The following is a 72,089-nucleotide window of genomic DNA, read 5'->3' as shown; positions in this document are numbered from 1 at the left end:
ATGTGTTTTCTCTTTTTACCTTCCCTGAGAGGCATGCATTTACTTCTCGTGGAGGCATAGATTTGTTTCCGTGAGAGGCACAATCATGCCTCTCAGAAAAGGAAAACAAAATGTGTTTTATTTATATTTTTCCTTTCGTAAGAGGCACAGATTTAGTTCTCGTGGAGGCACAAACTTGCTTCCACGAGAGGCATAGATTTACTTCTCGCAGAGGCACTGATTTGCTTTCGCAAGAGACACAGTTGTGCCTCTCAGAAAAAAGGACACAAGTGTCTTTCTTTTTCCATGACAGGCACAGTTGTGCTTCTTCGGAAAGAGAAAAAAATGTCCACTCGCTTCTTTTTTTCGTGAAAAAATTCATCGAAACCTCTCAACATGGGATCTGATTTAAAAATCTCGACACATGAAATCCAACGGTGTAGACGGTTTGAGATCTGGATGCACGATTTAAGAGATAAAACATTTTGAATAAACGCATATATGGCAAAACGAAGAACTCATAGATTACAACAAGTGGCGAATATGAGGTCATGTTCGGCGCCCTCAGCGCCCCGCTTAGGCTAGTTGGCCCTCAAAGGCGAGCGGCATTGGGCCAGCTAGCATCGTTCACTTCCAGGAAAAAAATCTACAACTCTATTTTCCTGTGAAAAGTGGGGATCGAACCCATATGCCTACTTCGTCGCACTTGGCGCAATAACCACTGCACTGAAATCAATTTGATGTCTTATATCAAAAAACAACTCTGTTTGAACTTGTTTTAGTAACAGTATAAATTATTTGAAAAATATGTAAACTACAGAAAGAATTCACTAATTAAAACAAAGTTCACAGATATTCAAAAGAAAGTTCACGAATTAGAAAAAAAGACCACTGATTTAAAATAAAATGTTAATCTATTTTGATAAAAAAATCGACGGATTTTGAGAAAAGTTCACGGACCTAAAAAACAGTTAATCTATTTTGATAAAAAAAGTTCATCATATTTCAAAAAATAGTTCATTGGTTTTTCTAAGTTCACGAATTGCAAAAATGTTAATAAATTTTGAAAAAATGTTCACTCGAGTTTGATAAATAGTTCACCCGATTTGATAAAAAAAATCCGCCTGATTTTGATAAAAAAAAGTCCACCAATTTTCAAAAAATTCATGAATTTTAGAAAAGTTCATCAATTCAGAAAAAAGTTCACAAATTCAAAAACTATTCATCGGATTTTGGAAAAAAAAGTTCATATATATATTTAAAAAATTTCACACATTTTAAGAAAAAGGGAACAAGAAAAAAGAAAAAAAGAATAGAGGAAGGAAGAAAATAGGAAAAACGAGGGGGAAAATCACACCGGGTTGGTTGCCTAGGTGGCTACTGTAGCTAGAATTAAAAGTGGAGGCTGCATGTTCGAATCACACGTGAGGGTTTTCTTTTTTGCAGTATTAAACAGAATAAAAGAAAGTGTAATAGGGTTGGCACAGTGGGCAGAGGTGTGCGCCCCTTTGCGAAGAACCCTCTAACGGGCGTTGAATGCACCGAATAAGGTTTGCATGAACGGAGGCTCAATCCCAGCTGACTCATCAAACGACGTTCTCGCAAAAAAAAACTCAAAAGCGAAAGCGACCAAGAATATTACCGCCCTTTATTAGTAGAAGAAGATAGAGACTAGTGATTGCCATAAAAGTATATATGTCTAGTTGTGTGATGTGTAGGAGATTTGATTTGATGCTCGCTTTGTTGGGTATCATTGAAGAGATTGTATCCATGGTATAAAATTGTTTTTTCTGTCTCTTTATTTTATTTCCCAAAATGTATGTGTGGCATATGGACTTGTATTCAAGATTATTATTTTTAGGGTCGACTAGCAAAAGAGCCTGCACATTACAACAGGTACAAAACAAATAAAAGTTCATATTAAATATTACTAGCAAAAGTGCCCGTGCGTTGCAACGGGATAAGGCTGGTCACAATGGGGAGGAACTTAGGAGTAACATCACACATTCCAATACAACTTTGCTTATGTGGCACATATTTAATAAAGAGAGAGGTGCTTGTGGTAACTAACTAAGTTACCGGAGCATCACACACTCCAAGAAACAATGAGTCTATAACCTAATAAATACATCGTTGCATGACACTACATAGATGTTCCTACCCACTATGGAGGTAGTAACATAGTCTAGGGAAGTGTGTACGTTACTAGCTTATGTTCTTGCCCATTGTGACCAGCCTAAGACTACCCACAGTGGGAGTAACATAGGTAGTAACATCACACATATCTAGATAAAATGGATGATGTGGCAAGCAATAAATGAAGTAAGAGAAGCATGTAGTAACATAGCTAGTTACTACTAGTATGAGTAACATCACACATATCAAGGCAAGATGAGTCTATAGCATAATAAATGAAGTATTGCATGTTACCACACATATGTTACCCCCCATTATAGAGGTAGTAACATAGAGTAGTAACATGGGCATGTTACTACTCTATGTTACTACCCATTGTGGCTAGTCTAATAAAGAGCTACGAATTGGCCACTTATCACGAATGTTGAATATCCCTTGCTTCATTTATGACACAAAATCCCATTCACATTTATGCAGATCTTCAATTGTAATTAGCGCTCATGATCCAGGGGAAGTTGAAAACGACTCATAGTTTCTTAGTCAGTAGAGTACATTAATAAATCTTTTTGATTGAAATGCATACATACCTTGGAGTAACTCTGAACAGAAAACACTGCTTGGTGTCATGGCGGGATGCTCTTATTGCCAGTAAGGCTTTGATTATCTTATAATCATGCATAACCTTTCAATTGACATTATAACGTTGCCTCAATATGTTTTTTTCTTACGAATAGGCAAAAGTTACACGTATCTATCCATTGATATAGAGGAAGAACAAAAAGTTGGAAATACAGCTATGGAAGGGTCATCCGAGCCCGAACGCGTGAAGGCAACGAGAGCATGTGAGCAAGCATGCAAACAGAGGGGTTGTATGTCCCCAAAGGAGAGAAAGTACGTCCCGATGATCATAGCTCTGAGGCCGGTAGCACCCGCATGAACCCAGCTGCGGGCTTCCACAAGTAGTATATTTTGGACTTCTATTGAAGTAGATATTCAGAAAAGATCTAGGACTCTCTTTCGTCCTTCATCCTCCACAAGAAAAGATCTTTTGGATTTCTCTTTCCTCCTTTTTCCTCCTTTCCTCATTCACAAGAAAAGATCTCAAGTTTTCCTCCTCCTCCCGTTGGCACCGCCACCGGTCCACCTCATCTCCGATGGCCTTTGGGCCATGGAGCTGCGGAGGACCTCGGCCCCCCGCCAACAGGAGGGATCCATTCTCGTTCTTGTTAGGTTTAATATTATGGTTGGAGCTATGTGGCGGCGACGATGCCCCTCAGTAGAAATAATGTCTCCCACGTTCTATGCCCGTTCTGATGGAGCGTCTAGCGTAGTTGGAAGGCGTGTGGAGGTGTGTCTTCGTCAGATCTCGCGGGATTCGATCAGTGTTTAGAGGTTTGTTCCTTCCGATCTACGACTTTCTTCATCGGCATTGGTTGCTACTCTGCTGCACTGGTTCTATGGTGCCTTAGCACAACGACTTCCCGACTGTCTACTAAACAAAGTTTGCCCGGCTCCAGCAAGGGATGGGCGATGATGGTGGCGCGCCTTCGGCTCACTCCAGTGCTTGTAGTCGTCGCTAGGTGATCCACAGACCTGTATGTAATTTTTTTATTTCTGATGTTCATTGTACTGCCATGATTGAAGATAAATAGATTGAAAGTTTTCTAAAAAAATATATATTCTAGCATAGCGGCCAGAGCCGTTTCCGCCGCTCGTGAGCACGCAAACGTGCTCCTAGCATCTCCAGGGAGCTAACCCGCAGCCCATCCTGCTCCCTTGCGCGTTGCAACGCCGCGCTCGCTCGAAGCCGATCTCCGGCCGCCGCTTCGCTCGCCGCTGCCAACACCACAACCCCACCCCGCACTTGCCACGGCCACAACCCGAAGCGCCACTGCAGCCGCTCTCGAACGCCCCCAGCCTCGCAACCTCTCGTGGTCGGAGATGGCCAGACGAGGAGCGCCGTCGGTCTGCTTACCGCCGGCGATTATTCGCCGGTTTAGATGACATGGCACGTCATTAGCTGTTAACAGCCCTGCTAATTAAACCCCCGGGTCAATGACAGCGGGCCTGCGAGCTAATTATTTTTGTTAGGATTTAAATAGCCACATAATTAGAACTGTTACACTGACAAGTAGGCCCCACCAGTCAGATTTGACTTTGGTCAATGATGACGTCGCCCTGACGCAAACTTGACGCAGTAATCTGTTTTCTAGTTTTTAAATAAATCAGAAATGATTTATTAATTCTAGAAAATAGCCAAAACTTCTAAAATTCATAGAAATTTAACCGTAACTCCAAATGAAATAATTTATATATGAAAAATTATCAGAAAAATGCAATCTATCCATCTGTACAATTTTCATGCATGTTGAAACAACTTATAGTTGCCGATGACACAATCCTTGTGCTGCCTGCTGAGGAGAGCCAAGCTAAAACCATCAAGTCCATCCTGGAGGACTATGCGTCCTCGGTGGGACTGCACATCAATTTTCAGAAGTCGACCCTCATTACAGTCAACACCCCCGCAGACACCACCGCGCGCTTAGCGCGGGTCTTTGGCTGCGCCATTGGATCCATGCCATTCACATATCTAGGGTTGCCCATGGGGACGGCCAGGCCGACTGTCACAGACCTCATGCCGCTGGTGTCGTCGGTTGAGCGCAAACTCTCCACGGCTGCCTCTCTGCTTGACCTTGGCTCCAAGCTCACATTGGTTAACTCGGTGGTGACCTCCCTGGCAATCTACGCGATGTGCTCCATCAGAATTCCTCCGAAGATACTTGAGCATTTGGATAAACTGCGGCGGTACTGCCTTTGGGCAAAAAACACTGATGATGGCCTGAAGTCTACCTCTCTGGCGGCCTGGGATTTAGTCTGCAGGCCTAAGGATAAGGGTGGGCTCGGGGTGCTCGACCTAAAAATCCAAAATCAGGGCCTGCTGCTCAAACAGTTGCACAAATTCTATAACCACGCGGACATCCCGTGGGTTGATCTTGTGTGGAACACATACTATGAGGGCATAGTCCCGCATGCTTCTGGATCGTGTGGCTCGTTCTGGTGGAAAGATGTCATGAATTTGGCGCCAACCTACAGAGCGATCACCTCGGTCGAGGTGGGGGACGGGAGCTCAACTCTGTTTTGGAAAGATGACTGGCACGGTAACACTCTGTCAGACAGTCACCCCCGTTTGTTGTCCTTTGCCAGACATGAGGATATATCTGTCAAGATGCTCCTGACGTCGCCTACGCTTGGCCAAAATTTCCATCTACCGCTGTCGATCCAAGCAAGAGAAGAGTTGGATGATCTTCAAACCTCCCTGGCCGAGGTGCAGCTCGCGGAGGTGCACGATGCCTGGAATTTGATTTGGGGATCAAAGGAGTTCGCTGCCAGCAAGTTCTATCTTCATTGCTTTCGGAGTATGGAATCGGATGATGCCTTCAAATGGATCTGGAAATCGAAGTGCACCAACAAATGGAAGGTTTTTTGTTGGCTGCTCCTTGCGAATAGACTGAACACCCGAGGTTTGCTCAAGAGGAAACAGATGAAGTTGAGGGATGACAACTATGCCTGCCTGTTGTGTGATCACCCGCCCGAAGAAACGGTGGAGCATTTATTCTTCCAATGTGATTTTAGTGCCGCATGTTGGAGGAAGTTGGGGATCACGTGGCCTTTGCATGGCAACCGAGTGCAACTCTTGCATGTGGCTAAAAACACGTGGGGCAAGCCGATGTTCATGGAAGTACTCATCGTAGCCTCTTGGAGCATTTGGAAGGAACGCAACAACAAATTGTTCAGGAGCATGGCGCCGTCCATCGAGGGGTGGGCCCAGAGATTCAAAATGGACTTCGGTATGATGAAACATAGAATCAAACAGGCCCTGGTGCCTTTTGTTGATCAGGTCGTTGACTTGTTCTAGCAACGTAGCCTTGTACCTTTGCTGTATAGGGATATCTTAAACTCCTTCTGCCCTCATGTAACTTCTGCCCTATGTAATCTTGCTTCTTGATAAGTAATACAAAGTCAGTGGGGGGGTGCCCTCACTGTCCCAAGCCTTCAAAAAAAACTTATAGTTGCTGAATAGGGAAAATCAAATGTTTGGCATTTAAATTATCACATATGGAGTTTGAATTTGAACCTTGAGTTCAAACCAACTTCATTTAACTCGTTGCTAGTTGCATTAGCTCAATCAACAGCATATTGCTATGTCATTATCATGCATCATATTGTTGCATTGCATTGATTGTGTTCCTTCTCCGTTTGCCGGTATTGTTCCCCCTTAGTAGACATTGTCTCGACGATGTGATCGATGACACTGATGAAGAGCTAAACCCCCTTGTTCATTCCAATACGATCCCACTCTCTCGCTCATGCTCTCTTTTACTGCATTAGGACAACAAATATTCATCTGTTACATGCTGCGGTAGTTGAACCCCTTTCCTCTGCATGACCTGCCATTGCCACAATAAATATATGAAACCCACTAGCATGAGTAGGAGTTGTTTGAGACCTGATGGCCTACTCATTCATGCTTGTTTGTCATGTCTGCTACTGCCCAGAGTTGAGTCAGGTCTGATTCATCGGGGATGGATTGGAATGGTGATAAATATGTCCTACTGTGTGTGAGCTAAGTGTGTGAACACGATTTGGTAAAGGTAGCGGTGAGAGGCCATGTAGGAGTACATGGTGGGTTGTCTCATTGAAACCGTCCTCAAGAACCGAGTTCTGTGTTTGTGATCCATGAACAGCTACTACCACGCGTTGGGCCCGAAACCAATGGACCCTATCGACTTATTAACCGCCCATGTCCTCTATCCGGGAGTTGCAAGTAGTTTTTCGTATTTGTAGTATGCTGGAGGCCGTGCGCAGCGCTGACCCGAGAGGTGGGTTGTGATGCGGTAGGCATGTGGCCTGGTGTACCGAGTCGCCCGTTTGGTGACCCGGGAACCCTGTACAGGGCCGTATGTGGAAACCTCAGCCGGACTCCCTATGGATGGAACCTGAATTGGCGATAAACCTGGACTAGGGACTTGTGTGGTTAGTCAGGTCATGGCTGACACCCTCGCTGGGCTTTCGCTTGAAGGTTGCCGCGAGTACATGTCGTGTATACGGCGATAAGTGGTGAGAGCGTGTGTGAAGAAGTACACCCCTGCAGGGTTAACATCATCTATTCGAATAGTCGCGTCCGCAGTAAAGAACTTATGGGCTGCCTGTACAGTTCATAGATAAGTGAAAGTGGGTACTCTAAAATGTGCAATATAAGCATGAGTGCTATGGATGGCGTTCTCGTAGGGAGACGGGAGCGGATTCATAGTGGTGTATTGATTGGTGAATATGTGGACTCGTGTGCGCCACCTCAAAAGAGTTTCTTGAAGTCGTAGTTCAGGGTAGCCACAGTCAAAGCTGGCTTGCTGAAGTTAAACTCCACCACCCCTTTGTTGATACTGATGCATATGTAGCTAGTTCTGTTGTAAGTCTTGTTGGGCTTAGTTTATGTTTTTGCAGAGAGACTTCAATCTCACTAGTAGTTCCGCGTGGACTTTGACGTTTAGCTTGTTGCCTCAGCTACGATCTTGTACCCTTGGGAGGGTCTTGTAGATAGTCAGGCTTCTCAGCCTTTTTCATTTGTAGTTGTCTGTACTCAGACATGTTTATGCTTCTTCCTGTTGCTTGTATGCTCTGTATGTTGGGTCATGAGACCCATGTTTGTAATACTCGATTTGAGACCCATGTTTGTAATAATTTGAGTTGTAGAGTTTTTTTGTGATGCCATGTTGTATTTGCTTATATCGAGCATATTGTGTGTATGATTTGAAATGCTTGGTGTGTGTGGGATCCGACAACCTATTTGTTTATCCTTGGTAGCCTCTCTTACCGGGAAATGTCTCCTAGTGGTTCTACTGAGCCATGGTAGCTTGCTACTGCTCCGGAACACTTAGGCTGGCCGGCATGTGTCCTTCTTCGTTCCTGTGTCTGTCCCTTCGAGGAAATGTCACGCGGTATCTACCGGAGTCCCATTAGCCTGCTACAACCCAGATTCTCCGGAGTCCTGTTAGCCTAGCTGTTAAGGGCAGATTCACTCGCTGATGACCGACACGTTCGTTGCTGGGTCATGTATGCATGTCCCTGTAAGTTAGTGCCACTTTGGGTTTACGACTAGTCATGTCGGCCCGGGTTCTTTGTCATATGAATGCTAGCGGCACTATCATATACGTGAGCCAAAAGGCGCAAACGTTCCCGGGCCAGGTAAGGTGGCACCCGTGGGAATACCGTGCGTGAGGCCGCAAAGTGATATGATGTGTTACATGCTAGATCGGTGTGACTTAGGATCGAGGTCCTGACAGCTTTGGTATCAGTGCCTAACTGCCTGTAGGATTACCAAGCCAAATTGGTCGAAGTCGAGTCTAGAAATGCTTTAGTTATATAAGGTAATTGATTGTGGAAGGGAACGTAAGGCTCTTTTTACTCCTTTATCTTATGTTCTTCTGATCTGAGTCAACCTCTTCTTTCTATGGGGATTAAGAACTAGGTTTCTCTTCTTTCTATCAGGATCACGTGTTACTAATCCGTAGACTTATAGGATTGTTGAATTCAAGTCTCAATTCAGTTTCTAGTATTTCTGTGTGTTAACAGTTGGTATTGGAACCTTGATTTTGTGGTGTTGAGTGGTCATGCACTATTTTACAGGATGTCTCAAGTCTTTTTCGAGCATTACAGCCGTTATGTTGTCCGAGTCATCCCAGGTTTCTAAATAGTCTGATGCATTTGCAAATCCCTTCTTTTCGTTCCCGATGTCCCTTTGGGCCAGTTCAACCACACTAATTGGTGAGTTGAGGTACTCTATTGCCTCGACATATATGTTGGAGCTATTATTATGACCCTAGGTGTTTTAGGGAGCCACCTAGTAATCTAGCCACTGTTCAAGAATTCGTCCGATTAATCAGTTAACGGGCCAGTTAATCGCTACTCATAGGGTGACCGAATCGAATAACACCTATTCATCGTGTTAACTTGCCAAGCCGATTAATTGGCCAGTTAGACCGATTAATCGGTTGTTACACCGATTAATCGCTGCTGACCCATTAACTTCTGGGCAAACACACCCTAATTTTTTTCCTGTAATCCCTCCCATCCCCCTCTCGCTCCTCAATAGCTAGGGATCGACCAAACAGTAGCATATTTTGGTACATTACGTAGTTGAGAGCATGATAGTATGGTATAATACATAAAAAACTATATATATGTTGGCAATTCCTATTTAATCTACTGATTAATGGTCGGCCGATTAATCTAGTTAATAGGCCGATTCGCCGATTAATCACTACTCCCAAGCTGACCGAGCAGCTACCAGTTACCGATTTCTTGAACAATGAATCTAGCCCTGTTTTGTGATCCCAGTGTGATGATTCTGGCCATTATTCTCGAAAGCATCCCGTGATGCCATTTAGTTAGTAGGCATTCTATTTCTGGGTTCTTGAGCCCAAGATTCACTCCACTTACCTCCTGTTGATAGTGTTTGCTCGTTCCTTTAGGATATTAGTAAATTTTGTGATACTCCTCGAGGCTCGTTGTTTATCATTCTTCCAACACCATGAGCCATCCTCGGTGGAAGCTCTTTTGAACCAAAAGATCACAATAAGAGTGATCTTGATGAGTTCTCGATTCTCTATTGTGACTCTGCCAGATCAACCTTTCTGCATGGGTTATCCGAAAGAAATATGATGAGCTTTGTTCGACATACTAATCTATGCATCCACCACTCAGAAAATCGTATGTTCCTTTGAGTTGTCCCTCTTTATTTGTTTTCTGACCTTCGTCTATCAATTGATAGTCAAGAGTATGTGTGCATTCGTTCATCGATGCCTATTATTCTTGTGTTCTGTCAAGCCATTCTATCTCGGAATGACTAGGAGAAACAAACTCCAGTACCTTATCCATCTCCAGGATTTGGTCAAAGCTGTTGTAATCCGCAAATCAAATGCCAACCCAGCTTTTGATTCTGTTCTACCCTGAAGTATTACCGTCTTATGTCAAGAATGTCATGAGAATTGCACCACCTCTTATGAATTCTTGATGCAGTGATACTTCTTGCCATGATTGTTCATTCCTCGGTTCCCGTGTTATTGTAACCGGAATGCCGACAAGTGAATTGTGATGATTGAAATCAATACTCCGAGCAACTCGTTGCTTGGTAGTAAATGGACAATATTCTCATTCTTAGCGCGTTTGTTATTGAATCATCATTCTAAGATAGATTGTGCTACCTAGTCCTTATTTCTGGTGCACTCTTCGGTCAATGGGTTAGGATTATTCAATCCCTTGCTTATTTGATCATATCGTCTTGCTCTGAAAAGCAAGATTGTTCTTGATCTTAGTAACATATCAGTGGTTCGTGATGTTCCGAATATCTTCTCGGAAGTATTACCAGGTTGCCACCTGACGGCTATGTTGAGTTCTTGATCATGTTGGTTTTCCTCCAAACCACCCATTCTCCAAGATTCTGTGTTGGATACCCCGAACTAGTCGTTTGAGCTAACCAACAACTTGGGGAGCTGTAAGAGAAAGCTTTATATAACTTAGTTCATTCCAAAGGTATATCTTGTGTGTGTGTGTGTGTGTGTGTTGAAGAAAGATGATATCTCCATCGGTTGGTCCTCGTGATCAGTTGTTGGATCTATTGCCTTGTCAAAACTTTGACTTGAGTATGGGCTATTGTCAAGTCAAATCAGAACCAACGATGTTCGTAATGTTGTCTTACTCGTTGTTGATCCCTCGAGCATACACCATTACATCTTTTGGTCTGACCAATGCTATCACCGTGTTCACTTAATCGTGGAACTCCATTTATATGGAAACCTGGATGAATTGTTGTTGAGCCCATCGGCAACATAATTATCATCTCCATGATTTGCGTTGAACATTAAAGCTAGTGTTGGAAACTTTGTAAGCAATGCCTTTGTGTTTCGTTCATGAAGCATATGTTGGATGAAAGAAGTGACTTTCTCTGATTCACGTGCATTTGGTGCAAGTTGCCGCCGTGAGTTCGAGAAAGATTGTTTTTGTTTCCTCTGGTACCATCCTCAGTCATAAATGTGCGAAGTATGCTATGGTTTGACAGGCTCGCTACCTCCATTCCATATGTATCTCCTAGTACACCAAGCCACTGACTGATTTGTTCAAGGAGAAGGAGTTCTTTCATTAGAGCTAATCCGGACTTATGAAAGGACTTCGATATCCTCGTTGATGGTTGCCAACCAGAATTCGGTAGTGTTTCGTTGTAAGACTACTACGTGGTCATGCTTGTCTTGTCTGGGACAGCGTGTTCACATGTGTGTAGCAGAACCAGCTCATATTTTGGAGCTTACTACCATAGTCCATTTCCCGAGAATCTCGCAACCTCATCTCGTTGATTTGTGTTGCAACCTTTCCTTTTCAGACATGTCGTCTGAAATGTCCTGTTACCAACCATATCTGAATCTCAGGCAAATATGATGGTTGGAACTTTTCCAAGATCTATGATGTAGGTCCCGCCAAGGTTGATGTTGGCTGACACACCTAGCCGAAGATCTATTATTGTAGCATTTTAACTGAGCAATTTGACCATCCTCTCCATAAGGATGTTGTGCAACTTATTTTAGAAGTTGTTCCTTATGGATCCTTTATTCTCCCGAAGTCAGACCTTTACTTGATGTTCCAGATACCGAATGGTATTGGGTTAAGTTGGTACATCAAGGAGAACATTAGAAGCGGAGTGCTAAATGTCTCTCGTTCGATCATCCAGATTTCGTTTCCTTGGCATCGCTAAGGTGAAATCTGAGAAAGTGATGTCTTCCTTTGCATCTGCATCATCCATCACTATTTAAGCATGGGATTGTTGCTTACCAACTTGAACCTTCGTCGTCTGTTTCCTCCACCCCTCTCAATGTGTATTTTGTGTCTCAACTCAAGAGATGTTCCTATGTCTCACTCCATGAGTTGATCCTGAGTTGCTCGATCTTCACGAAGATGGATTTTTCTACAGTTTTCCCTTTCTTCTCGTTGTCATGTTGGATGGAGTTCTCGAAGGCAAGGATGTCGAGATCAACATGATGCAAGCAATCAACGCTCTTATGAAGTGCAATCTGGATCGTGAAGATTGTGTTGACTTTGTGTCCCCTCTGTCTTCTTACCTCACGTCTTGAATCTCGGGACAAGATTCTTGTTTAGTGGGGGTGAGTTGTCACAGTCCTAGAATTGCTAGTAGTTAGTTGCATCTGTGATCATCCATGCATCATGTTAAATTCAAATTAAATTGAATTGGGGATGTTGAAACCCTAGCACCAAATGAATTCAACTAGGGTCAAAATTAAATCTTTTCAATGAACCCAAAATGCCCTTCATAAATGTCCATCATTTTTGAATTTGTCTAGAACCTCTGCCAAAAATGATGCACATATTTTTAGGCCATTCTAGATTTTTTAATTAACTCATATTGTATTTGAATTGGGGCATTTAAATATTATAAATATTTTTTAAATGCTCAAAAAAATTTGGAATTCGTTGAAGGCTTCTGAAATAATTCATTTAGTGCCCATAACTATTTTCAGAATTTTTAAAAGTGATTAGGTTTGAAAACCAAATTAAAAAAATTGCATAAATAGAAAACAGAACAAAATTAGAAAAGACAAAAGAGAGAGCAGGCTTACCTGTAGCAGCCCACCTGGCGGCCCAGCTGGTGGCCCAGCCCACTGGCTGAAGCGGTCGTCTTCAACCTCTGCTAGTAGGCAGAGGCGTGTCGACGCGCGCGCGCTCGAGGCCTCACCTCCTGCTTCCTCCCTGCCCTCGTTCGAGCGCCTAGAGACGCCCAGAGCCCCTGGTTCCTTTCCCCTCGCTCTCTGCTCTCTCCCTCGGCCTCTAGCCCCCTCTCCCGAGCAGGCCCGAACGCGCCCGTCGCCATCGCCGTCGTTCACCATGGCCACCGGCCCTTCCTCACCCCTCCTCCATGCCCACAAGCTCCGAGACGACCCGATGCTCCTCAAAGTCGAAGCACACGAGCTCGGACAAACCGCAGCACCTGCATCGTCCTCTTCTTCAAACTCGGCGGGCCGAGATCGGCGCCACTGTTCCGTCGTCACCAAGCTGTCCTCGAGGCCACTTAGCATCTCGTCCGACTCCCTGTGAGATCCTCTTCTCTTTCCCCCACCCCGTGCACTTGATTTTGTCTCCTAGCTAGCAGCCCCGCCGGACCTCACGCCGTCATGGCCAGAGCCGTTTCCGCCGCTCGTGAGCACGCGGACGTGCTCCTAGCATCTCCAGGGAGCTAACCCGCAGCCCATCTTGCTCCCTTGCGTGTTGCAACGCCTCACTCGCTCGGAGCCGATCTCCGGCCGCCGCTTCGCTCGCCGCTGCCGACGCCACAGCCCCACCCCGCACTTACCACGACCACCACCCGAAGCACCGCTGCAGCCGCTCTCGAACGCCCCCAGCCGCGCAACCTCTTGTGGTCGGAGATGGCCAGACGAGGAGCACCGCCGCGTCTGCTTACCACCGGCGATTAGTTGCCGGTTTAGATGACATGGCACGTCATTAGCTGTTAACAGCCCCACTAATTAACCCCCAGGGTCAATGACAGCGGGCCCTATGAGCAAATTATTTTTGTTAGGATTTAAATAGCCACATAATTAGAACTGTTACACCGACAGGTAGGCCCCACCAGTCAGATTTGACTTTGGTCAATGATGACGTCGCCCTGACGCAAAGCTGACGCAGTAATCTGTTTTCTGGTTTTTAAATAAATAAGAAATGATTTATTAATTCCAGAAAATAGCCAAAACTTCTAAAATTCCTAGAAATTCAACCGTAACTCCAAATGCAATAATTTATATATGAAAAATTATCAGAAAAATGCAATCTATCCATATGTACCATTTTCATGCATGTTGGAGCAACTTATAGTTGCTGAATAGGGCAAATCAAATGTTGGGCATTTAAATTATCACATATGGAGTTAGAATTTGAACCTTGAGTTCAAACCAACTTCATTTAACTCGCTGCTAGTTGCATTAGCTCAATCAATAGCATATTGCTATGTCATTATCATGCATCATATTGTTGCATTGCATTGATTGTGTTCCTTCTCCGTTTGTCGGTATTGTTCCCTCTCAGTAGACGTTGTCGCGGCGATGTGATCGATGACACCGATGAAGAGCTATACTATCTTCAGAAGTGCCAGGCAAGGAAAAACCCCTTGTTCATTCCGATACAATCCCACTCTCTCGCTCCTGCTCTCTTTTATTGCATTAGGACAACAGTGATTCATCTGTTACATGTTGCAGTAGTTGAACCCCTTTCCTCTGCATGACCTGTCATTGCCACAGTAAATAGATGAAACCCACTAGCATGAGTAGGAGTTGTTTGAGCCCTGATGTGCCTACTCATTCATGCTTATTTGTCATGCCTGCTATTGCCCAGAGTTGAGTCAGGTCTGATTCATCGGGGATGAATTGGAATGGTGATAAACATGTCCTACTGTGTGTGAGCTAAGTGTGTGAACACGATTTGGTAAAGGTAGCGGTGAGAGGCCATGTAGGAGTACATGGTGGGTTGTCTCATTGAAACCGTCCTCAAGAACCGAGTTCTGTGTTTGTGATCCATGAACAGCTACTACCACGCGTTGGGCCCGAAACCAATGGACCCTCTCGACTTATTAACCGCCCATGTCCTCTGTCCGGGAGTTGCACGTAGCTTCTGGTATTTGTAGTATGCTGGAGGCCGTGCGCAGCGCTGACCAGAGGGGTGGGCTGTGATGCGGTAGGCACGTGGCCCGGTGTACCGAGTCGCCCGTTTGGTGACCCGGGAACCCTGTACCCTAGCTGTTACAGGCCGGATTCACTCGCTGATGACCGACAGGTTCGTTGCTGGGTCATGTATGCATGTCCCTGTAAGTTAGTGCCACTTTGGGTTTATGACTAGTCATGTCGGCCCGGGTTCTTTGTCATATGGATGCTAGCGACACTATCATATATGTGAGCCAAAAGGCGCAAACGGTCCCGGGCCAGGTAAGGTGGCACCCGTGGGAATACCGTGCGTGAGGCCGCAAAGTGATATGATGTGTTACATGCTAGATCGGTGTGACTTAGGATCCGGATCTTGACAAATGAAAAGTAGTTTTCAGTAAGGTGACGTCTGCAAGTGCTGAAATTGTAAGTAGCAGAGTAGTTTGATAGCAAGGTAATTTGTAACAAGCAAGTAACGATAGTAGTAACAAAAGTGCAGCAAGGTAGCCCAATCCTTTTGAGGCAAAGGACAGGCCAAAACAGTCTCTTATGATAAGCAAAGCGTTCTTGAGGGTGCACGGGGATTTCATCTAGTCACTTTCATCATGTTGGTTTAATTCGTGTTCGGTACTTTGGTAATTTGATATGTGGGTGGACCGGTGCTTAGGTGCTATTCTTACTTGAACAAACCTCCTACTTATGATTAACTCTCCCGCAAGCATCCGCAACTACGAGAAAAGTATTAAGAATAAATTCTAACTATAGCATTAGACTTTTGGATTCAATCTGTCCCTTACGGAATAGCGCATAAACTCGGGTTTAAGCTTCTGTCACTCTCGCAATCCATCATCTAATTGCTACTCCACAATGCATTCCCTTAGGCCCAAATATGGTGAAGTGCCATGTAGTCGATGTTCACATGACACCACTAAGGGACTCACAACATACATACTATTAAAATATCGAATACATATCAAATTCACATGATTACTTGCAACATGATTTCTCCCGTGACCTCAAGAACAAAAGTAACTACTCACAAATGATAAAAAATGCTCAAGATCAGAGGTGTATTAAATAGCATATTGGATCTGAACATATGATCTTCCACCGAATAAACCATATAGTAATCAACTACAAGATGTAATCAACACTACTAGTCACCCACAAGCACCAATCTATAGTTCTGGTAACAAAATTGAACACAAGAGATGAACTAGGGTTTGAGAGGAGATGGTGTTGTTGAAGATGTTGATGGATATTGCCCTCCCCAAGATGGGAGAGCTGTTGGTGATGATGAGGACGATGATTTCCCCCTCCGGGAGGGAAGTTCCCCCGGCGGAATCGCTCCGCCGGAGAGCAAAAGTGCTCCTGCACAAGTTCCGCCTCGAGGCGGCGACGCTTCGTCCCGAAAGTCCCCCTTTTATTTTTTATGTCAAAATGACTTATATACCAGAAGTTGGGCATCGGAGGTGGGCCGAGGAGGCCACAACCCACCAGGGCGCTCGTGGGGGCCCTGGCACGCCCAGGTGGGTTGTGCCCACCTGGTGGCCCCCCTCGGTGATTATTGACTCCAACATTCTTCATATATTCCATAAAAATTCTCCATGAAGTTTCAGCTCATTTGGAGTTGTGTTGAATAGGTAGCTTGACGTAGCTTTTTCAGGTCCAGATTGCCAGCTGCCGGAATTCTCCCTCTTGGTGTATACATTGCATATTATGAGAGAAAAAGTATTAGAATTACTCCAAAAAATATTATTATGGATAAAAACATTATAAATAACAGTAAGAAAACATTATACAAAATGCACGTATCAGGCATCCTCATCAGGATCCTCTCCTTCACAGGGACCCTCCGGTCCTTCGCCTTCCTGACCATCTTGATTGCTGCCCGCCGGCACCGTGTATGTCGCTCCCGTCATCACTATCGTCTTGAACTGGTCCCAGATCGTCAACTCTTCAGCCTCTGACTGACTCGTGTAGCGGCCTCGGATCCCCCTCAGAGAGGCTTCGGGCGAGCAGCATCCACGGAGTGTTGGAATTCTGCCCACAGGATCGATCACATCAGATCACGACGAACACGCGCACACGATAATTGATAGCCAAGGGCCCTTGTCGTGCCCTTCTGTTCCTCTTTATTTCTTTTCTGTTTTCTTGCCTCACGATTACAAAACCCACGGCAGACCTGTATATATATATGCGTCAAGCAACCGACCTAACAACTCTAGTCCTATACCTACACGGACTCAACCAGCCAACACACGGCCACGTCCTAGAAGGACTTGGCCAACGTGAAGGACTTGACTAGTACGCTACTTGGACACGTAGCGCAGGAACTCACCTAATACAAGGAAACTAATCAAGATTACATCTAACACGGAGGGAGCCCCGTATGCGCCCCCACCTGCCTCTGGGTTCACCTTGGTCGCCACCGGCAACTTGCCTGAGTTCTGTGAGGCCGTCGACATGCTACCAGGCGGCAGGTGATCCGTGATGATCTTCGACGTGCTCCCCAGCAGATTATTGTGTGCCCTCGGTTGCCTCTCCGAAACCCTAGATGGGTTTTCGTAGCCAGTAGTTGGAACTTCCTTGCGTGAAGGATTAGGACTCCTAGAGTCCCGATCGATGATGGCGGGGTCGCAGGGCCCGACAAACCCTGCAGACCGAACGGCAGACGAGGCCGCAGCAGGTCCGATTGCCCGCTTGGGAGCAGGGGCGGACGACATGCCACACGCGGCCAGCGCAGCGGCCGGCGGCGGTGGCAGTGGGGCGTTCGCCTCCAGGTCGCTAGAGGAGGGAAACCCTCGTTAGTAGTCTTTCACCTCTGAAGAGATGTCTTTTCATTTGTAGTGTTCGTGTGTATATGTAGTACGTGGCAAGCCGTTTGTCGTCTTTCACCTTCGAAAAAACGTCTTTCCTGTTCATGTATGTATATGTGGCAAGCCATTTGTCGTCTAAACCTCCAAAAAACCATCTTCTCGTTTGTAGTGTTCATGTACACGTACGTGACAAGCCGCTCTTTTTTATATATACGAGTGAGAGTGAACTAACAAATAAATCAAACCGCAATGTTTATTCAGTCAGCAAACTAACGAAAAAGAAAAGGGAAAGAAAAACAAAGAAAAGAAAAAGAAACCGCCAACTGTCTTTCATTTCATTTCCCTCCCCCCAATCCTCTTCCTCCCGGTCACCGACCGCACTGCTGTCACCGCCCGACAGCCACCACGCCACGCCACCTCCGGCCCCTCCGCCGCCCCCACCACCGCCCCGCCGCACCTACGCCGCCCCAACTCCTCTCACCCGTCGCCACTCCGCCTCCTACCGCCGCCTCGATCCCCACTGTCGTCGCCCCCGATTCGCCACCCTCGCCTCCCGCCGCCGCCCCGACTCCCCGCTGCGGCCGCCGCCTCGAGTCTCCTTTGGTTGCTCCACCTACGCCGTCGCCGCCCCAACTCTCCTCCGGGCTCGCTCTGCCTCCACCGCTGCCTCAACTTTCCTCCGGCCTCTTTCCGCCTCCCGCCACCGCCCAGCTTCGCGTGCCATGCTGCCCCGACTCGCGTCCGGCCCCGCTCCACCTCCGCCGCCGCCCTGACTCTCCTCCAGCCTCGCCCCGCCTCAGCCGCCGCCGCGCCAACTCTCCTCTAGCCTCTCTCCGCCTCCCGCCGCCGCCTTGATCCCCACTACCGCTGCCAATATACATGTCCAATATACATCATCTGTTGGAGTTGTTGTTTTACATCTTCAATATATATCTTCTGTTGGAGTTGCCTCTTTTTTGGAAATGTAAAAAGCACTTTTTGGAGATGTACATTTTTACATATCATGTTTTACATCTTCAAATTTGCATCTTATATTGTAGATGCTCTAAGAAGCATGAGTACCTGCGACCTCCCGATGTTGTAGCGAGCTAAGTGCTCTTCAAGGCGGACCCATAAACCTCCCGCGACTGTCCGGAGCGCGCTGCCCGGACCGTGGAAGCCATCCAACGCGGTCCTGTAACGGTCCGTGGAGCGGTCCGGACACAATTTCTCCCACAAATCGGAGACAAAGATGAGAAGGTTTGTGGGAGTCCGGACTGATCCCACGCCCGTTTCTGACCGCCCTGGCCCACCAAAAACCCTCCTCCCTCGCCCACACGTGTTTCCGCTGGGACGAGCTGCCCGCATTCATGCCGCTATAGAGCGCGCCGCTCAACATTGAAGGCGGCTCAGAGCGGACATGACCTCTCACTACCTCCGCTACTGAAGTGGTGCGCCAGCCGAGAGCGCACCCGTGACACGTCTCTGGTGTCCGCACCTGTTCAATATGCATGCCTAGATGGGATAGGACGGATATCTACCATGTCCGTCCATATGCCGCCATAAAGCAGGCTCGCTGGTCGAGAAACACACTCCAGCGTCCCGCATTGACGCTTGGCCTCACCGAAATCCGCTATTTAAGGGCAGCCACACCCGACTATCTCCACAGCACAACACATCTTCTCCACATCCTGCTCCTTTCCTCCACATCCTTCATGACCGCTAGCGGTAAAGCACTGTGGGACAGTCTGTTGCCGGAGATGAAGCATGCGGTGGCCGCCCTTGCTGTCACCTGGTGTAGCCGACGTTTCAGGCGGATCGAGGCCGGCTTGCCAACCAGCTTGCCCGAGGTCTCCGATGACGAGGACGACACCATGATGGAGACGGGCTCCGGCGACTCTGCCCCGGCTCCCGCGCCTCCTGTGTACGCCGGCTTCACCATGGAGCAAGCACACTTCAACGCCACCATGGCGGAGGTGCAGCCAGTGTCGATGCCTCTGTCGGCGTTCTAGTAGACGCATGAGGAACAACGGTACAACTTGTTCCTCCTGGACCAGCACCTGCTGGCAAAGGGCCAGATCTACGGCAAGCGCACGAGTGAGGAGGCCGTGGTGTCCACTACTAGAAAAAGGGCTATAGATGGGATTGACACTAATGGCGCACCAGATAAGTGGTGCGCCATTAGTATATACTAATGGCGCACCACCTTCCGGTACGCCATTAGTGTTGAAAGTACTAATGGCGCACCTAGCCTACCGTGCGCCATTAGTACCCTAAATTTTTTTTTGAACTAACGCGTCTGTCCAAACATACTAATGGCGCGTCCTGGCAAGGTGCGCCATTACTAGTTGTAACTAGTAATGGCGCACTGGTAACAGAGTGCGCCACTAATGTTTTTTTTTATTATATTTTTTTTCCTTTTGTTGGAAAACTACTAATGAACCGACCCCCCGCACCCCTCCCCTACTGAACCGCCGCCGCCGACCCCCCGCACCCCTCCCCTACTGAACCGCCGCCGCCGACCCCCCGCACCCCTCCCCTACTGAACCGCCGCCGCCGACCCCCGCACCCCTCCCCTACTGAACCGCCGCCGCCGACCCCCGCACCCCTCCCCTACTCAACCGCCGCCGCCGACCCCCCGCACCCTCCCCCGCTCCACCGGCATTATTGTTTGATGATATTTTTTAAAAAATTATTACTGTCTTATAAAAAAAATATTACTGTTATGATTTAAACAAGTTTGAACATATTTAAACACAAATAAGTATCAAACAGTATTTTAAATGAAAAATCCCCCGCTCCACCGGCATTATTGTTTGATGATATTTTTTAAAAAATTATTACTGTCTTATAAAAAAATATTACAGTTATGATTTAAACAAGTTTGAACATATTTAAACACAAATAAGTATCAAACAGTATTTTAAATGAAAAAAAAATTGTGGAGCCTGGGAATCGAACCCAGGACCTCCTGGTGTGAGAACTAGCTGCTGACCAGTCGAGCTAGTAGAGTGAGCTTGATGTGGTTCAGGTCAGGGTGAATATAACCTGTTGTCTCGAGCAGAAAAAAAAAGTACTAATGGCGCACCAGGGTGAGGTGCGCCATTAGTGTGTATGTACTTATGGCGCACCGGTGGGTGGTGCGCCATTAGTATTGTGCCGCCCCCCATCCATAGTTTCTCCCCGGCGGCCCACCTCCCTCCCTCGCCCTCGATCCCCTCTCTCTCCCTTGCCCTCGCCCTCGATCCCCCTCCCCAACGCCGCTGCCCCGCCGCCTTCTCGACGCCGCCCCGACGCCGCTGCCCGCCGGCCGCCTTGACGCCGCCCGATGCCGCTGCCCCGACGCCGCTGCCCTGCCCTGCCCTGCACCGCGGCCTCTTCGACGCCGCCGCCCCGACGCCGCTGCCCCGCCGCCTCGACGCCGCCCCGACGCCGCTGCCCCGCCGCCTGCCCGGCCCCCCATCGTCGTCTTCGAGGAAGGGCTCGGGGAAGCAAGAAGGCACCGCGGCCTCCTCGACGCCGCCGCCCGCCGCCTTCTCGACGCGCCGCCGCCCGCCGCCTTCTCGACGCCGGCACCCACCCCCCTCCCACAGGTGATTCCTCACCCTAGTTCTTATCATTATGCATTTCCATCTACCTTTCTGATCATAGCCATCTTTGGTGTCAATTGATATTGAAGGTCCGAAACTTTTATCTTTTGATTGATACATTAGTACATTCTACACATCGCACGAGTGATACATGTATCATGTCTTGATAGGTATATCATGCCTCAGTACAGCAGTCTGGCACATAGGTGAAATACAGATGCAGTAACAGAAATGCATCTGTAGCTGGTTAATGTCCCAAGTGTTTACCAAATGCAAGTAGCAGCACTGATTCAGTTAATTAACTGAAGAAGAGAAGAGAGAAAGTAGAGAGCAAGAGTAGTACTTGCATTAACAGAAACGTTTTACTTTAAACTTACAAAATTGCAGTACTCCCTAAAACTACTGCAAGCAAGAACTACTGTTGGAGGGCACTACTGTAGGGCAGAAGAGAAAGATAAGAGAGAAGAGAAAAAAGAGAGAAGATATTCTCTTGTCTACTGAAACTTGCACTACTGCAATTTACTCCAGGGATACTATAGTTCTTTGCAAATTCTCTGCTCTACTCCATTGCATGCACTGCAATACACTACTCCACTGCATGTTTAATCAGTTAACAGAAAAAGGTATAGAACAAGCAAATGTAAGAAAAGAAGAGAGCTTGTACTGCCAGTACATCATCAGGCAGTTCACCAGAGATTTTCAAGTTAGAAATACTCCCAGTGGTAGATGAAGAGAGAATATCATGAAGGAACAATTTAGTTTTAATTAATGGAAAAGTTTCATTTACTTGTAATTAAAGGAACAATTTCAGTTAATTATAAATATTCAATAGCAGCAGAGGCAAGCAGTAGCAGTAGCAGTAGATGCCAACTTTTGATATGCATGCATGCATTCTTTGTTTGTTTATATTCATTCTGGTAAACTGAACATGCTCATCTATCTATCTACCTGCTTTAGTATGTATGTGTGCATTGTATTTTTATTTCCTTTGGAAAGTAAAGTTCATGTGAAAGGAAGAGACAAAAAGAAAGGGAGGAAGATAGATGCTTCAGTCAGTCTAAGCCCAGCTTAATTTGAGTGACAATCACCTGCCTGGCTGGCTGGCATGATGGCTCATGGATCCCTCAGCTGCAGCTGCAGCTGGAGCTCAATCTGATCTCATCTGAAATGACTCTATAAATAGAGAGTGTAGTTAGTTACAGAGTAGCAGAAATGGTTGCTGGATGCAGTTACTTGCATGGGCCTGGCTGATGAAGAAAAACTTTATATGTATTCATACTAATGTTGACTCTATCAATCATACTTATTGGACATGTTTTACGTGTTGATCCATCAATTGATCACATTGAGAAAGACTTGTAAATATGATGATCATCTTTTACAGAAAACAATTTTCAGCAAAGGTCATGTCTCCGACCATCGTGTCGTGATGATTTTGCAGGTACCCCGAGAGGCCCTTGAGTTTGTTGGAATGTCGATTAACTTCCGTTCCGGCAAATTCGGGTACTCCATATGTTTTATTTTCAGCAAAGGTCATGCTGAAATTTTCTGTGAATTTTAGCATGACTTTGATAAAAATAGGACATATGGGGTACTTGCGACTAATGCCTGTTATCATGCATGTTTTATGATCTGTTGTAAGGGTACTAATTGGTCTCTTCTGCTGCTTATCAGAGATGGCGGGAAGCAGCCACCGCCGCTCTGCGACACCGCAGTACGAGTTGGATGCTTCTGAGTTCTTCACTATCATACTTGGGACTTCAGTATCATCCATGACGCAGGTATATAAAATGAGAGATATCCCCTAGCTTCACCCATCTCATTATGATATCTGTTGTTTGCCTACATCACTCATTGTCCCAAACTGTAGAGGCTGCCTGACAGTTTTAAGAAAATGCTGATGCGTGAAGATCCGCCAAATAATGTGAAGGTGCGACAGGCCGGCAGCGGGTTTCGCAGGCTGTGGGATGTGGATTTGGTGATCAAGGAGGGCCACATGTACTTGTCTCGTGGGTGGGAGAAGTTCTACCGTGCCTATGACCTGCGGCTGGGGTACTTCCTTCTCTTCAGGTACGACGACGATGCCACCACGCTCATCGTGAAGGTGTTCAACGCGACTATGTGTCGCATGCGCTACGCTGAAGATTATGTTGCCGGTACGTTCTGCCTCTTGTTATTACTCTACATTTGGCTTTGTCTCACATTGATTGTTAACGGTCATTGTTGCATTTGGACAGGTAATGAGAGCAGCAGCAGCGACAATGGCTACAGCCAAAGCAGCAGCGACCATGGCTGTAGCGAAAGCAGCAGCGACCATGGCTGTAGCGAAAGCAGCAGCGATTCTGGCAGCAGCATAGACAACAAGAAGGATGATCCGTACTGGAGTGCGGGAGAAGAGGAGCAGAGTGGGGATGAGGAGCTGCAGGATGATGATGGGCATCAGGCTGAGGATGACCTAGCGCTGGTGGTGGCTGACCAAGGGCAAGAGATGGTGGTGGCTGACCATGGGCAAGAGATGGAGGTGGCTGAGGATGACCTAGCGATGGTCGTGCCTGAAGGTGGCCTCGCGATGGTGGTGGTGCTTGACAATGACCAAGCACCGGTGGTGGCGCCGGCGATCCCACAGCTGGGCGACATGACCACGCCAATTGATGTAGAAGACTACATCCCACTGCCTCCACCGCCTCCACCGCATCGCCGCTCTTTGCGCATCAGGCTGAGGAAGGAGAAGGAGAACAATGCATGAGAACTGAATTTTATATCAATGTGAAACTTTTGTGAATTGATGGATAACGGTGTTGGATGAACAATGTGAAACTTTTGTAATATGTAACGATGGAACTATGTGTTGGCTATGTATGTATATATGATGGAACTTGTGTGTTGGCTATGTATGTTATATGGATGCTTGTTGTATATATATGTGTTGGATATATCATAGGTGAAATAGTGACCTGAGATTAAAAAAAATTAAAAAAATTGTTACTAATGGCGCACTACCATGTGGTGCGCCATTAGTATGCCGAGGTTACTAATGGCGCATCACGCTGTGGTGCGCCATTAGTATGCCAAAGCACCTGGCTATACATGGCCCCTGGGAGGCATACTAATGGCGCACCGTGCCCTACACTAATGGCGCACTGGTGGTGCGCCATTAGTATACCAGATACTAATGGCGCACCAGTGGTGCGCCATTAGTAAATATTACTAATGGCGTGCTAGTAATGGCGCACCACTAATGCGCCATTAATGGCCAAATTAGGTGCGCCATTAGTAGCCCTTTTTCTAGTAGTGGTCCATGGCCACGGTGAACCCCAACTTCGTGGCGAAGAAGCATGCCATCTACGATGCCGTTCGCGCTCAAGCCACCGCTCGCCAGGAAGCAGTCGTCGTGGAGGCGCAACTACACGCGATCGCGGAGGAAAACAATGCCAGCTGCACCTCCTATGCGCCGCCAATGAACCATCAGCCGACTCGGTGGGACGAAGACAGTGCTGGCGCCAACATTTCAATCGTGGACCTCACGTCCACCGGCAACGGATAGGACGCGGACTCCTCCGGCGATCAGTAGGCGACAGGAGGCGGCGGTGCCTTGTGTCCCATGTGGTCCGGTCCGTCTCCCGTGTTCTACTCTTCCTCGCCGGAGATCGCATCGTCGCTTCATCATTCTTATTGCCGGTGCTCATGTAGATGACAGATGGAGGACGACACGGGCTTGGACGCCAGGCGTCGCCGCCGTAGGATTGGTTTAGGGGTGAGTCTCTTATTTTCGTTCTAAATGTTCAAAATGTAATGAAATCCGTCATGTTTGTATGAAATCCGTCATATTCATATGGAATCCTCGTGTTTGTATGAAATTCGGTCATGTTTGCATGAATTTCATCCGGTTTGTTGAAAAAAGTTTAAAATGTATGCAGCTAACGTTGGATGTCGTACTCCCGCATCTGTGTTCGTGGATTAGTCCCCTATCTGCAGACGAATGTAGGAGGAAATTTACAGGTTACCATTAGAGATGCCCTAAGCTCAGTTCGGCTAGCCACCAAAACAAATCATGCTTGTGCTACTAAAGGTGAAGTATTGTTTATTATAGTCTATATGCATGGCACCGTTAGAGCACCAGACAACAGCCGTTACAAAGACTTTTTAAACCTGTGAAACATCAATCAATAAGTAGTCTTACCGGTTGTTCTGTATGCGCGAGAGGCCAGACGAGCATATAAAAGTTTGAGGGACCATAATGCGCTTAACTGTAAAATAGGGGCATTTGGCGAATAGAATAGATACGCTATCACACCCATGCGCGTGCTTGGGAACGACGCGTCTCGCCCCAGCCCATTTTTTAACACAGTTCAATTAAGTCGCTTATATATACGGGCATACACTCATCCCTATAAACAGACGCATACATACCCTATTCCAGAGGCGGTAGCACTGAGCGCCCCCTCCCCCCCCCCCCCCCCCCCCCCCCCGGCACGGCCTGGGGCTTGTCTCCGCCATTGCCCTATCCTATAAGCATCTAAAGAGACTAAGATAGCACATCATCTTAAGATTGACGAAGTCGTCATAGACGTCTTCACAGTCTATGGAAAGATCTCCTTCCATTGAACGCACATTGCCGAAAGGTCTGAAATAAACCCCGAAAAATACGAGCACCAATGTCAAGTTTAGAACTTAAACTCTAATGGGTTAGAATACCACTATCTTCCTAACTCAAGCACAGATTGGTTCGCACCAGAGCCTCTTATTTCACTGGGTCCTCAAACTGCTACTCTTATATTTTGGGCCACTGCCTAGGTCCTGACCGTCTTGGGCCACCGCACAAAACAAGTAATTTTAGCTAGATATCTCTCTCACTTTTCCCCTAGGGTTTCACCTAGGGTTCCACCTATCCTCTGGCGATCGTGCCGGAGTCCACGTAAACTCTCCCTAGCTGCCGGTCTTCTTTGGCCGTCCGTGAGATCTACCCTATCCCGTCATGTACGCTCGCGTGCATGGCAGAACCAATGATTCAGGCGCAAGGAGGGAAGGAGGGAGAGATGGCGATGCAAGTAGCGATGGCGGCGGCGGACCGGCCGAGCGGATCAGGTCTGGCGAGGGGAGGAGAGGGGAAGAGGAAGAGGCTAGAAGGAAGGGGAAGCAGGATCAAAGCTCGCAGGATGCGCGGAACCAATCTGAGGGGTACGAGGAGGAGTATGGTGATTACCATGGCCCCGAACCAGATCTGGAGGACCAATTCGCGGGGGTGAAACTGCACGGAAGGAAGGAGTAAGAGCTTGATTTTTCGGAGGAAGTGGATGATCTCATAAAGGATGTGCGCTGGCTGGCTCTTTTTTGCGTCCACACCATGAAACCTTTTAGTCATGCGGCGCTTCTGTCACAGATGCGCAATGCTTGGGCGGCGGCACAAGGGGTTACCTTCAATGTTAAAGGCCCTAACTTATTTTTAGTTCAATGTCATTGCTTGGGCGATTGGAGGAAGATTATGGATGGAGGGCCATGGCTGTTTAAGAGGGCCCCGGTGGTGCTCCAAGAATACGACGGCTTTTCAGATGTTAAGGGATATAGACTAAACAAGATCCCGGTTTGGGCTAGAGTGAAGGGATTGCCTGGCGGCCTTACGAGAAGGAGAGAGCTGGCGGAAAAAGTTGCGGCCAAGGTGGGTGATCCACCGTTCAATGTGATCATGAATGAGGGAAGAATCAACCCAGCTAGTACCCTCCGTGTCAGGGTTTATGTGGATGTCAATACCCCGCTGGTCCGTTTTGTACTAATAACCTTAAAGGAGTACAAGAGATATAGTGTCTATTATGAGAAGCTGCCAGACTTCTGTTTTGCATGTGGAAGGATGGGCCACCTAGCTGATGAGTGTGGTGACGGGGTGCATGACCCCAACACTTTTGAATGTGGGGAGTGGTTGCTTTGGAAGCCGGAGGTGCCAACAGCTCAGGGTTTAGGGGGGCGAGGTAGAGGTGATGGAGGAGGTAGAGGTAGAGGGAGGGATGCTAGCAGAGGGGATAGAGGAGGTAGAGGAAGCAGGGGCCCGACGGGTGGAAGAGGGAGAGATGATTCTGGCGAGGGGGTGTATGCTGCTGATGCACAGCGAACGGAGATGGATGACATGGCTCTAGGGGCCAGAATGGTGAAGAGGGAGGTGAGAAGGGAGCCCGTAAACTATTGGTGGCGGAGGATGGAAGTGTGAATGTTGGGGGCCATCCGGTCCCAAATTTGGCTGGCAGAGTGGCAGGGTCAATCCTACGCATTGAGGGCGCTACCCCTTCAGGCGCTATCGAGACGGCATCAACGCCAGAGAAGGTTCAGGTGGTGAAGAGGAGGAAGCAAGATGAAGGGATGGTTGTGGATGAAGTGGAGCTTACATTTCTGGCGGCCTCCGGTGAGGAGGGCCGCCGAGCCCAATGAGAACCATGTGTTGGAACTGTCGAGGCATTGGCGTCCCTGCAACAGTTCGTGAGCTCCGCGACCTTGTGGAGGCTAGTGCGCCATCGGTACTGTGCATCGTTGAAACTCAATTGGCAAAGTACCGAGTGGAAGGTTTGGCTGGTAGACTAGGTTTTAGTAGTAGTTTTGGAGTAGGTAGTAGTGGAAGAAGTGGGGGTCTTTGCTTGTATTGGAAGAATAACATCAATCTTGAAATAAAAAGTTTTTCTCGGTATCATATTGACTCGGTGATTTCCCACCTGGGGAGCAACCTTGGCGATTATCTTGTTTTTGTGGAGCCGCAAACAGGAGCTTGAGGTACAAGACTTGGGGTATGATGAAGTTCTTGAGAGGGGAAAGCACGCTGCCTTGGGTGTGTATGGGGGATTTCAATGAGATACTACGACCAGAGGAACAATTGGGGCCAAATGAACGGGATAGTGCACAAATTGTAGGTTGTCGTAAAGTAGTGGATGTGTGCAATCTAGCTGACTTGGGGTATAAGGGCTTGGATTGGACTTTTGAAAAAAGAGTTGTGGGGGGAGAGTACTGCCGTGTCCGACTAGATAGAGCTTTAGCCACATCAAGCTGGTCGGCATTGTTTCCTTTTGCATCAGTCGAACACCTCACCGCGGCAAAGTCTGATCATAGACCAACCATTTTGTCAAATGAGCCGGAGGATAGTAGCTTGAGACATTCACTGAAGAAACCCTTCCGCTATGAGTGCGCATGGGAAACTGATGACAGGTTCCGCGAGGCGCTGGGACAGGCTTGGGAGGCGTCACTCCCAGCAACGGCGGTCACCGAGTTGGCACACAAGCTAGGTAATGTTGTAGCAAGGTTAAAACAATGGAGCAGGCACTCTTTTGGCTCCGTCCGGCAGGAATTGAGGGAACTAAGACAGTAGTTGGCGAGCTACCGAGCTGATCCGTTAAGGGTTGGCCCCGGTCCTGACGAGAAGCGGGTGCAGGACAGGATCATAGAATTGTCCTTCCGAGAGGAGGTGATGATGATGCAGCGAGCTCGAGTGCAATGGCTGTCAGAAGGAGACTTGAATACGAAATACTTTCAGAAGAAGGCGAGCGCACGCAAAGCAAAAAACACTATAACTAGCTTGTAGCGCACCGATGGATCGATCTGTTCAGATCCATGAGAGTTGGCTGACATGAAGAGTGCCTTTTATGAAAACATGTATACTTCTGAGGGCTCAATTGGCATTAAGGAAGTACTGTCCCATATACCCGGAAGAGTGGATGCAGCTATGAATGCTCGTTTGAACGCCACTTATAGCAGAGATGAGGTCAAAGAAGCACTTTTCCATATGTTTCCCATAAAGGCTCCCGGTTCAGATGGTTTTTCGGCCCATTTTTTCAGCGGCATTGGGACCTTTGTGGAGATGAGGTGACAGGTATGGTTATCAGGCTGCTTAACGGAGATGATTCACCGAAGGATATTAATAACATGTTCATCGTTTTGATTCCCAAGATTGCTAATCCAAAAATATTAGGACAATTTCGGCCGATAAGCCTTTGCAACGTGATCTATAAGATTGCTTCCAAGGTCTTAGCTAATAGGCTGAAAATTATCCTTCCTGATGTGATCTCTGTAGAGCAGTCAGCTTTTGTTCCTGGACGCCTTATTACGGATAATTTTATTACAGCATATGAGTGCTTGCATTACATGAAAACAAGAACGGTGAAGGGCAACTGTTTCTGTGCATTGAAGCTGGATATGATGAAAGCCTGCGATAGGCTTGAATGGCCTTATCTTAAAGCAGTAATGTTGAAGCTGGGTGTAAGCCCGAGGTTTACTGAAACTATTATGAGGTGTGAATCTTCGGTTTTGTTCTTAGTACTATTTAATGGTGGAAATCTAGATGCTTTCAGGCCTTCGCGGGGTTTGCGGCAGGGAGACCCTATCTCCCTGTATTTACTTCTGTTGGCGGCTGAAGGACTCTCTTGCTTGCTGAAAGCTCAAGAGAGCGGGATTCGAGGTGTTTCTGTTGCGGCCACAGCGCCGGTGGTAAATCACCTCCTTTTTGCAGATGACAACTTGCTTTTCTTTGAGGCACACACTGAAAGTGCAGCCACAGTCTGAGATTTGCTGAGGAAATACTGTGATGCTTCAGGTCAACGAATTAACACAGACAAATCATCCATTTATTTCAGCAAGGGAGTTCCAGATACATTGAGGAATGAGGTAAAGGGACTGCTTGATGTGCATAATGAATCTCTTTCAGAGAAATATCTTGGGCTGCCCACCGATGTTGGCAACTCAAAGGAAGGTTGTTTTCGGTACCTTAAAGACAAAATATGGAAGCATGTACAGGGCTGGATGGAGAAGTGTTTATCTGCGGGAGGGAAGGAAGTTCTCATTAAATCAGTTGCACAATCTATACCGACGTATTCTGTGGCTTGCTTCAAATTGCCAAGAGGTCTATGCGAGCACATTAATGGTCTTCTTAGGAAGTTCTGGTGGGGCAGCAAACGAGGAGAGAGGAAAACTTCCTAGGTGTCATGGAACACTATGTGCAAGCCCAAGTTCATGGGGGGGGGGGGGGGGCTTTAGAGATATTGAGCTTTTTAACCTCGCCTTGCTAGCTCGACAAGCTTGGCGCCTTCTACAGGACCCTGACTCTCTAAGCGCGAGGGTGCTTAAGGCACGGTACTACCCACATTGTAACATCCTTGAGGCATCATTGGGTAACTATCCTTCTCAGGTTTGGCACTCTATAATGGAGGGAAAGGAGATTCTAGCGCTCGGTATCATCAAGAGAGTGGGAACAGGTGAGGACACGAGCATCTGGAGTGAGAACTGGATACACGTGATTATAAATTGTGGCCATTGTGTGCATTGGGAGCAGATCCACCACGACAGGTCTCGGAGTTGATTAATGCAGTCACGAAAACGTGGGATAAGCAGGTGTTGTCCGAACATTTTGTTGGTCCAGATGTGGACGCCACTTTAAACATTCCGCTGACCTCACGGTTACATGATGATTTCTATGCATGGCATTATGACAAGTGGGGTGTCTTCTCGGTCAAATCGGCGTACATGATGCTAACGGGTATTAAGTACCAGAGGGAGGACTGGACTGAGCATAGAACAAGCATATCTGATGAGACTTCCTCTAAGCGGGAGTGGTCCCGATTATGGCAGGTGAGGGTGCCGTCAAAGGTCCGGGTCTTTGCCTGGCGCCTTGCCCACACCTTGCTGCCAACTGGATCTACCCGTCATCACCGAAAGATGGCAGACTCGGCGGCCTGCTCTTTGTGCAATGCTCAAGAAGATACTTGGCGCCATTCTTTGTTTGACTGCCGCATGGCAAGATGCGTGTGGGCGCTAGGAGAAGAGGAGGTGTTAGAGCATGTGATATCCAATAGATCGATGGATCCCCGATTGTGCTGTTCTGGTTGTTTGAGACACTCAATGAAACGGAGCTTGCAAAAGTGTTGATCACTATGTGGGCTATATGGTGGGCACGAAGGAAAGCAATCCATGACAACGAGTTCCAGAGCCCACTAACTACTTTCTTTTTTATCACGAAGTATCTTCAGGACCTAAAGATTGCAGAGAACCGATTGAAACCGAGTGGTGCAAGGCTCGTTGACCCCCGGCCACGGGCCAAAGTATGGATTCCACCTGAAGTAGATGAAGCTAAGCTCAATGTAGATGGAGGCACATCGAGGCAAGGTCATGTAGGTGCAGCAGCGGTGATCTGTAGGGACAAGGAAGGCCTTTTCTTGGGGGGGGGGGGGGGGGGCGGCAGTGGTCTTTGATGGATTGAATGACGCAGCTGCACTTGAGGCGCATGCGTGCAATGAGGCCTTAGCACTGGCTATGGACCTCAACCTTACTCGCTTACTGATTGCGTCCGATTGTCTGGATGTCGTGAGCAAGATAGGCACAGGAGCAGCAAATCACTATGCACCGGTATTGCATGAAATATCAGAAAGGAGGAGGGAGTTCTACCATGTTAAATTCAAGTTTGAGCACACAGAGAATTATTTCGAAGCACATGCACTGGCGAAAGCGGCAACTTCTCTCGCTGTAGGTCGTCATATTTGGCTAGGGACATTACCAGACATTATTTGTATTCCGATGTTGATTATTGTTTAATAAAGTCCCTAGTTACCCGTAAAAAAAAGCTATCCTAATACGTGCCTTAGCCGCCACGAAATCACTAATTAACGTGTATGTTTTGCAAAGGTTCACTCACATTTTTAGGCGATAACAAGAGAAGCAAATTTGTGCCTACACAAGTAAAAGTCGCCGTTTTTCCTTTTGTGTGAAGAACAACCGTGCTTTTCAGGGAAGCAAACCTATGTTTCTTGTGGAAGCAAAAAACAAGTTTTTATTTCATTTTTTAGAAGCACAACTTTCACGAAATCAAATCTATGCTTCTCCTGGAAGCAAAAAATGAGTTTTTTTTTCTTTTTTGAGAAGCACAACAGTCGCGAAAGCAAATCTGTGCTTCTCGTGGAAGCAAAATTCCTAAAAAAAATCGATTTCCCAAGAAACAAATTTGCCTTTTTCACGGAAGCAAAAAAAATTCATGCAAAATTTGTTAATTTTTTCTCAAAAGCCTATGAGAAACCAGGCAAAAACCGAAAAATAAAACTCATCTATATCTATATCTATATCTATATCTATATCTATATCTATATCTATATCTATATCTATACCTACTAATAAAGCAAGGTACGTTTCGTCAATTTTTTCATCCGTTCACCTCCGGAATTGTTTTTCTATCCAAGGTGGTACTAAATTTTTATGTGTTTGTGTGCTAGAATAAGAATTTTCGTACGTGGGACGCGCGCTATGGCCCATCGAAGCCAACCCACCTATTTTTCTCCCCACGCAGCTGGACCAATCCTATTTTCTGCACTGGGCAAGAAATAGTCGAATTTCGCACAGGAGAACCAATATTGGGCTGTCCCATTTTTCTTTGTTTCTGTGTTTTACATATATTTTTATTCTTATTTTTCTATCTATTTTTCCCTTCCAAATTCTTTTTTCAGAATTTAAATTTATATCGTAAATAAAAAATTATCAAAAAACGTTCAGAATTAAAAATAATTTTGGAAACATTTTTGCTACTTTTAAAAATATTCGGAACTTGCAAAAAGTTTCCCATTTTTTCAAAATAAATTATTGTTTTGCCAAATTGTTCGAGATGTCTAAAAAGAAAATGGCATTTCAAAAAAATGCTCCAAGTTCAAAAAATATTCTTGTTTTAGTGAAATTTTAACAATTAAAAATAATATTGGTGCATAAAAGATACACATTTTCTAAAAATCTTATGAATTTTCAACACATGTTCCCGAATTAAACAAATGTTCAGAAATTCAAATAATGTTCATGTTTTTTAGTCAGAGATTCGCACAGTAATACCAATAATGGTCTGGCCTTTTTCCTTTGTTTCTGTGTTTTACTTCTAATTTTATTCTCCTTTCTCTATCTCTTTTTTCCCTTCCAGGTATATTTTTATTTTAAAATTTATTTCCTAAATGAAAAAAATTCAAAAAAAGTTCAGAGTTAAGATTTTTTTTGAAAATGTTAAGAATTCCAAAATTTCTTTTGCTATTTTCAAAAATATTCGGAACTTCCAAAATGATTCCTATTTGTTCAAAAAATAATTATTGTTTTTCACAATTGTTTGAGATGTCTAAAAAGAAAATGGCATTTCAAAAATGCTTTAAATTCGAAATATATTCTTATTTTAGTGAAATTTTGAGAATTAAAAATAATGTTTTGTGTAAAATATACACATTTTCTAAAAATCTTTTGAATTTTCAACACATGTTCCCGTTTTAAAAAATATTGTTAATTTTTTATAAAAAAGTTGGTTTTTTCAGAAACTGTTTGTGAATTTAAAAAGATGTCCCCTTTCATAGTTTGTTCGCCTTTTTTCAAAAGTGTATATATATTCAAAAAACTGTTCTGTATTTAAAAAATTATTCATGTTACCTACAATATTCATAAACTTCATACCTTAAAATCTCCTCGATTGAAAGGATTGAAAGGAAAATTAGATTGAATAACTTATGGGCCTTCTCTGACGTACGATGATGTAACAAAACTCTTAAATGCTCTCGACCAATGAATGGAATAATAGCGTATTAATTCCTTCACACGCGGCGAAACCAAGAAACTAAGGGAACGTTTGGTTATCTGGCAAACGCTTGCTTAGCCTGGCCAAGCAAAGGAGCGATGGATTTGGTTCCTGAGCTAGCTTGCCTTATTGCCAGCGGTTGCCAGCTTTTTGTTCTATCCAGCGGGCGAGCCAAATCGGCTAGCCTCCATCAGCAAGGCTAGCTTTGCCTAGCGAGGTAAACCGGCAAGGGATCCAAACGCACCCTAAATGTTCCTTTTGTCGTGTGCACATAGGTATTTGCTTGCACATATAATTCTTACATAGTATTTTTATCTCCCGTTGCAGCAAACGGGCATATGTGCTAGTCTAAAACCTAAAAATGCAGACAGAAAAAAATAAAAGAACAAAATCCTAAGAGTGTGCCCAGCACGCAACACGTGACGATGTTGCTGTCCACCCGCCGGATTGATTGCTGCATGATGGTTGTCTCATTGCTGTAGCCGCTGATTTTCCAATTGAATTCCGCTGATTTCCTTGCATGTCCTCCTTTATCTGGTCTTTGGGCAACTTGCTTATTTGAAGGCAACTTGGCAGCATATAAAAATTAGTGGGTTTTGATAGAAAGAATGAGGTGGGACTATGAATTGGGTAACGACCCTTTTTGTAGCACAAATCATAGGATGGCTTATTTGGCTGTTGTGATCGGAACGAAAGTGCAGGTGTGGAGTTTGATTTCCTCACAGGTATTTTTTTTCCTGTTGCCCCATCAACGCAGAGAAAAAATACAAAGCAGCCCCACATCGGTCCATGCGAGTGACAGACGAAAGAAAAACAAAAACGATGTGCGGCTCACTCGTGACAAGAAAATCTGGGAAGAACGAGTTTTACTGAATTGCGGGTTAGAGCAACTTCAACCGGACGACCCATTTCATCGGCTCATATCCATTTGGGTGGTGGCGAAAAAAACACCGCCCAACGAGGCGACTGAAACCCAAAATGCATCTTCTTCGCATTCGCGCCGACGTATTTCAAGCCACGAAGAGGACGCGCTGCGCGTCCCTTCGCTGTCCATCGTGGCCCCACATGTCGGCCGGCCAACCACCTCACGCAGTCGTAGTTAACACGGCCACCTGCCGAGGACCCGCCTTGCAGTGTGTGCCCGTCCTTTTTAATGGACGCGTGCGGCGGGGCCGGCCACATCCATTTCCGGTCCACTTCTTGCCACTTTTGCTTCCTTGCCAGCGACCACAAAACCCTAGCCAGCCAGCCCGAAACCCTAGCAAGCAAGCATGTGCTTCTTCAGTGGAAGGGGGGCGGGAGGGGGGGAGGGAGGTTCAGCGCCGCGCGCGAGCTCCTCCCGCGGGCTCCCTCCTCCGCCGCCGACAGCTAGACGCCGCACGCCACCGCGGGAGCGAGAGTAGCTATACATACCAGTCTACCAGGCATGGTGGCACTGGGATGGGCTGGTGCACGCCCTTGCCTTGTCGGTGGCGGGCGACTTCGTCCATGTGCCACCGTTTGGGCCGCCAGCGCCGCAGCTGCCGCCCGTTGTCGTGCCCAAGGCCAAGCCAGAGTCGGAGCCGAAGCGCAAGCCCATGCCGTGGAAGCAATCGCCGCCCCGGCCCCACTTGGCCCGAGGAATCCTATTTGTAGACCGGCCAACTTCATGAGTGGGTGAGCGCGCCTCCCTGCTACTTCGCCACCATGCCGGAAGAGGAGGCGGTCCACCTTGAGCGCCGGAAGGCGCATTAGCTCGCCGAGGAGGAGGCCGGTGGCGAGCGGCGGATGCGCCTTGAGCAGCAGCTGCGCCACAACGAGGAGGCATTGCGCCTTGAGGTGGAGAAGGAGGAGGAGCGTGCCCGCCTCGCCGCAATGTTGCCGCTGCAGCAAACGCTGGAGGAGGCTGTCCTGGCGGCCTATCAAGCCGCGTTCGATTGGGCTGGGGCGCCTCCAGTCTTCATCGACCTCACCGCCGGCAACGACGACGTCAAAGGCAAGGGCAAGGCGGTCTACTAGGGTAGTGTGCGGACTCTTAGGGTTTTTAATGTTTAGTTATTGTTTAAGTGGACTTTGGCCGGCGTTTGACCGACCATTTGTGTATAATTATACTTTATTAAATGTGTTTCGGCCACGTAAGCAAAAATGGGTATGCTAGGCGCACCAGCCAACCCAAATGAAAAAGCGAACGCGCATGTCCACGCGGTCGACCCAAACAAACGAAAAACGAATAAAACTCGCGTTCGTTCGGGTCGCCCGGTTGAAGCTGTGTTCTTAAAAAAGTGAAGGGATTTTTCAGTAGAAACACACAACGGGCCAAGTATATCACCTTCTTCTTTATTAGTATAGTAGTAGGTATAAACTTTGTATAAAATAAAAAGAAGATTGAACGTACGACAGGCAAAAGACCTCCCACAAGAGAAGACGAAAGACCAAGTCTTACAAACCAATAGTATTTTACTAAACACTGCGCTATGTTGACAAAAAGAACTGACGCGCAAAATCAGAGACAACGCGAGCATTGCGAGAGACGATAGCTTAGTTTGAGCGGCTTCCGCTTTCGGCTCGACTTTTCTGCCCCGTCTCCACGGCTCCTGTAGACTTTCGGTGTTTAGAAGTGTACGTCGGCTAGGGAAGTTTCCGACGAAACGTGGTTTTTCGTACGTCGGCTAGGAAAGTTTCAAACACCTTCCTGTGAGCATATACCCAGTCCACACGCTAAAAGTTCCACCGTCAGTTTCCTGGAAACTTCGCAGGGAAAGACTTGTGTGTACTATACTACTAGATCATCTGAATTTCGGTGTTTAGAAGTGTAGGCCTCAGGACCCACTCATCCTCCTCGGAACACGTTATCAGTCGGTGTTTAGAAAGTGTACCGCGGTTGGTAACCGGCTGACCGCCAATGTCCCGGCGTGCTGCAGACACGCGACACGGTGAACTGGGTCCAGATTGGAGCAGTATATATGGTTACACGCCTAGGCCAACTGTGTTGCATCCAGAATACAAACGCCTCCTCCTCGCGCACGTACGCACGGCCGCTGGTTCCTCCGCTCAGCGCTCAGCGCTCAGACACAAGGCGGAGCCAGGACGGCCTGACCTCGATCGGTGCTCTGGTTTGCTGCCTCTCATCCAGGCTCTGCGGGGTTCCCAATTCTCGGCGGTCGACTTGCACGCATTGCCCGGCCGGCGTCGCACCCTCTTCCTCGTCCAACGAGTGGCCGCGAGATCCCAACATCCCTCCTACGAGCGCGGCGGCGACTCGCCAAGAGCACGACTTCGCACGAGGTACGCCCACTACGGCACCCCTATGCTTCTATCCATCTCTCTGGTCAGCCATCATTCTTTTAACACAACACGGACGCAAACACTCATATATATACACACATACACTCACTCCTATAAACGCATATACACACGACATACCTCTATAAGCACCTACAAAAGACTCAGCCGGCATATGATCGCACGAGGACTTGAACCCTGGTGGGCTAGGGATCCACTGTCTACCTAATCATCCAATCACATATTGGTTCTCAAGGGCATCGTTCTTAGTGTGTAAAAAACTTTACTCCGGCATATTATCAGCGTTGGACCGGAGAATCATGTTAATTATGAAAATTATCACCGAGTGTTGGACAGTTGGATCACGTTAATTGTGGAGAGTATCATTCTTTGAACGAAAAGATCATGTTAATTATATAAATTATCATTGTGCATTGAACAGAATAACATTAATTATAAAAAATATCATCGAACATTGAATCGAAGGATCACAGATGCCCCATTGCGACACATGAACAATTAACTAGTGTTAACTACGAGGGTGGCTCTCCTAAATGCAAGGGGCATCATCCTTAGTGTGTTAAAACTTTAGTACTCTGGCATGGTATCCACGCAGACGCTCTTAACATACAGGCGCACTCATTCCTATGAACGCAAGTGCTACCCTATGGGTAGAGGTGAGTCTAAGGTTTGAAGAATGTGCATTCAAAAATTCAAAGCCAATTTTTAAACGCCTAAAGCTTTTTTTGACGTGTATAACTGATTATAGCACCAATATATAATAATTGGATAATACATAAAAGATATAGCATAATATAATAGACTCACAAAATTGATCATAACTTAAGAAAATTCAACATACAGAAATACAAATTATTCAACATATCAAAGTGCCAACATCAAGAAAATATAGTGGAAAGCAAAAGTTTGGCCAAGGAATGATTCCTGTTGACTTCAGGGCAAAAACAAATATGATGACAATATAGCATGAATAGTACTTGTATTTAGCATTTCTTGGGAAATCTGTGGCCCCAGATACAATAAAAGGCATTCCCCATTTAATTTTTTTATACGAGTGCAATACTTGGTCATGTTTCATTCCATAAAAAGTTCCGGGGTTTTTTGACTTTTTTTGAATTACTAAATTATTTTTGAATATGGGGGGCGTAGCACCCGAGAGCTCCTATGCATTTTCGTATGCTAGCCTCTGTTTTTGGGCTGAAATGCTTAGTTAGCATGTTTCACTATATCAGTTTCATTTTTCCCCTATATATACACATAGTCTACATTATATATACCTATTTTTGGGTCAAAATAGTGAACATTAAAATGAATACCCGTGAATTGAGGTGGGCCCGCCCCTACGTACGAGCACCTCCGTGAGATTGAGTTGGCAGGTCTAATTGACATAGTCATTACAAACACCTTGTCGTCTCCTAATTGACCCACCGTATTGCTGAAAATATATCACCGGAAAGCCTGAAATAAATTGAAGAAATATGCGAGCACTCAAGCTAACGGCATCTCTAGCCGGAATCCTAAACTCATCAATTTGAGGAGTTAAAGAAAACCTAGATCTAAACGAATTCCTAAAACTTAAGTCCCTAAAAAAACTTTGCAAATGCTTCTATCTTTTGGTTTACATATCCATTTCTACTCGATATTTTCATAAATATTAAGTGTGAACTTGATACTTTAGGTTAACAAAATTCAACAACATAACAAAGTCAAAGTTTAGAAAAAAGTTATTCAAATTCAAACACACAAAAGGGTCCTAATGAAGTAATAATCCAAGTAAAAAAGCATGGTAAAGGCACAAGAATCAAGCGCTATGAAGTGCCCTCAAGTGCCCAACAAGATCATCTTGGAGCTGGATATGAACTTCTCACTTCTTGATCCTCCGGTGCGATGCAAGGAATCTGTGGATCCTGTTTTAATTATGTTTAGGCCCAATCGGATCTCGATTGAAGGGTGCCAAAAGTTCTCTGGCATTCCTCTCTTATCCTCGATGATCATGTTGTGCAAGATCACACAACGTGTCTTGATTTGTCAGAGGAAATGTGGCTTTCAGTACTTGACAGGGCTGCCCTCAAGTACTCAGGTCTGAAGATTTCCATCACGAGCATGTGTGAATCTTCTAACTGTAGGGGAACATGCTACGTAAAATAAAATAAATCGCACATGATCAAAACCAAGATAACTATGGAGGTACAGGTAATGATATTATACCAATGATAAATTCGACGCATCAGAAGTAGAGAAGATTTTGGTTAAGCCTATCGACTCCCGCAACTAGTTTATACCTCCCAGCCATGATAGTATCTGCTGGAACGGCCCCGCTCGACCTAGCGTCAAGGTAGAAGATCCCTCTAAGGTATCCACGCCCGCTGCGTCAACGGCACCAAACACTTTGTGGTCCAGCACAAAAAACTACGAGGGCCTATGAGAAGGAGAAGCAACAACCTTTTGGTGGTGGTGCGATCCAGGTTAGATTTAGATGGGAAAGGAGCGATGGCTAGCACATGAGGAGGGGTCGGATGAATTCTTGTCGTGCCTCATCCTGGTGCACTCCCACCTATATATAGATGGAGGACCAAGGGAGGTCGGCCGACCAGATGAGTTGGAGTCTTTCTAGGGATCCTCCTCGGTTGGCTTGCCCTCCAAGCAACTAGGGGCCCAGACGACTTGGGGGCCCATGGGTTGCCTTGCCCCCTAAGCAAGTAGGGGTGACGAAAAGACCATGTGGAACCTTCCAAAATATTCTAGAAGCTTCCATAACCTTCTAGACCCTTCAATAAGCTTCCAACACCTTCTACAACATTCTGGCACCTTCCAGGACACTTATTTATATCATTAGGGTGCTTCGGGACCTCCCGTAACACTTCAAAGATCATATGAAACACTTTCAGGACCCTTATCACTCATTCTCCATCGTATCATAACATTCCTAAATGTCACTAGTCGTTAACCGTGTGACCCTTTAGGATTGACAATATGTGGTCATGTCTAGAACTCCTTCCGGTCAATAATTATTAGCTAGATCAGTACACCCATAATATTTCCCACATAACATCAAAGATCTTTATCGAGCGAATGTTGTATTCCGACATAATATTCCTTTTGCCTCATGATACATTACACAACCCGAGGTGAGACTTTGATGGCATCATTGTGGTCAACTCCTTTATCACTATACCTTCCCTGGTTATCCTTGTTACCGGTTTGTACTCTTTTCTCGTTTCCTTATACCAGTATCCCCGTGACTAACTCCTTAGTCACAATACCAGTCCAGATGATCCTATAAAACATAATATCGAGTGATCCCATAGTGTACCTATCCATCGTGGAAGGGGAAATCCTAGTCTTGACATCTAGCAGCACGACATACTTTGCGGTGTACCAAAAAGTCACCTTTATGGTTACCCAATTACTGAGTAATGTATGGCAAACCCCGAAACCATATAGTTTTCGGGTCTACAATATTTTCAAGGTTTGAAGACGCGACTAAATGTTACACATCATGATAAAATACCAACAACATATGGACGACGTGATCTCGCAGTATTTCATAAGTTGGGTCTATCCCACACCATTGCTACCCTAACAATGTCTTCTCACTCTTGTGAGGATTCTTTCTAAATTAACTATGCTCATAGTCAGGAAACAAAACCATCAACAATACATGAGCTAGTCCAGAGGCCTGACTAGGGATATGTTTGGTTTTATCTTTCTACACATCCGATTAGGTTTCCTTCGAATCTCAAATTCAAGGACCAATGCAATTTTAAAATAGAAATATAAACTTAATTATGAACATGGAAATAGAATAATAACAACTTTATTATCGCCTCTAGAGCATTTTTCCAACAACCTCCCCATCATGTTCTAATTCATGATGAAACTACTATAGCTCGGAAGGGAGGGGAGAAAGAAGAAGATCAGTACCCAACTCTTGGGGAATAGCAAAACCTAGTGCATTTAGCCTTTGTGCGTACCCAAACAATTTGAGTACTTATTGGCTCACTGAACAACCCTCTGCCTTCTTCCAATCAGACATGGCTTTGGACATCTTATATCTTTCAACCCTTCCTTGTTTCTGAAAGAAACTTTTGAGCACCATGGTCGTATCATAGGCATCCTGATTCTCAAAATGTTTTCCTTATCAGAAAAAAAAATTGAATTGGTTTTGATGATTGGGTTCCATGGAGGCAAGCATGGCACATTGGATTGCAATGGAATCATCTCTCTTGGAATACAACACATTTACCTCTTCGAGAGGCAAGAAGATAGGGGGTCACCGAGTGGTTTCTCTAGGAAATTGTCCTTCTTGGCACCTTCGAGGACAATCCTCTGATTACGTTACCAGTCTGCAATACTACCAGATTTACTCACTTTTTTCTTTCTCAAGTATTGAAGTTAGTGGGAAGGGGGAATTGGGTGCAATTGATCTACAAGGGAAATGCAAATACACTTTAGATATTGTTCATAATTATGCAACTCAAATTAAATTTTAAAAAGAGTATACTCCCACTAAATCAGTATCCATCATAGTGAAGGTCCAAAACAATATAGGGGTGATGTGACCCACTGATTACTAGTGATTAAAGATCCACGACTCACTTACTCCACCATTGATGTGACATCACTGATGTGAGAAATGAGATTGTTAGGTCAACATGCCAGCAATATCCCCATATGACTACTCTTGTTCATCTTTCGATGGGTGTGCTCCAAGCCCACGATGATTTTGTAAAGCTCATCAGGACAACCAAGTGTCCTGCAACACGAAGGGTTCGCGCCCGTCTGATACATGTAAAGTCTATCGTACCCGTGTGACAGGGCACACCTCAGAATGGTAAGCACTCTAGATGGCACTACGCTTGGATGAACACTAACCACTTGATATTTGTGTGACGTATCATCCTATTTAACTAGATCTACCACGCATTAAACAAGGTGCAAAAGGGATTATCATCACATAAAAATCAAAATATAGTGATACAGTATGCCCCTTCCATCTAAGAAGTTCACATTGCCAGCGATAGTTTTCCTTAGAATCATCTCGTGGCAGCAGTTTCCCTTTCTCTGGCATGGAAGCGTTTTTGGCTTTCATGGCAACAGTTTCTCAACAGGAAAACTCTGTCATCGCATCACTTTCTACTATTGTGGTAGAAATTTTCTATCGTAGCTTCTCTTCAACATCTTTTGGTGTAGAACTCCTTCGCATACGGCTTTGCATCGAGGTCCATGGATGCATTATTTCCACCACCATGTCATCCACAATTACTACTAATGCAGTAAATGGCTTTCTGACATGCATGCTGAGTAAAATGAAAACCGACAATCATAGTCGTACTCATGACACACAGATCATGGAAAAAATATTGCAACCACTTTGCATCTCATACAAATACATTGCATCTTCATAGGATATACCACATCACATGCATACTCTGCAAGAACAAGTTAGATGTCTCTAACGTTTTTGCTACAATATGTGGCTTGTAGGGCCCCATTGGAAACTGTTTGCTACCTAAGTTGTCGTAAGCATGAGTACCCTTGTTGTTATTTAAATTTCAAGGTATATGAAACACGAGACTTAATAAAATATATCGAACCCCATACTATTCATCATATATATGCGTGACCCTGTGTAGGTCTCATATCCTAGCCCGGTTATTGCAAAAAAAATCAACTAAAGTAGAACTAAAGTCATATGAAGAACATCTTTGGTTTGACGGTTGGCATACGCAGGCGCAACTTTTGAGGACCGAAAGATACACAGTCCTTTGTAGCAAATTCCACATTACCACCATATCAAATTAATTCTATGCTAGAGAACCAACAAGAAAATATGGTAACAGATCTCATCTACTACTCCGCATATCACATGTGCAACTCCCACATATCACATATGATCTAATCGTACCTACAACTACGCATAGTACCACTCATGATGCAAACATAGGGGAATGTACTATGTGAAACAAATTTTATCCGCACACGATCAAACCCAAGATGACTATGGATGTATAGGTAATAAGATTATACTAATGATCAACTCAGTGCAGCAGAAGTAGAGAAGATGTTGGTGAAGTATGCCGACTCTGGCTGCTAGATTATACCTCCCAGCCACGAGAGTATCTGCTAGAACAATCCAACCAATATAGCATCAAAGTAGATGACACCTCCAAGGTATCCATGCATACCGAATTAGGGGCACCACAGTACTCCAAGGACCAGCAGAAAAAAAAACCATGGGGAACCTACGAGAAGGAGCAGCCTTTTCGGTGGTGGTTTTATCTAGAAGAGAGAGGGGTAGTGCCTAGAATAGGAGGATACGGTTAGCAAAAGGCATGTTTGCCTCCTCCTGGTGAGCCCCCACCTATATATAGGTGGATTGCAGCTTCCTCTAAACTAGAAAGGTGTTGGGCCACCAATTGCAAGAGTTTGTAGCAAGCAACAATTTTCCTTAAGTGACATCAAGGTTTATCGTACCAACATAAGCTTAGAAACAAATCCAATGATCAACACCTGCACAGAGAGATACAAAACTACCTTGGGCCCCAACAAAACTATTGAGGTTGTCAATCTCAATAGCTTTGCTAGTTAAAAGGATTTGAAGAAGAAACGACACTAGAAAAAGGCTTGGACCTTGATGGCAAGTAAAGTAAAAATAGTAAGTTAAAAAGAGCATTGATTGAGATTGAAAGTTTATAGGAAGAAGATGGATCGGGATCCATAGGTTCACTTGTGTTTTTTCTCCAAAATGAAGCGTCGTGTGTGATGAAAAAATTATAGTTGCCATGGTAAAAAAAATTGAATTACAGTTGCATAGTAGTCAAATTGCAATATTTATAACTATGACTATCGATCGCATAATCAACATATATATGAGCATCGCTTACCAATATCAGCAAATTGTTATCCGACTGCATCTATAGCTAATACTCCACCCAAGACCGCTATCAAGCATGCATATTAAAATATTAAGTAAAATTAGAGTATTGCAATAAGTGGGATGACATGAACTAGATGGTATATTGACTTCAGCCTGCATGCAGAGGAAAACTATGCAACCATATTTTTATCCCTAGTGGCAACAACACAATACAAGCCTTTTACACGTTCTTTCATTATGGTAGCTTACTTGCAAGGTTGAAACGAACTATCATACACAACCCCCTCTTGGAGAGCAAACCTCAAACTTGGCCAAAGAAAGAAAAATAGATCAGAGAGCATATATAAATAAGCCAAATAGATCTTAACACTAGTAGAAAAAGGCCCATTAGTCTCGGTTATAGAGGGCCTTTAGTCCCGGTTCTGGAACCGGGACTAAAGGGTCGGTACTAAAGCCCCCCCCCCCCCTTTAGTCTCGATTCTTATACGAACCGGGACTAAAGGCCCTCCACGCGGCCGATGTCTGGAGCTCCACCTTTAGTCCCGGTTGGTAAAGGAAATTTTACGGAAAAAATGATTTTTTTAAAATCTCGATTTTCAAATTTATGTATTATTTTACAATTTAATCTCTAATCACCCCTCATCACTGCTCAATTTAACCTCTAATCTCTAATCACCCCTCATCATTCCAAATCATCTAACTTCTCGACCGGTCACCCATCCTCTCACTACTCCATCCTGAGCACGCTTAACTTTCGGGTTCTATTCCCCCTCGTTTCCAAGTCTGCACTTGTTGTTTTCCTAACAGTAGTAAGATGTCAGTCCTATTAACCCTCAGGAGTTTAGCTTGAGCATGAAGTCACACATTTCACTGTTTGAGTTTGAAACTATTATTCTAAAAAACAATAATTATTTAGTAACACTAATATTTCTTGAATAAGTAGTTTGACCACAGTTTGACCAGATTTGACCAAAATTAAAAAAAAACTGAAATAATTATTTAGTAAAACTAATATTCTTGAATAATTATTTAGTAACACTAATAAATCTTGAATAAGTAGTTTGACCATTGTTTGACCACAGTTTGACCAGATTTGACCAAAATTCAAAAAACTGAAATAATTATTTAGTAGCACTAATATTCTTGAATAATTATTTAGTAAAACTAATACTTCTTGAATAAGTAGTTTGACCATAGTTTGACCAGATTTAACCAAAATTCAAAAAAATGAAATTTGAACATATCTTTTTTCCTTTATGAATTTGAGGATTCTAAAAATTTGCAAATAGGCCTACGGCGGTCAAAATCGGATGCGGATTTTCGCGCTGAACATTTTGATATATTATACAACTTTTTCCGACATCGTATGCAAAAGTTATAGTCGTTTTACTTTTTCCCTACAGTTTTTGCAAAACATGTCCAAATTGAAGTTTTTAAATTTTCCTAACTAGTAGATGTTGTAATATAACTACATCTGGAAGGATTTTATTTTTTGAAGTTTTTATCATTTTGTTATTTTTTTTAAACTGAAATGGCGATACAACGGGGGGGTTAGAGTTTGAGACACGAACCCCTTTAGTCCCGGTTTGAGACACGAACCGGGACTAACGGGCATCGCACCCTTTAGTCCCGGTTCGTGTATCAAACCGGGACTAAAGGTCTAATCTTTAGTCCCGTTTTGAGATACGAACCGGGACTAAAGGGCATCGCACCCTTTAGTCCCGGTTCGTGGCTCAAACCGGGACTAAAGGTCTCATTTGAACCGGGACGAATGCCTTTAGCCACTCGAACCAGGACTAATGCTCACATTAGTCCCGGTCCGTGATGCAACCGGGACTAATGTGTATATTGAGCTGTGACCAAAGCCCTGTTTTCTACTAGTGCAAAGAGAACCATGGATAAATCTGATCATAAAGTGACAATTCATCACACTGCAACAAACGCACCAATAGACGACAACGGATGGATCACAATCATGTAGGAAAACTCATGTGATCTTTGTATTGAGAAACATGGGAGGGAAAACAAAGGAATAGTCCAAAGGAAACTACTCACGGCTGATCATGGTGACCTTAAAGTGGATCGAGATGGCCACTGTGAAGTATTCCCCTCCGACAGAGCTCTAGAAAAGGCCTTCGGATTGGATCATCACAGAACAAAGAGGTGTGGTGGTGGAAAAAATAGGGTTGAAAATTCTCAAACATTTTCAGGTATATATAAAATGTGTAGGCATCGAGAGGCAGTGGAGCGGAGCACCAGGGGGCACGTGGCGCTTGTCTGCGTGGAGGGGGAACTTGGGGGGCCATGGGCCATCCCCTGGCCTATGTAGGTGGCCACCAGAAGATTCCTAGTGCAAAACTTCTTTAAAAAAATCAGATTTTTTGGGCCAGATAAAATTCCTGAAAATCCCAAAACATGCAGAAAGGAAGAACTCACACTAGACACTTAATTAATATATCATTCCAAGAAAAATGATGCCAAAATGATACAAACATGTCATGGAACAATAAAAAAATATAGATATGTTGGAGAAGTATCAGTTGCCAAGCGGGTCAATCGACCACAGGAGTTGGAGTCCTCCTCGAACTCCTGCTCCATTGCTTGCCTTACAAGTAAGTAGGGGGTTGGCCGACTTTGGCCCATGGGCTGCCTTGACCCCAAGCAATTAGGGGATGCCCATGTGAAACCTTCTAGAATATTCTAGAACTTCCAAAACCTTCTAGACCTTTCTAGAAGCTTCCATCACCTTCTAGAGCATTCCGAAACCTTCCAGAATACTTTTTGATATCAAAGGGACACTCTACAACCTCCCAGAACACTTTCGAGATAAATTTGAAACACCGTGGGAACCTTTATCCACGATTCTCCATCATTCCATAGCACTGATAAATGTCGCTAGTCGTTAAGCGTGTGACCCTTTAGGTTTGTGAATATGTGGACATGTCCATAATAACTTCCAGTCAATAATTATTAGTGGGATCTGGACACCCATAATAATTTTCACATAAAATCAAAGATCTTTATCGAGCGGACATTGTATTGTTTCATACAATTCCTTTGGCCTCTCATTATGTTACACAACCCAAGGCAAGACTTGGCACTATCCTCATGATCAACTCCTTCATTACTATACCTAGTTATCACTGTTTTTTTAATAATCCACAATTCCCGTGACTAACTCCTTAGTCACAATACCTGAACAGGCGATGCAGGACACCATAATAGTGAGTGGGCCCAGAGTGTATCTCTCCACTGGCGGAGTGACAAATCTCGGTCTTGTCGTATCTAGCACCATGCCATACTTTCGGGTGCACCAACAAATGAACTTTATAATTACCAGATCATAGTGTAACATTTCGCAACCCCAAAGTAACCATCAGGTATCTAGGTTTACGATATTCTCATGGTCTAAAGGCACGAGTAAATGCTAACACTTTATGAGAAAATACCGACAACATATTGTGGACCTGATTTCACATTATTTCATAAGTTGGGTTATTGTTACCCTAACAATGTGTTCTCATTATTGACGGCATCTTTGTCGCATTAGGCATTAGCTATGCTCATCGTAAGGAAAAATAGAATCATCAACAATACATGAGCTGGTCGAGAAGCCTGACTAGGATATGTTTTTCTGTTTTTTTTTCTACACATGCAATTAAGTTTTACTCCAAATCTCACGTTCAAAACCAATGCAATTCTAGCATAGGAATATAAACTTAATTATGAACATGAAAATAGAATAATAAAAAAATTAGTATTGCCTTTAGGGCATATTTTGAACACTAACCGCCTTTAGGATTATATCTTCCCAATTCGAGCATAGTCAATGGCGTCGACCGAGCACCCATAGCACTCGAAGAGCCGCGAGTCGCTTCATCAATGAATATTCAGTAATTTCTATCGATACACTCTTTAGTTTAAACGAATGATCATATGACCCTCAACAACTTTTGCAATTGCGATTAAGCGACCTCAGTATCGTCTTCAAAAATAGTACTACGGATATGTCGCATTGAGCGCAAAGTAATATCTCTTCTACTTAAAAAAAAGACCTAAGTTTCCGTCATCCGCTTATTCTTCGTTTACCCTTATGTCATTTTTATCCTTTACTCTATCAGTTACGATTTTTCCCTCTTACTTTTGGTTTTTTACAAATACCAATAAATTCTCACCGAATGCTAAATGTTTATCAAAATACTTTGTTTTACATAATCATATTAATACGAGAAGGTAAGGCCCCTCGCAAAAAAAGAATACGAGCAGGTAAGTCATATGCTAACATACAACATTTATGTTCCCATTTGCAAAGTCGACTGAGACCTAGAGAAGTCTTAGTCGCTGAAGTCGGTCATTTAGATCGCATACGATTTTTCTCGTTGTCTCATTTTACGTTTGTTCTGCGCTGGGTTTGGCCACTTAGATAAGGCCCGTCGTCAACTAGAGCAATACTACAAGTGGCCACTACAAAAACAAGGCTGGCTTGTTTTCTCTACTAATAATGTTCGGACACCCCTAAAAAAACTAATAATATTTGGACAACCTGCACTTGCCATTTTTTCTGCTAGTAGTTCGTCTCTCATTTGGTCACGCATTTTTTTTTCATTTTACTTTCTTTTTTCTGTTTTGTATTGCTTCCTTTTATTATAATTTTCACCTCATTGATATTGTGTCCCCGTGATGATAAAAAGATATTCCTAATTTGTAAAAAAATCTATTCTTCAAATTTCGCCTTCATATGGCATGGTGGCAAAAATATAAAATAAAATATTTCCGACCCCAGGTTATAATTGTGTTGAAGACATGCAGTTGCAGCCGGGGGTAACACTTGTACTTGCGTATCTGGTGGTAGATATGCAAATTCCCTCTTCCCCTGACAAAACACAAAATCCTTCCCAAGTCGTTGAAGACATGTAGTTGCAGTCGGGGTTGACACTTGCAGTTGCGCACCTAGTGGCAGATATGTATATTCGCCCTTTCCTTGACAAAATGCATAATCTGTTTCAAGTTGCAATCACGTTGAAGACATGCATTTGCAGTCGGCATTGGCAGTTGCAATTGTGCACCTAGTGCCATATATGGATATTCACCCGTTCCCTAACAAAACACAAAACCTCCATGAAGTCACGTTGAAGACATGCAGTTGCAGTCGGGGTTCACACTTGCAATTGCGCATCTAGTGGAAGATATGCATATTCGCTCTTCGCGCGACAAAACACAAAATCTTCCCAAAATTGCAGTCTCGTTGAAGACATACAGTTGCAATTAGGGGCGGCACTTGGAGTTGTTTGTCTAGACATGTAGTTGCAGTCGAGGGCAACAATTGCAGTTGGGTGACTAGTGGAGGACATGCAATCAACTTCTCCCATCCTCTTGAAAAAAATATCACAGAGTTGCGGTCGCGTTGAAGACATGCAGTTACAGTCGAGGCGACACTTGCAATCGTGTGCCTAGTAGTAGACATGCAACTCCTCTTTGTCCGGACAAAAACATCACCTAGTTGTCATCATGTTGAAGACATACAGTTGTTGTCAGGGGGGACCCTTGCAATTGCATGCCTAGTGGTAGACATGCAACTCCCCCTCCCCCGACAAAAACACCACAGAGGTGTAGTCACGGGTGACGCTTGCAGTTGCATGCCCTTATAGACATGCAACTGCATCCTCCCAACGAAACACCACGAAGCTGCAATCGCATTGAATACATGTAGTTGCAGGTGGAGGCTACTAATGTAATAGCATGTGTTGTGGTAGACATCCAACTATCCCCTCCTTGACAAAACACTATTGAGTGTTAATAGTAGTTACAGACATGCAATTGCAGTTCAGAGGCAATTGAGCAAATGGAGGGCACTATTTTCAAAATTTTTAAAAAATAATATTATTATATAGTAAAAAATAAAAGGATAGAAAGAATCTTGTCGTTGGTAGGAAAAAAGTTTTAAAAAGGAAATAAAAACAAAAAATATTGTAGATAGGAATGCAAAAAAAAACAATGACAAGCAACACGGACAAAAAAGGTTTAAAAGCACTAACCAGAAAAATAAAAAAAGCGAGGATACAGATAAGTGAAAACAAATCAAACAAAAAAGCCCCACAAATACAAAGAAAACGCTCACCTGGCCGCGGGCACCCAACCCATGACGCATGCGTCCCTATCCCACGCAAAGAAAAAGAAAGCACAGGTCGGCCGGCTGACTAAACATAAGATAAACAAATGTTGTAGGAAACATAAAGCATTGTCGATCTAATGGTGAGACAATCGACTGAGACTTTGTTAAAACTCAGTCGACTGAGTTTTAGCAAACCCCTTCTCTTATTTAATAATCAAGATTTTCATTTTCCTTGATTCGAACCCAGGTGATCCCATGATGAAGTTCACAAAGGCCGACGCGACATGCGGTTTGGATCCTTCTAGTCTGGCGGAGGCCCCGAAGCTGGTCCACTCGGTTGCCGGGGCCATGGAGGGACTTGCCGAGGAGATCCAGTCGCTTGACCAGGGATATTGGAAATGGGTGCCAAGGTGGATTAAGGTCATCGCCACCGAGCTGGAGTTGCTCAAGACCAATATGCTCCAGATCTGGTTCATCTCTGCCGTCGCCGATCCACGACATGGGGCACCGGTACAGCAGGAAAGAGACGCCACCTACTCCATCGAAGTGATTCAAGACAAGATTGAGTACCACAGGCTTCAATCTAACCTTGTTCCACGTAACAAGATTCTCAATCATCTGTTCAAGCTGCTTCTTGCTTTGAGGTGTCGATGGAACCGCTCCAATCCAAACAGGATCATCAGGGAGATCAAAGCTGTGAATGAGAAAGCTCGCAGGCTTGTCCCTCTCCTAGACAAGGGCCAAGGCCAGTTTTCCAATCCACCGCCATCGTCGCTTGGTTCCGTCAGCGACACTCGTCCGGTGGTTTATGGGCGCGACAGGGAGAGGGATGAGGTTGTGCGGATGCTCATCCGGTCATGTGGCGAGGCCACACCGGAGATAATGGTCTCTCTTGTTGGTGATGGAGGAATTGGGAAGACAACACTCGCTCAGATGGTATTCAACGATGAAAGCGTCAGGAACCATTTTGATGTCAGATGTTGGGTGTCAGTTTCCAGTGTCTCCAACCAAATGGAGCTCGCAACAGAGATTTTAAGATCGGCCCAACCATCTTGGGTTGGATCTGATGAGAATAATATGGTGGATTTTCAAGTGCTTCAGTCCGAGCTTCGTCAATTTGTGGCATCCAAGAGATGCCTGATTGTTCTAGATGATGTATGCAACAGTAAGGATGAAATCTTACTAGGCATCCTCACTCCTCTTCTTTCAGCAGATAGCAGAAGCAGAATTTTGGTGACTTCTCGCATGGTACCTCACATATTGGGTTCCTCGCAGCTGTACACTGTAAATCCGCTGGATACCGATGACTGTTGGTCCCTGCTCAAGGAACATGCTTTTCCCATTGATGACGAGAATGTCCATCCAGATCTGCAGTTGATTGGAAAGGAAATTGCTACAAAAACCAATGGATCACCTTTGGCTGCCAAGCTGGTGGGAGGGTTGCTAGGAGAAACAAGGAGCAAAGCGCACTGGAGAAATATCCTTGAAACAGGGTTACAGGATGGCACTGTTTTCTCTGCCCTACTCTTGAGCTATAAGAACTTGCCTGGACACCTCAAGCGGTGCTTCACATATTGCAGTTTGTTTCCAGAGGACTATAAGTTTGATCCAGCACATTTGTCCCGCCTTTGGATTGCGGAGGGTTTTGTACATCCACAGGGCATGGCTGAGAAAAGGATGGAAGACATAGCTAGAGAATATTTTGATCAGCTCCTTTCACGCTCATTTTTTCAGGAAATCAACATTGGACACAAGACTTATTACTTGGTGCATGGCCTACTCCATGAACTTGCAAAGTCTGCTGCGGAGGAGGACTGCTTCCGTATTGATGATGGCATGAATTTTGACATCCCATCAACAGTGCGCCATTTGTCTGTCACCATGAACAGTTTACCTGGCCTCGCAAACTTTTCCGGGCTAGAAAAGTTGCGCACCTTGTTAATCCAACCATCACTTTCATCCTCCTCTAGTTGCTTCCAAGAAGATTTTGCGGTGAATTTAAAAGGTATCCTGGCGAAGTCAAAACATTTGCATGTTCTTGATCTTAGTTGCTATAACTCTGAAGAGTTGCCCAATTGCATTAATGACTTGTTGCACCTCCGTTACCTCTCTATCCATGGCTCCATCCAGAGGCTTCCTGAGTCAATTGGCAGGCTTTGGCACCTGCAAACATTGCGCTTCACCGGGGAATGTTCCCTTGAGAAGCTTCCTGCTAGCATTATTATGCTAGTCAATCTGCGGCACCTTATTGTTGAGACAAAGTATACTGCAGGATTGGTGGGCATTGGTCGGCTAGCAAATCTTCAGGGATCACTTGAGCTCCACATTGAGAAGAGGGAAGGGCATAAACTAGAAGAGTTGAGGAACATCAATGGTCTTCGTGGGCTACTAAAAATAAAAGGTCTAGAAAATGTTTCAAGCTATGAAGAAGCATGCAAAGCTGAGTTGAATAAGAAAAAACATCTTAATTCTCTAAATTTAGAATGGAGCTTTGCTAGTAGGAATAACCCTCCTCCTGCTGACGTGGAGGTACTTGAAGGCTTAAAGCCGCACCAAGACATAAAGGTACTTCATATACGAAGGTATTGTGGCACCAAAGCTCCCAATTGGCTATTGTCATTGCAGCAAGTGCGCTCTTTGCACCTTATCAATTGCAGGAGTTTGGGAATCCTTCCTCCATTGGGAAATTTGGGATCACTCAGATATTTACACATGAAGGAGCTATGTGCAGTTGACCGAATTGGACATGAGTTTTATGGCAACGGTGATGTGGCATTTCCATCTCTAAGTGTCCTTGAATTTGATGACTTCCCAAAGTTGCGTGAGTGGGCTGGCACAGAGGACAAGATCTCATTTCCATGCCTTGAAAGATTGATTATAGTGGATTGTCCAGAACTGGTCGGAATTCCTCCCTTCTCCGCAGCTACTCGTGAAGTTACCATTGAACGTACATGCTTCATGCCATACATGAGGCTTGTGCCTTTTTCTTCAGATTCAGAGAAGCTCCAGCTGGATGTTTGCACAACTTCTGGCCACTTCAACGGGTTACTCCATAAGCAAAATCTAAAGGTTGTTGTAGCCTTAAACATAACTGGTGCAGAACAAGTCGTTGCTACCGAAGAAATAGGGTCCCTTGTTTCTCTACAGAGGCTTCAGCTTCGTCGATGCAATTTCACTGACTATAACCTTAGCAGGTTTCTCCAGGCTCTGCCTTGTCTTTCCTCGTTGGAGGTAATTGACCTCCCTAACTTAACATCTCTTCCAGCATTGGAAATAGTTGGGGTTAGCACAATGCTCACGGATTTGTCTGTACGCAACTGCCAGTTCTTGCAGTCTCTATCCTCATTGCAGTTTTTTGATTCACTAAAATATTTGGTCATCGAGAGATGTCCTAAAGTGACTGCAACATCATTTCCGTTGAACTTTAGGAGTCTTTCATCGCTCAAAGTGCTGAGAATATCACACTGCTCAGAGCTCCAATCTTTACCGATGTGTGGTCTGCCGTCCTCATTGGAAACACTCCATATTACTGGGTGCCACCCGGAGTTGTCCAAGCAATCAAGAAACATGAAAGGGCATTACGTTGAGAAGCTTGCAATTGGCAATTGTACCTAGTGTGTTGGTTCAGTGACAATATTTCTCGTTGTAACTTTTTTATGTGTTTCCATAAGTTCATCGGACGTTTAACTGTAGGGAGAGATGGCAACTCAAATGCTCTTAGCAATCCAGTGTGATTGAATTGTTCACCTTATGTTGCTCATTGTACATGCCCTGATGAAATCTCAGACCTTGCAGAAAATTTGGTTCATTTGCAGAAGAGCAGTCCTTTTTTTGGCTGAAATGAGGGTAAATCCCGGGTCATCTTATAGCAAAGTGGCAACAGTCATACAAAAATGAACAAAACATAATTGTTTGATTACATGCAGTATCTTGGCTCATTGCCAAAGATTTATCCTTGTTTCGCCATCCGGTGCACACACCCCGTCCAAGCTAGGCCGGCCCATTAACCTGTTTTTTTCTTTCCAGCTAACCATCAAAAAAAGTGTGGGCGACGGTTTCGAACTCAAGACCCCTCGATTCACAGAGAACCACATCAACCACTTGTATATCTTCAGGCTTGCTCTTACTAACTTCCTTTTTTTCATTTTATTCTTTCATCAATTCGCTGTGCATCGAGAGGTCTCGTTTCTTTTTTCTTTTTCTTTTTTCTTTCTTTTTTTCCTTGTTCCTTTTTCTTTCTTTTCTTGTTCTTTTTATTTTTTTATTTTGTTTTTTGTTTTCTTAAATGCATGAACCTTTTTCAAATTCATGAACTTTTTCTACAAAAATAGACGAAGATTGTTCAAATTTACAAACTTTTTTCTTCAAAATTGATGACATTTTTCCAAAAGCAATGAAGTTTTTTCGAATTTGTAATTTTTTTGAGATTGATGAACATTTTCTAAAAATCCGGTAACATTACTGAATACACAAATTTTTCAACCGTTAACCGACGAACGAAATGCGCCGAGGGCCTGCATGACGAGTGGTTAATGAGCCAGCCCATTGCGGCAGCCTAGTGGGCGCCATAACTCCTGGCTGGTGCATAAAGCACCGGCTAGGAGCTCCGAGTGCTCCTATACGCCGCTCGCTGCGGCAAGAAGTCACCGTTTCGCACAGGAGGAGGTTCGCGTGGGCCGGCCCATTCGCTGTTCTTCGCCGAATGAAAGAGATGCCAAAAATAAATGGAGCGACAGTTCCGGAATCGAACCCACAATCTCTTCATGTGCACGCTATGCCCTAGCCGCTCCACCAAGTGAGCTATTTGTGGAAGAGTGGCAACGCCAATATAAAAATACCAAACAGAAGTAGCACAAAAAAAACGAGTTCACAAAATTCCATAAAACTTGCGGGCGAGGGATTGAACTTGCGGGTAGCATTTTTATAATTTGCGAATTAAATTTGAAAAACATGAACCTTTCTTCAATTTGTGCCCAAATTTAAAAAAAAACTGTAATGTTTCTTCAATATGTGAACAACTTTAGAAAACGGAACTTTTTTAAATTCTAAAATATTATTGAATTTTAAACAAAAATTAAACATGAGAACATTTTTTTGCATACGTGAACAAATTTTGAAACCAAAAATATTTTTTCAATCTGTGAACATATTTGAATAACAGGAAGAATTCTTGAAATTCCTGAACATCTTTGAATTTGTGAACAACAATTGGAACACTTTTTTGAAATTCCCAAAAAAATTGTATTTGCGAACAAAATTTAAACATGTGACATTTTCTGAATTTGTGAACAAATTTTGAAACTGGTTTTTTTTTTTGAAACCAAATAATTTTTGTTTTGTGAAATAACATAAAAAAGGGGAACAATTTCTGAAACAAAACGAACAATTTTTTCAAGCATAAACATTTTTTTATCTTTAGAACAAATTTTGAAATGGAGAACAAATTTGGAAGCACAAACATTTTTTTAATCTTGAGAACAAATTTTTAAACAGGGAACAATTTTAAAAAATCCAGAACAAAATTGGAAGCGCGAACATTTTTTGAGTGTGTGAACAAAAAATTGAAATCCGGTACATTTTTTGAATTTCGAAAGTTTGGACTTTTTTCTGTAGGACTTTTTTCTGTAACGAGAACAATTTTTGAATTTTAAGAACAATTTTTCAAAATCTGAACATTTTTTGGAAACACGAACAAAATTTTGAATATTTTCAAAAAAAGAAAATAAAAAGAAAGAAAATAACCAGAGAAAGAAAAGAAACAGAAAAAACAAAAAAAGAAAAGAAAAAAACATAAATAACTATAAACGAAAAGAAGAAATAAAATAAAAAAGAAAACCAGAAAACCCGGTTCAAGTACCTTCTGGAAGGTTCCCAAAACCGGCCAGGAAGCATCCAGAAGGTTTCCAAAACCGGAAAGAGATCAAACGTGAAAAAGAGCTAACTGGGCCGGCCCAGTTACTATCGAAGCTGTGCGGACCTATGCGGTAGGTCGACAATTCGCCGCAGAATGCGGCGAATAGGGTTTTCCAGGAGCTCCCTCGACACCCATAGGCGACAAGCAGACGCGCGGATGCAAAAGGCTAGCGTAAATGGGCCAGCCCAGTAAGCGGTGTTGCATGTTTTTAATTGTTTTTTCTGAATGTGGCTTCCCTCTTTTTCACCTTTAGTTTTCATTACTATAAAAAATATTAATATATGGTTAATGTTTTCTAAAATATACAATAAACAGTTTTTTAACATACGGTGAACATATTTTTTCAGATAGTGAACTCTTTTGTAATATACGTTCAACATTTTTTCAATACACTTTGAACCTTTTAGTAATATACAATGAACATTTTTGTAATATGCGGTGTTTTTGTAATGGATGGTGAACATTTTATTAATATATCACTAATGTTTTCGTAATATTTGATGAAAATTTATTAAATACACATTGAACTTTTTATAATATACAGTGGACATTTTTTAATATGCAGTGAACTCTTTTGTAATACACAGTGAATTTTTTTTAATATATGACGAACATTTTTGCAATAGGGTGAACATTATTTATAATACATGAAAACAATAAACTAAAACCAAAAAGGAACCAAAAACAGAAAACAAAAAACCAGAATAAAACAAGTCAAAAACCGGAAGTAAAAACAGGAAACTAAAACATGGAAGAAAAAAAACTAACGAAAGAACAGCAGCGAACGAAACAATCAGGACAGACCCGTACTGGCCCGATCCAACAGGCTCCGCTATGGTCCTTTTCTCGACAGTTTGCCGCCCATATGCCATAGAGAACATCGCGTCAAATTCGAATTGCCATAGAGAACATCGCGTCAGGCGAACGCCAGTGCGCCGGCCCATTTGCGCAGGGATTATCACTGTGGTTCACAAGCTGTACCTTCGTTTCCCTCATAAATTTAGGAACATTTTCCAAATTCGTGCATGCTTTCTGAAAATTATCAACATTTTTTTAATCCATGGCATTTTCTGTAATACAGAACATCTTTGAAAAAAATGCTTGGGATATCATGAATTTGTTTTTTGTACTTATAAAATGGTTCATGAATCTCAAATTTGAAACGACTTTTAAAGAATCCTTTTAAACATCTTTGAAAGAATCATTTGGTTTTCCCCATAGGATTGTCCAGGTTTAGGATGTTTTTATACTTAAAAATTGTTCATGTTTAGATTTTTTTTACTACATCTCATAGGATTTCTAGCATCCATTGAAATTTGTGTGCAAGAATCCTTTGTTTTTTTATATGCAATAAGACAACCAAAAATCCTGTAGAATTGAGATTGACATGACATTCCAATCATATATTTTTCTATTCCCCTATGTTTAGATTTCCGCGAATCAAAGAGGCTCTGAATAATAAAGACCGTCGAAGCTCAAAGAAAAAACCATGTGATGTGTTTTTCAGTCCTAAGGAAAACCGATTGTATCCCATTTTTTGATAGATTTTAAAAATATGTTATTTAAAATAAGGTCATATATGTAAAATTAAACCATTTATTGCACTAAAAATGATCGTACTAGAAATCATATATTTTTAGAAGCATGTATTAGAAAGAAACGGGCTGAATTTTTCTCCAGTGTGCGCGGTGTTCGGAGTCTGCGCCTTAACAGCATCCTCTAGCCTTCAAATAGTGTAGGTCAAGCTTTGCATGACGACTCCATTAGATGCATTTTTTTCAAGCCTCGAACGCTAAACGGTTCATTATTATAGTGATTTTATGATGACTTTGCTATACTTGCTCTTACTATAATTGTAATACTTGGGCGTGTTGGATGATAAACCTTTGTATTCGTGACAGATTTTGTTGGCTATTGTATTTCTTATTAAACTAATAATTGTCCTTGTGTTGCAAGGAGACTTAAATATTCTAATACGTTATACCGTGATTTACTTGACAATATAAGTGTGATTTTGTAAATAAATATTTACCGAATTCCCTGTTGGTGATATACCTACGTAAATGCATTTTAGGATATTTTTTTAATCACTTTGTTGGTTTATTACCAAAGGAAATATATTTTTTTTGTAGGGAAATATTTTATTTTGGATAAATCAATAAAAGATAGGACGATTAATACGATTCACCAGAAATGATGCTCGAACGATGAAAGGTTCGACGAGCACTCCATTTGACAGAAAAAGGAACGCCACTTCTTCAAGAGAACTTTTCCTCTTTATGAAAATAGTATATAGAGTGACTTTGGTAGTACTAGCTGATTACGCCACACTCTCGTGAAAAAAAAGCTGATTACGCAACACCGGTGAATCGAGCGAGGGAAATCGAGCTTTGGTGAGCTCTTGAACAGGTACCTGGCTCTTTGTTTTCATCTCTTCAATTTTATGTTGCTGTGTTGTCATTCTTGCATTTAGCTCTTCTTAATAGCTATTAGTTGCTGATATCGCAGCTAGCGCCTGAGTTGCAAGCCTCTGTTCAAACTCTCCAATGCATTCATGAGAGGTTGTCTTCTGCCTGGAGGTAGATGACTCTCCCATGCTGGCAAGGGACATGAAATGCTTGGAAACGCCCTTGAAAACCTTTGCAACAATCTGCACATCTGTTTTTTACTCTTCACCTTCTGGTGGAGTTGCGCATTGCTTGTCTTTCATTTTCTTCTGCAATATGGTAGATGTGTTGTTGGCACGATGTTACAAACATAATATTTTGGGTGGCACATTACAATATGAAATCTAGAAATTGCAGAACACTTGCGATTGATATTGCTGCAGTCTCACTCATCACCCCATCCTTCTTTCTGGTGTGGGTTGCTTCAAAATATTGAATAGGTGTAGGTTTCTGGTTTTTCTCATTACACTAGTAAATCAAACAGGATATGATGAACATTGTTGCCGCAGGCTATGAAAAGATATAGTAATTTGGATGTACAAAGCTGGAGTGCTTCCCATACTGTGATAAGTTGCAATGTAGCTTCTAGAGCCAGTTTTATGGGGGGGCTTAAATATTTCTTGAGCTTGCGTTGATTTTTTTATTAAAGAGGAAAGGGTGATGCAGTAAAGTAGAGATAAATATTTCCCTCAGTTAAGAACCAAGGTATCAATCCAGATAAAGGGGTTGTCAATCCCTTCACGGTTACTTGCAAGGATGAGATGTGATAGTGGTAGATGTAAAAGATAAATAAAGGTGCGAAATAAAATAAAAGTAAATAAATTGCAGCAAGGTATTTTTGGGGTTTTGATTTTATAGATCTAAAAATAGTATGATAAAAGGTAGACCCGGGGGCCATAGGTTTCACTAGAGGTTTCTCTCTTCAAAGAACCCATACGGTGGATAAACAAATTACTGTTGAGCAATTAATAGAAAAGTGCATAGTTATGATGATATCCAAGGCAATGATCATGAACATAGGCATCACATCCGTGACAAGTAGACCGGCTCTTGCCTGCATCTACTACTATTACTCCACACATCGACCACTATGCAGCATGCATCTAGTGTATTAAGTTAACAAGAAAGGAGTAACGCCTTAAGCAAGATGACATGATGTAGAGGGATAGATCCAATCAATATGGTAAAAAACCCATCTTTTTATCCTTAGTGGCAACAATACAAATATGTGCCTCGCTGCCCCTTCTGTCACTGGGTGAGGACACCGCAAGATTGAACCCACTACAAAGCACATCTCCCATTGCAAGAAAAATCAATCTAGTTGGTCAAACCAAATCAATAGATCAGAGAGAAATACAAAGCTATCTTAATCACGCATATAATAGTTCAGAGAAGTCTCAAATAATATTCATAGATAATCTGATCATAAACCCACAATTCATCGGATCTCAACAAACACACCGCCAAAGAAGATTACATTGAATAGATCTCCAAAAACATCAAGGAGAACATTGTATTGAAGATCAAAGAGAGAGAAGAAGCCATCTAGCTACCAGCTGTGAACCCGTAGGTCTGTGGTAAACTACTCACACATCATCAGAATGGCAGTAAGGTTGATGAAGAACCCCTTCGTGATCGAATCCCCCTCCGGCAGAGTGCTGGAAAAGGCCCCAAGATGGGATCTCACGCGAACAGAAGCTTGCGGTAGCGGAAAAGTATTTTTGGTGTGCCCCCTGGTGTACGGGGAATATTTGGATATTTATGGAGCTCAGATTAGGGTTAGAGGTTCCACGAGGGGCCCACAAGCCTTGGCCCCCCTAGGGCGCGCCTCCAGGGCTTGTGGCTCTTCTAGCCTCCTCCCGAAACTTCCTAGGTGTCTTTTGGTCCAAGAAAAATCCTCAAAAAGTTTCGTTCTATTTGGTATTGATTTTTCTGTAGAAGACAAAAACAAGGAAAAAACAACAACTGGCACTTGGCACTAGGTTAATATGTTAGTCCCAAAAATGATATAAAATAGCACCATAATGCATATAAAACATTCAATATAGATAATATAATAGTGTGGAACAATCAAAAAGTATAGATATGTTGGAGACGTATCAAGCATCCCCATAAGATCCATAAGCTTACAAAAGTTTAATATTGACATAATAACAATAATACTTCAAGCATACTAATAAAGCAATCATGTCTTCTTAAAATATCACGGCTAAAGAAAGTTATCCCTGCAAAGTCATATAATCTTGCTATGCTCTATCTTCGTCACACAAAGTATTTATCGTGCACAATCCCGATGACAATCCAAGCAATGGGTTCACACTTTTAACATTCTTAAGCTTTTTCAACGTTCACGCAATACATGAGTGTGAGCCATGGATATAGCACTATACGTAGAATAGAATATGATGGTGGAGGTTGTGTGGAGAAGACAAAAAAGTAGAAAGTCTCACATCGACGAGGATAATCAATGGGATATGGAGATGCTCATCAATTGATGTCAATGCAAGGAGTAGGGATTGTCATACAACAGATGCACTAGAGCTATAAATATATGAAAGCACAAAAGAAAACTAAGTGGGTATACGTCCAACTCGCTTGCTCAGGAAGACCTAGGACAATTTGAGGAAGCCCATCATTGAAATATACAAGCCAAGTTCTATAATGAAAATTTTCCACTAGTAATATATGAAAGTGACAAAATAGGAGACTCTCCCAGTGCTCCGGCCCATTTGTGCAGGGATTATCACTGTGGTTCACAAGTTGTACCTTCGTTTCCCTGGAAAAAAACAAGTTGTACCTTCGTTCTATTCCTGTTTTCTCTGATTTCTTCTTGTTTTTTCCTTTTCTTTTCTCTTTGGTTCTTTTTGGGTTGTTCAACGGTTTTCCTCGGTATTCTATTTTCTTCGTTATAAATTCTATTTCTTTTATGTTACACTTGATTTCTTCCTTTCTCGGTATTAATTATATTTTATCTTTTCTTCGTCCGTTTCTCGGCTTTCACAAGTTTTCCTTTTCTTTGATTCTTTGTTTCTTTGTTAGGTTTTATTTATTTTCTCTGGTTTTCTTCATCTCTCTTTCTTTTTCACTGGTTTTCTTTGTTTCTTTCTTCGGCTTTCGTTGATTTTCTTTAGTTTTCTTCATTTCTCGTTCATTCTCATTGGTTTTCTTTGGGTTTTTTGTTTCTTTCTATGTGCTTTTCTTTGTAGTTTTCAAACGTTTTTCTTTGGTTTTAGGACCTTTTTGGGTTCTTTCTATGTGTTTGTATCAGTATTCCTCGGTATTCTATGAACATTTTCATGTACATGTGAAATATTTTTTTATACATGCTAACATTTTTACAATATACAATGAATTTTCTTAAAGTAAACGTTTTTATGTTAATAATTTTTCCTACATGAAGAAATAATTTATACATGTTTAACAGGTTTAGTACTACATGATTAGCATTGTTAAATACAATGATTAACATTCCTCCCAAATACATATTTGACGTCTAATTTTTTCATATACATTGTATATTTTTCAAAAAACATCTAAAACATTATTTGATATACGCATAACATTTTTCATAAACATACAGAACATTTTTCACACTTTATTATAATGTGACATACTTATTTTTGAAACACGTGCACATTTTCCACACTTTATTATAATGCGACATATATATATATATATTCACACTTTATTATAATGCGACATATATATTTTCACACTTTATTATAATGCGACATAGCAGTTTTTGTGAATGCTATCAAAAAAAATTCATATGCATTTGAAACATTTATTTTACATATGTTTAACATTTTGAAATATATTATTATATTTTTTATTATTATTATTATTATTAATATTATTATTCTTGTTGTTGTTGTTGTTGTTGTTATTGTTGTTATTGTTGTTATTATTATTATCATCATCATCATTATTGTTGTTGTTCTTGTTGTTGTAATATGATAATGTATTTTTGAAACACGTGAGCAAATTTTTAAGTGTCACGAGTTTTTTAAAATACGCTATCAACATCATTTTTGAATTAAGCTACGTTTGTTTTACTTTTTGTTAACATTTTTTTCAAATACACGTTTTAAGTTTTTATTTGTTTTATGCTTTTAAGTACATATTCATTTACAAGATTTTCAAAAATAAGAATAAACATTAAAAAAGATGGAGAAAGACAAGCTTACTTGGAACCTATATAGGCCGGACCATTCGCGATGCCCTCACGCGGGCGGTCGCTTCAACTCGCGTCACGCGCTTTATAGCCGCCCCCAAAGAAACAAAGGGGAGCAACTAATTGAGAGGTAAACCTCGTGGGAGCTCCTCAAGGGTCAGTTTTGATGGACGGAGATCGTGCGACTTGTCACGCTCTCAGTCGCCGCCACGTGTCGCATGCTTGGCGTTCCCTCGGGATTTTTTTTTAATATTATGTGAGTGTATTCTGGCTTAGATGGTTTTTGCCCGATTTGTTTTGCTTTTCCCCATTTTTTAGGTTTGAAAGAAAACGATTCAATCATCTTTTGCGCGAGAAAACACGATTTTTTTTTTCTTCTGTGAGAGGCACAGGTTTGCTTCTGCACCCTATGCCACTCAGAAAATGAAAATATATGTTTTTCTCTTCCGCGAGAGGCACATATTTGATTCTTCTGGAGGCACAGGTTAGCTTCCGTGGGAGGCACAGCTATTCCTCTTGGAAAGAGGAAAAACATATTTTTTTTATTCCACAAGAGGCATGGATTTGCTTCTCACAATTTCGTTTCTGAGTGAGGCACAGTGCCTCTCGAGAAGGAAAAACAATACAATTTTGTCTTCCGCGAGAGGCACAGGTTTGCTTCCGTGTTGTGCCTCTCAGAAAGTAAAAATTTGTTTCTTTCTTTCACGAGATGCACAAAATTTGATTCACATGGAAGCATAGATTTGCTTTCGCGGGAGGCACATTTGTGCCACTTAAAAATGGATAAAAAAGTGGGAGGGGGATCGTGCTTCCTGCTCTTTTTTCGAGGTTTTTTGTGGAAAAAATAATTTATCGAAACCTATTAACATGGGATAGCGTGAATCCAACCATGTAAATGGTTTACAATTTGGAAGCACGGTCTAAAAGATAAAACATGTTTAATAAATGAATATACGAAAAAGGAAAAATTATCAGGTTGAAACAAGAGGTGCACATACAATGTGCCGCTTGTTGTAACCTCGCAAGGTGGGAGTGATCCTTGCAAGGTGTTCCCCTTAATTAGCGATTTTGAGAACATAGCCACGTTAGGCGTACCCCAAGACCCTAGCGCGCGCTGAAATGGATACGGGCCAGCCTAACTACTCACCTTTCTCCACAGGTTAGATATGCATTTCTTCGTGCTGGTGCCGTACTATTCTAACTATGTTGCACTTTTTGCAAATATTATTTCGTTTTCTTTTGGTTTGTTTTTGTTTGTCCTCTTTGGATTTTTTTCTTTTGGTTTTTTCTTTTTTGTTTTTTCTTTATGTTTTTTCCTTCGTGGCTTTCTTTGTTTTTTGTTTTCTGCCTATTTTCTTTGTTTCTTTCAGGTTTTTACCTTTTTGTTATCTTTTAGGTTTTCTTCTGTTCTTTCCCATTTTCATTAGTTTCTGTGTTTCTCCTATTCTCTTTATTTTTCTTTATTTCTTTCATGGTTTACATCAGTTTTTTTGTTTGTTCCTGAATCTTTTTCGCTTTTCATTATTGAAATTTACGATTAACATTTGTGAAATCTAATACTTGCTATGATTTAAAGTTTTCAAAGACATTTTACATTTAATGTATATATCTACTTCATTTATATATATGTGGTTGACATTTTTCAAATAAAATATTAACTTTTTAAATACATGATCAAAAAATTTGCATACTCCAAGAACATTTTTCCTACACATTCACATTTTTGGAAAACATGATCAACATTTTTTCATACAAGATGGATATTTTTGTCTATATTTTTCGTATACATGACAAAAAATATACTATACACATTTAACTTTTTATGGAATGCTTGATTAATATTTTTCAAGTACTTGTTTTAACATTCTTTCTAAATTCTTGATTAACATTTTTTTAATATGAGATAGACATTTTTAATTGCACATTTTTTGTATACATCTGAAACATACTTAATATACTTGTTTACAATTATTAAAATACATGATTAGTATTCTGCAATCCAATATTTTTATGACTAAATTTTTTCGTATGAACTGCAAATTTCAATTATATATATAATACATCTTTATATACCTGATTATCATTTTGCAAATACTATTATTATTTTAGTACATTGTAAATAATTTTTGTATAATCCAGGAACATTTTTTTACACATTTCTCATTTTTTTCAAAACATGATCAACATGTTTTCATACACATTGTATTTATTTTGTATATATATTTTGTACATGACAAATATTTTCAGTATACATATTTAACATTTTTCAAACGCCTGATTAATACTTTTCAAATACTTGATTAATCTTTGTTCTTCAAATGCGTGATTAATATTTTTTTTTCAAAATACGTGATCAACATTTTTCTTACATGCTGTATATTTTTTTGTATATATGAGATACATTTTCTATATACACATTTAATATTTCTAAGACAGATGATCAGCATTTGCTCAAACACATTGTTTTTGTTTTGTCAATTGTTGTCGTATAAATGACATACATTTTTTATACATACTTAATATTTTTCAAATTATTCATTAATATTTTTTAAAATACTTACTTAATTGTTTGTTGAAATACTTGATGTTTACTAAAATACATGATCACATTTTCGTATACAGGAGAAAAGTTTAGATTTTTGAAATACATGATCAGCAATTCTCGTATATATATAGTAACGCTAAACTAAACGTGAGTGTAGGATAGCTAATTCTGTACATACAAAATATAGTAACAGATTATGTAAAATATAGTATTTTTTCGTAAAAATATTGTAAATTACAAACTTGTGTAGTAATATATTTTTTTCCGGATTACTCCATTTTATACACAGTTTTAGTAGATTTTATATATAGGGTTACTAGAGGTGTACAATAAGGTATTATTCACCCCACCCCACCCCCCCCCCCCCCTCTTAGATTTTAGCATCATTCCATCGTAATTTTACTTTCCGTAAATTTCGCCTTATTTCACACGTAAAAAGAGAATATATAATCGCCGTAAAAATTACTGACATAAGAACATAGTGTAAAAATATACATAATTATTTTTTGTTCTTATGACTTATATTTTAATTTTCTTATGCCAAATTTTATGTAGTGAATGAATATGAATGTAACTATTTGTATTTCAAATGCATTTTATTTATAAAATGATTGTAAGATTACCTGGGAAGAATATAACTATTTCTGCATGTAGGGTGATGAATAGTGTCTGCACGCGAGCGCACATAGAGGTGTGTGTCAAATGCTTGGGTAATATTTTTAAATAATTAATTACTATTTTCCCAATAATTGATTAATATTAATTTGAAATGTGCGATCAACATTTTCCGTACATATTGTATATATTTTTCTTATATATGAGAAATGTTCTGTTAATACACATTTTACATTTTTGAAACACATAATGAATATTTTTTTCATGCACATTGTTTATTTTCTCTACACATAGATATATGTGTATTCATTACAAAAACAATTATACACATTTTACATTTTTTCAAATGCATGATTAACATTTTTTAAATACTCAATTATTTTTCCAATTGGTCTATTTTTTTTCATATTTGCTCAACATTTATCGTCCACATTGAATATTTTTGTATACATTTTTGGACGTGAAAATATTTCCTCCCTCCAAATTTTACAATTTTAAATATTTTGTTATCATTTTCACAAAATTATTTATGTAAGTTGTTATTTATATATATACATACATACATATATATATATATATATATATATACATCAAGTGAAGAAACTCAAGCTCAACGTACTTCTCACTTTAATCGAGACATAGGTGTTCCTCATTATATGGTTCTTACAGAGAGCTGTGTAAATCCAGCTTTTTTAGGGGCATTTAGTCCAGCTAGGCTACAGCGCTGTGGTAATGGACCAGCGCGAGAAACATAGCTGCTTCATTGTGTTTGTTTATATCACTCGATTGTTTCAATTTGTTTCATTTTCCCTTTTTATTTATAAGTTTTTTTCATATTCTGAAATGTTCTAGTATATAAATATTTTTATTTCAAATGTTTATGCTCTGTTTATGCAATGGTAAAAGATGTTCGTGTAACTTTAAAAATATTGATGTATTTGAAAAAATACATAAAACACTGTTCATGCATTAGGAAAAATTGTTCTTGAAATTTGAAAAAAAGTCTACAATCTGAACAAATATACGCGATATTTAAAAATAAGGCTCACGCATTTCAAAAAATATATGCATGACATAACTAAAAAATGAATATACTATATAAAAAATATTCAAGTAGTTTAAAAAAATGTATCTCACTAGGAAAATGTTTCAACATGTATTTGAAAATCTTTCAAAAAATGTATAAATATGTATTTTCAAAAATGTTAACCATGAATTTAAAAATGTTAAATGGCTATAATCAAATGTTTTACTTGTATACTAAATATTTACAGTATCTATGAACAAAGTAGACGTGAAAACATATACTATATAAAATATAATACTATATTTAAAGAATGTTAAATGCGTATCAAAAGTAATCCTGATGTATAAGAGAAATGTACATTCTATATGAAAATAAAAGAAGTGTGTTGAAAAATAAAAATAAAAAGCCAGAGAAAACCGAGGAAAAGATAGAAAATAAGTGAGAAAACCCTTAAAAACCGATAATGACATGGGAAAATGTGTGTATAAACACAAAGAAAAAATTAATTAAAACAATGAAAACAAATAAAAGTAATTAATAATCATATAAAATAAAATCAAAAAAGAAACTACAAATTAATAAAAAATGAAAGAAAATTGAGGAAAACCCTAAAAAACAGAAAATGAAAGAAGTTAAAAAAAAACCCTAGTAAAAACTGGACCAATCCAGATAGTTAGACAATCAAAGAAGAAAAACCCCGGACGTATGCAACGACACGAGCAGCGACCACACGAGTGATCCGAACAACGATCTAGTTGCTGGGCTGGACCAAGCGCGCGGACGCCAGAGGCGATGTACTCCCTCCATTCCACAATGTAGTGCTTCCTCTATCTCCGTGCTTCAACTTTGACCGTAAATTTAACTACCAAGACTGATTGCGGCGGGAGCAAAAGTTATATCAGTGAATTCGTATTCGAAAGAAGTTTTTAATTATGTAATTTTTTCTCCCGCCGCAGTCGGTCTCGTTCGCTAAATTTATGGTCAAAGTTCGACCTCGGGAAGCGCGGGCGCACTATATTTTGGAATGGAGGGAGTAATAGGAATCAGTACGAGTGATATATAGCTCTATGCTTGTTTCTCTACCGGTTTTCAGAAGGTTTTAGAACCCTCCTTCAACCATTTTTTATGGATTTTCTTCTGGTTTTCTCCTCTCTTTTTACTGTTTTCAAATTTTCAACTTTTTTAATACTCATGAACTTTTTCAATACCATGAAGGCTTTTTTTTCAAATTTTGTGAACGTTTTTTAAAATCATGAAAAAATTTCAACATCAAGACTAATTTCCAAATTCACATACACTTTTTCTCAATTCCATGAAATATTTTCAAATTCATAAAAATAAATTTCGTGATCAATTTTTGAAATTCCGGACATGTTCAAAATTTATTAACATTTTTTAAAATTCTAATTACGCTTGAAATTTAGGAACATCTTCCAAATTTATGCATGCTTTTTGAAACTTATGAATTCTTTTTAAATCCATGACATTTTATTCGAAGAACAAATGCTTGGGACATCATGAATTTGTTTTTTGTACCTATAAAATGGTTCATGAATCTCAAATTTGAAACCTCTTTTAAAGAATCCTTTCAAACATCTTTGAAAGAATCATTTGGTTTTTCCCATAGGATTGTTCATGTTTAGGATGTTTTTATACTTTAAAATTGTTCATGTTTACGATATTTTTACTACATCTCGTAGGATTTCTAGCATCCATTGAAATTTGTGTGAAAGAATCCTTTGTTTTTTTATATGCAATAAAACAACCAAAAATCCTGTATAATTGAGATTGACATGACATTCCATTCATATATTTTTCTATTCCCCTGTTTTTAGATTTCTGCGACTCAAAGAGGCTCTGAATAATAAAGACCGTCGAAGGTCAAAGAAAAAACCATGTGGTGTGTTTTTCGGTCCTGAGGAAAAACGATTGTATCCCATTTTTTGATAGATTTTAAAAATATGTTATTTAAAATCAGTTCATATATGTAAACTTAGAACATTTATTACATTAAAAAAATTTGTACGAGAAATCATATATTTTTAGAAGCATGTATTAGAAAGAAACGGGCCGAACTTTTCTCCTGTGTGCGCGGTGTTTGGAATCTACGCCTTATCAGCATCCTCTAGCCTTCAAACTAGCATAGCCCGCGCGGCGGCACGCCGCGCGTGGTGATGCATTATATTTATACTGATCGTAAAGGCCATTGTTATATTTTTAATGACAGAATCGCATAACTAAAACCCAGAAAGAGTTCTAAAAGGTGGAAAATGAGTACATTTATTGCAGCCATGTATGATAAATACTGATGAACGGAAGTGTACACGCTACTAATAAGGTCTACTTATTGGCACATATAGAGACCGTTCTATGGAACATACCATATACAATGATGCAACTGCATGAAAGTAAATGATTGTGAATGGCCTAGTTGAGTTAAATAATCCTAGTGTAGCCCCCTGTAAGATAGTTTGTAATGAAGTAGTCAAGAGCTTCTGCAAATTCCTCTACCTGTCCAACGGGTGTCGTAGCTCCTTTGTATGTAATGGTGGGATCATCTCTCTGAGGACGTTGGGGTACATGCGAAGAAGTGCCACGTCGGAGAAATCATTGCATATTATCGCCAAGATCATTGTTTGTCCTGCAAATTCATTCTGTTGGGTACTTACTTGCTAGCGAGCCATGTTGAATTTTCATGCCCGTGCGGTGGCACGCCGTGCCTATTGATACTTTATGTGAGAAATTCTATGTACAATAATATTAAACTTCATATACCAATTATTTAATTATTTTATTCACTTTTTATGTGTTCACTTCAAATTTTATATTATGGTGTATGTAAAAAATTATATTGGTACAAATGCTATGATATTTCGTAAAGAAAAATTTTATTGAATGAAAAGAGTCAGTACATTAATTGTACATAAAGAGAATACATATTGATATTGCATCATAAATTTCCGATTCCTTGGTAATTCAAGGCATCCTTGTTTGACCGCCCATTGGTTTTGTGTTTGTAATGAAATGATAACTGAGGAAGTTCACATCAGTAGTTAACATGATAGAGCTTGTATATGGGGCAATTGTTCAGCTTCAGTAAGAAAAACAGATTGTTAATGCCTTGCAATTGCTTGCGGCTTTTCACCCCGTAAGGGTCTTATTATGTAAGTTAATAGTATGTCATCCAAATTCATCATAGCTTGATGCATCGATACAATAAATATGAGAAGGGATCGTTCAAAAAAATAAATATGAGAAGGGGTTAAAACCATATCTCTAGTATTGATGCCTACATACAACAAATATGATAAGGAGGTAAACCCATATTATTTAGTCTTGATGCTTGCATAGAACAAATATTAGAAGGGAGTAAATCATGGTCATCCCAAAAACCATATCATCAAATTAACAACAGATGCAGCAAATGACACGGGATCATGAAGAATATATCCCACACCGGAACCACCATGGGTTTAACGGTTGCAAATTCCTGCACCAAGGACATATAGTAAATGTTTGCAGCAATGATGGAAAGGATACTATACCTTAAGAGCACAAAAATGAACCTGAAGCTAAATAACACCAATCAGTTAGTGGCCATCTCTGAACCTTTAGTCTACAAGAAAAGGCTTCAAAATAATCAACAGAAGCAATCCCTATATGGATTATCAAGAAGAAAGAGGATCAGGAGAAACCTTGTCTTATTACATAGCAATGATAGCACCAGAATTTTGACCACTTGCAAATCTCCCTCGCCCGTTGAGCTGCACAAAAAATATGAGAGAGAGAGAGAGAGAGAGAGAGAGAGAGAGAGGGAGAGAGAGATGATCACACGAACCTGGACGTACACGAAACCTCGTCGGACCATGCAAGGGGATACAACGCGGATGGCATGCATCGCGGTTTGAGTGCACTTCATGTTCAACAGCATCACATAGCAGTGCACTGCGCAACGCCAGGCCGTGCCTTGCTGATGGACGTTTCACGTTGAGATCCACGTACTCATCCACATGCCCGCAACATCATCAGCAACAGCCGATCCTGGCTAATAACGGACCACTCCGGCTCCAGTCGCTCCTACGCAGTGTGGCCGCCTTCGAGACCATCCTACTGTCTGCTGCACCGCCTCCCCTCCGCCCCAACGCTGCAACCTAACCCCTTGTCGGCGCCACAGAGCAACCTGCTGTCTGCTGTACCAGGAGCATCTACCCTCGCCATTGTCACACCGCTCGCACTGGCAAGTGATCGTTATCCGGCGGTGGTGATGCCGTCGTCGTTGTCGTAGAGGTTGTTGCCGTAGGATCTATGCTCCCCGGACAGGGCATCCTACTACGTCCGAGCGGAGACCATGGCCCCGCCAAGGGGATACGCAAGCGCCGGCCGCCGGTACACCCGGTTTCCGCGCAACCCATAACCAATCGACAACATCTTCGACGTAGTCACCGTCGGCCGCGGACGACCGATTGGACGGACTCAGGGCGATGCCGGAGCCGAAGCTGTGGCTGATCCTCACCAGGCCCGCCAGCACCGCAAAGAAGGTCAAGGGAGATTAGGAGGCCCGGGGCAGCAGCAGCGAGTTGCCGACAGCCAGGGCACGGCGGCGGCAACGGCCGATCATCAGAGGACGAAGCATGCTCCATACATACGGGCCGAGCCGAGACAACGGCCGACGCAGCAAGACAACCCGAACCACCACACCGGCCAACCAGAGCTCCCCGCGACGGAGGAGGCCGAGCAGGACACCGCGGTCCATTACGACAGGAAGAAGGATATACCATAGAAACAGTATATGCTAACCCAAAGAAAACCTAGCACAATGATATGAGAAGAAGGACGATCTATTTATAACCCCCAGGACGTAAGCGATGGTGGTATGTGGTGAGGTTTCGAGATCAAACGACTACAGCGGCGCAAACCAGAAACAAAAAGCAGACTCTAGATCGAAACATAAAAGCGGCGCCGGTCAAAAAACGCAAGAACCCTCCAGATCAGGTGATGGAAGAGGCACCGGTTTTCACCGTAGAGCGGCAAAATCGCTAACCGCACCCAAGAATTCAGCACACAAGTTCAAAAAATTTGAAACTAAACACCGAATCCACAAAGCGTTTGTACACAGCCATTTACCAAAATAATACCACGTGCCAAGCCCAAAATACACCATGGGTCACTTTCATCCAAGTGGATGGATGTTGGGGCAAAAACCTTGCCTGGAATAGAGGCTTGGGTATAGCCGTATAGTGTTGGTCAAGCTTTGTATGATGACTCCGTTAGATGCATTTTTTCAAGCC

General features: G+C 42.5%; 1 protein-coding gene across 1 annotated transcript; it reads left to right on the top strand.

Annotated features, from left to right (window-relative positions):
- Nucleotides 1-36,789: 36,789 nt before the first annotated feature.
- On the top strand, nt 36,790-53,887 carry LOC123187024 (putative disease resistance protein RGA1). Its single transcript, XM_044598772.1, has 2 exons — nt 36,790-37,069; nt 50,327-53,887. The coding sequence occupies exon 2, from the start codon at nt 50,335-50,337 to the stop codon at nt 53,692-53,694; it is 3,360 nt and encodes a 1,119-aa protein (XP_044454707.1). The 5' UTR covers nt 36,790-37,069; nt 50,327-50,334; the 3' UTR covers nt 53,695-53,887.
- Nucleotides 53,888-72,089: the final 18,202 nt, after the last annotated feature.

The sequence above is a fragment of the Triticum aestivum genome, chromosome 2A (assembly GCF_018294505.1).
Source record: "Triticum aestivum cultivar Chinese Spring chromosome 2A, IWGSC CS RefSeq v2.1, whole genome shotgun sequence".
NCBI classification, from domain to species: Eukaryota; Viridiplantae; Streptophyta; class Magnoliopsida; order Poales; family Poaceae; genus Triticum; species Triticum aestivum.
Note: the sequence above shows the minus strand (reverse complement) of the source record. Positions and strands in the feature narration are given on the sequence as shown.

Bases quoted from the DNA above. Each gene is read 5' to 3' on its own strand.
- LOC123187024 (XM_044598772.1), top strand. From the start codon at position 50,335: ATGATGAAGTTCACAAAGGCCGACGCGACATGCGGTTTGGATCCTTCT.